We start from the raw sequence: 72,089 nt of genomic DNA, 5'->3' as shown, positions 1-72,089 counted from the left end.
CATAGTGATTTGATATATATATATATATATATATATATATTGCAAAATGATTACCAAAGTAAGTTAACATACATCATCTTGTATAAATACAAATTTTTTTCTTGTGATGAGAGCTTTTAAGATTTACTCACTTAACTTTCAAGTATACAGTACAGTACGTTAACTGTAGTCACCATGCTGTACATTGCAGCCTTGGAATTTATCTTATAACTAGAAGTCTGTACCTCTTCACCACCTACACCCATTTCACCCACACCCCCTGCCCCCGCCTCTGGGAACCACCCATCTGTTTTGTTTCTATGAGTTTGGAGGTTTTTTTTAGATTCCACATATAAGAGAGATCATACAGTATTTGTCTTTCTCTGTCTGACTTATTTCACTTAGCATAATGCCTTCAAGGTTCATCCATGGGTGCAGATATCTGTTCAGCGTAGTGTTTTTGTTTCCTTTAGATATATTCTTAGAAGTGGAATTGCTGGATTCTCAGGCTGGATTTTACCACCAACCTTAATTCAGTTATTTCTAAAGATTCTCCAACACGAAACTCCTTACACAGTGTTTGCTAATGCCAAATGAGTAGAGAAAGTGGTTCTTGAAAATAAGATGATTCACAAGGTGGATAATTCTTGGGCAAATATTCAGGAGCTGATTTATCATCTGTAGGAAAAGAACAGAAAGCAATGAACTGAAATCAACAATTGATTTGATTTATGGCATTATGTGTTTAGCATGGTGTTATGTACGCAGATATGATATATAGATATGGTAGATTTGGAAAAGGAATTTAAACAATTAAATAACATGAAGACACAGAACTGGGCTTGTTTTCCTTCCAAGTATTTTATTTTACCATGATCCAATGCTTATTGACTCGAGACACATGTAAAGGAAACATGTCACTAACTAACGTTTTCTAATGTACTCAGATCCTCCAACTTTTAAGTCGAGAAGGGAGGGGACAAGGGGCAGGAGGGAGGTGGGAGGAGAAAGATGAGGCAACTGATAAAACTTTGAAGGATATCTTCTCCATCATCATATTTAATTGAATGTTAATCTAGGGAAAAAATTATGATGAAATTTGGCTCTGTGAGTTCAGAGCACATTGAATCCTTTTATAGGATGTAAATCAGCACAAGGTTCAACTTTGAAACTCCTGCATAGAGGACTGGAATATTCTGAAAGCCCCTGAGTGCTTATCTAAGTACCTCCCTCCGACCCCTCCCCCCTTAAGACATATCTTCACTGATTCTGGTCTTAACATTTATTTTAAAACAAAAACAAAACTTTTCAGAAACTATTCCATGGGAGCTAGTGTTGTCCACAGTCCCCCACAAATCACGAGGGTCACCAGCAGGGCGCCAGCCCATCACGGTGCTTAACATATGGATCATTCTGGGTGCGCCTTCACTGGATTCCGCGATACACGCAGAGCTATCTGTGGTCAGGCGGATCCGTACAACCTGACTTGGGATGTTGTCATCGATGGGATGGATGCTCATAGGTCTCCTCCAGGGTCAGGGTGGGTCTGTCCCTCACCTGACCAAGTTATGATAGCATTTCTTTAGGCATTTTGCTAAGTGCACAGAACATTCATACCATCCAGGGTTGGCTGTAGACTCTCACGGGTGGAAGAGGATGTAATTCACCCCTCCGACATCAGTCAAAGCTGTGTTTAACTCACCCGTGTCAGTGGACACATCAAGTTTTCCAGGCAAACATCTCCACTTTAATAGGGTTCCCTGCAGGTGGGATCCTTACCTGCCTCCACTGTTTTCTCGTACCTATCAGAGAGCCCAGCACGTTGTAGACACTCAAGATATACTGACTGATGGTTCTTACAACTTCCTTGTTAACAGTTTAAAAGCCAGCAAGCCCTAGGTTTAAGAAAGCTCCAATCATCCCACCTGTATTTATTGGGTGCTGTTTCAGCGGCAGGGACTTCACTGGATATTAGAGACGGGATGGTGAGTAAGATGCGGTCCTTGCTGTTAAAGAATTTAAATCCAGTTGCCCTGCTATTCAGCCCAAATATTTCTGGCTTTATCTTTGTCTTATTAGTCAGGATGCCCTGCACAAGGAAGGGCCTTATTCATTCTCAAGACCTACCTCTTGCTCTTCTTACCCTGAATGCCCTCCACCTGCTCCCCTCCCATTGGGTGCCCATGTTCTCACTCAAAAGCCCGATTCAGGTCCCTCCCCTCCACAAAACTCCCCTGATATCACCCCTCCCACTGCTCTCCCTTCCCCCACCCCACCCCCATGATCTTTATCGCATTATGTTTTCACAAGAAACAGGGAGTTTAATGACACCGCTTTATGTGGTTTGACACTGTTTCTCGAGGCTTGTTTTATTTCCCGGTGAGAATGGTTTAACTGTGGATCTTTTTGCCTACTTCTTCACCTCCCGTGGTGCTCACATTGTTCTGAGTACATGATTAACGTTCAATAAATACTTGATTGGGTAGTGTAGTCTATTTCTTCTTGTTTTATTAGTATATATAGAGACCATCCAGACTATCTTATTAACAATAATCAGTCACAGACTTGAAGACTATGGTTGCTCCATTTTTCTGTTTTTTAGATCACACAGCCCCAGTTCTCTGCATAATTCCTGCTGGATCTCATCTTCTACTTGTGACTAGAGCTGCATTCTTGGAAGTATGTTCTCTGGAACATCACATGAAAAAGTATTCTGTGGTTAATTTGAGAAACTCTGTTCTGTTTGTTTACTGTGGCTACTCAGCTCCTTTAAAACCTTCAAGTATATTGTGAACCTTCTAAAGGTGGGTCTGGTGTGCCATTCTTAACACTTAGAAGTTTGGGTCTTTATTTTCTTTGTAATTACATTTAAAATTTTAGGCAGTATCAGTCATTGCTTTACTATGAAAATGTCTTCAAAGTTCTCACTTCCCACCCCCCGATTTTGTGCCATTATTTTTATTTTGTTAGGCAGAGTTCATAGCATTTATATCCATTTTGCAACCCAAAATACCCTAAATATTTGTCTTAACTATATACTTAAATGGAGCAAAGTTCAACAATAGTGTTTTTGTTATGGCTTTTCCATTTCTGTGTTCTTTATTTTGATTTATTTTTCAGATACCTGAATTTCATCAGATATTTTTAAAGCAGGGATCAAAAAACAATATTACTTGAGTTATTTCATGTTGAGATTTTTCTCTTACATCTATTCTCTTTTTTTAAAAAATATATTTTTTCGTATCTAACTTTTCCCCTTGTAGGCGATTTTCTTCTTCTTCCTGGATCCCTAGAGATTTAATTTGTGAGTTTCAATAACTTAACCAGAGTGTATCTCATTTTGATTGTTTGGTATGCATTTTTCTTGGCATATGGTATGAACTTTTGACCTGCAGACTCAGTTTATCCTCCAATTCAGGAAAATTTCCCCATCTAATATATTAGGATATTTTTACTAATCCATGTATCAGACTGTCTAATTCAGGGATACCACTTATTCTTATGTTGGAACATCTTTGTCTTCTATAGTTATCATATTCTAATTGCTTTTATCTCTTTGTATTTGTCTTTGTGTTCATAGTGTTTATATTTCAATCTTCTCTTTGCCAGCAATACAAATTTCAGTCATATCTACCTACAATGAGTATTTATTAGGCTCTGATTGGATTCTAAGCATTGGGCTAGATGCTCTACCATAGTGCCAGCTGTCTGGTCTGAGACACATTTTCAACCTGTCCAAGTCAAAGTCTAAGTACAAAGAATTCCACTCATCTGAGGTGGATCCTCTTGGAGGATCCTCTTGTCTAATGGAGTGAATCACCATGACTTACGTGGAAGACCCAGGTTCCTGAGAATTTTATACCAGTGGAAACACTTCCAGCTTGGACTGAAAGGGACAGAGAGATTATGAGATGAAAGAAGCCTGTTGGTCCTCCAAAATCCAGGACACAGGCTGATAAAGCTACTCGGCTACAAAGACATGCTACAAAAAGGAAGGTATGACCTAAAGAGCAGAGCAGTGAGCCACAGAGAATTATTCCAAGGTCCTGAAACCGAGGGGAGTTTTGAAGCCCAGCTGGATTTTAAAATTGCTTGAGATCTGGGATTCCTTTTTTCCTTCCTTTTCTCCTTTTTTGAATGAGACCATCTATAACTGCTACCCTATGCCTGTCCTATCATTGTATTTTAGGAGTAAATAGCTTGCTTCTTTAGCTTTACAGGTCCACAGATAGAAAAAAATTGTGCCCCCGGATGGATTATACCCAGAGGCTCACCCATACCTTATTTAGATGATTTAGATGGTGAGATTTGGGACTTTTGAGCCGATGAGATCTAGATGAGATTTTAAACTTTGAGTTGATGCTGCAATGTGTTGAGACTTAGGGGGACCTGGGAAGGAGTTAATGCGTTTTGGATGTGGGACAGATGTGGATCTTTGGAGGCTAGAGGGGTGGACTGTAGTGGGCAGAATAATGCCCTCCCCAAGATGTCCACATCCTAATCCCTGGAACCTGTGGATATGTTACATGACATGGCAAAAAGGTATTAAGTCTGCAGATACAACTAAGTTTGTTAATGAGCTGACTTTGAGATGAGAGAGTCATCTGGATTTTCTGGGCGGGCTTAATCTAATCACATGAATCTTTAAAAGTGGAAGAAGGGTCAGAGGACCTGCCATCTCTGGACTGGATCCACTGTCCCTGGCTTTGAAAATGGTGGAAAGGGGTCATGAGTCAAGGAATGCAGGCAGCCTCTAGAAGCTGGAAAAGGCAAGGGAACAGTTTCTTCCCTAGAGCCTCCAGAAAGGAATGCAGCCCTGATAACACCTTGATTTCAGCCTGATGAGACCCATGTCAGACTTCTGACCTGTAAAACTGCAAGATAACACATAGGCATTGCTTAAGCCACTGCATCTGTGGGAATTTGTTGCAGCAGTGATAGAAAATGAATACGCTTTATGTGCATAGGAACGCCTGGCAGGCTGAATAAACTCCAGATTGCTGGGGCTTATCCCCCAAAGCTTCTGACTCAGTAGGTCTTGATTGAGGCCTGATAATTTGCATTTACAGTAAGTCCCCTACATATGAACGAGTTCCATTCTGAGAGCAAGTTCATAAGTCCAATTTGTTCGTAAGTCCAACAAAGTTAGCCTACGTACCTAACTAACACAATCGGCTACATAGTACTATACTGTAATATATAAATAAAAATAATACATAAAAAACAAACACAAAAAATAAAGAAAACATTTTTAATCTTACAGTACAGTACTTTGAAAAATACAGTAGTACAGTACAACAGCTGGCATTCAGGGGCTGGCATCGAGTGAAGAGACCAGAAGAGTTACTGACTGGAGGGAGGAGAGGAGGTGGGAGATGGTAGGGCTGAAGGATCGTCAGCAATAGGAGATGGAGGGCAAGCTGCAATTTCACTCATGCCTGACGTTGATGGCACAGGTTCTGGTTTCTTGATGGATTCAATTCTATCTACCCTCTTGAAAAAAGGATCCAGTGATGTCTGGGTAGTAGCTCTTCTTTTCTCGTCATAGATGACACGGACTGCATTCTGAACGGCTGCTGCAAACTTCGTGTACTGTTCTACATTCAGGTCCTGTGCCTCAAAAACTAACAGTGCCTCCTCAAATAAAGAAAATCCCCTTGCCATTTCCTGCGTTGTGAATCTCTTCGGTTCTTCAGTTATTTCTTCTTCCTCTTGTCTCTCTTCGTCCTTTCTCTGGGCATGTTCGCATCTTTGAAAGTTCACAACTTGAAGGTTCGTATGTAGGGGACTTACTATATAATAAGTTCCCAGGAAATGCTGATGCTGGTGGACACTTTGACAACTTCTGCTTTATCTCACTGAAGCCCTAAACTGCAGCAGGTCATTCAGCTTCCGAAGTGTCCCGTTTTATTTATTTGTACCCGTTGGCTTGAGAAATTCGAGAGTGAAAAGAGGACTTGAATGTATGGGGATAATGAAGGAATGATTATACTAGGCACGCACACAGCAGTTTGTAAAACTCACTTTCATTCCCTGTGGCGTGTGTTTGGGGATAGGCCCGTATCAGAGAGATCAGTAGTGACCCATTCAGGAATGTAATTAGACAGCTCAACAACAACAGTACAAAAAACCCAATCGAAAAATGAGCAGAAGACCTAAATAGATATTTCTCCAAAGAAGACATCTAGAGGGCCAGTAGACACAAGAGAAGTTGCTCAACATCACTAATCATTAGAGAAGTGCAAATCAAAACTACAATGAGGTACCACCTCACACCAGTCAGAATGGCCATGATTTTAAAAGTCTATAAATAACAAATGCTGGAGAGGATGTGGAGAAAAGGGAACCCTCCTACACTGTTGGCGGGAATGTAAGTTTGTGCAGCCACTATGGAGAACAGTAAGGAGGTTCTTCAGAAAACTATAGATAGAACTACCATATGATCCAGCAATCCTACTCCTGGGCATATATGTGGGCAAAACTATAATTCAGAAAGATACATGCACCCCTATATTCATAGCAGCACTATTCACAATAGCCAAAAGACATGGAAACAACATAAACATCCATCAACAGATGAATGGATAAAGAAGATGTAGTACATATATACAATGGAATACTACTCAGCCATAAAAAAGAATGAAATAATGCAATTTGCAGCAACACGGATACACCTAGAGATGATCATACTAAGCGAAGTAAGTCAGAAAGAGAGACAAATACCATATGATATCACTTATATGTGGAATCTAAAATATGGCACAAATGAACATATCTGTGAAACAGAAACAGACTCACAGAACAGACTTGTGGTTGCCAAGGGGGATGGGGGGATGGGGGAGGGATGGAGTGGGAGTTTGGGGCTAGTAGATGCAAACTATTACATATAGACTGGATAAACAACAAGGACCTACTGCATAGCACAGGGAACTGTATTCAATATCTTAATACAAATCATAATGGAAAAGAATATAAAAAAGAATGTGTATATGTGTATAACGGAGTCACTCTGCTGTACAGCGGAGATTAATACAACATTGTAAATCAACTATGCTTCAATAAAAATAAATTTAAGAAAAGAATGTAATTAGGGGTAATGACATGTGTCTGTGTCATGCTCTTCATGGTACGGAGCTGGACCCAACAGTCCCATCACTCACCGTGACCGTAACCCTCCGCGTGGAGCTCAATGAACAGCGACTCCAGAATGACAATATTGATCTGGAATTTCAGCTGAGCTCAGGACTCACTGCATTCTCAGGTTTCACCCGTGTCTGGGATTGCACAAATTCTTCAGCTTTTCTCACTCTAAGTTGGGCCTTTCAAAACTCAAAAATAGTTCTACATGCTGAATGGAGTCTCCGAACCAACGCCAGGCACAACAAGGGTGGCTGACGAGACTTCTTATGGTCGTTGGGCGTCCTCATCTCACTTTGAGAGCAGGAGCTGGGGAAGAATGGACAATTGTACTCTGAGTTATTTTTCAAAGCACGTTCACATCTTTCATCTCACCCTGTCACAAATATTAATGACAAAGTCAGGGAGGGAATCGAGGTTTCCTGAACCTTAGCCCCATGTTCTGTACTCCTTCTGCTGCTACAACATTTTATCTCTGTCTCTAGATCCATGTCCAGAATGCTGTCCCATCATCAGCGAGAGAGACACAGCTAGAGAGAGACAGAGACAGAGATAAAGAGAGAGAGGCAGAAACAGAGAGACAGAGATAAAGAGAGAGAAACAGAGACAGAGACAGAGAGAGATAAAGAGAGAGGCAGAGACAGAGATAAAGAGAGACAGAGAGAGAGACAAAGAGAGAGAGACAGAGAGAGAGGGAGAGACAAAAAGAAACAGGAAGAGAGAGAACAAAAGGAGTGAAGGAGGGGAAGGAAACAGAAAATAGAGAAGAGGAAGAAAAGAGATAGAAAGCAGAAAAGAAATAGATAGTGGAACACCTCAAGGACAATGCGGAGCCATAACCCTCCATGTCCATGAAGGGGGTTACAGGCGTCCCCCGGTACCCGCTGGGGACTGGATTCAGGACACTGCACTCCCCCCCACAACCCCACCCTCGCCTACCACTGCAAATATCCAGATCCATGGATGCTCGAGTCCCTTATACACATACCTACAAAGGCATGGTACAGCCGGCCCTGGGCATTCACCCCCTCCTCTTCCTGGTTGGCAGGATCTGAGACAGCGTGTGGGCAGGTTACCTGCACTGTCTATAGGCTGTACTCAGAGTCACATTGGGGGAAGGATGGACTAAGAAATGACAAGGACACACTGACCATCCCTGGGCTATCAGGAGTCCCATAAAGTCCCCAAGATTATTCTCAGGTAAAACCAGAGGGAGACAAGAGAGAACAAAAACTGGGAAAACAACCCTCCCCATTCTTTTTCAGTGTCATCTTAACGATTATAAGATTAAGATCATGAAATCTTTCCACAGGGAACGGGGGTCAACATAACACTCCTTGAAAGGTGAAATGACATTTTTCAGAACATAAAATAAGACCAGTTCTGTAAGCATGCTGTCACAACTGCCAGTTTGGCCGGCTGGGGGCCGGGTGGGGGGAGGATGGCAAAGTGGGAATTCTTATCGCATGTTATGGGATGCACTGTTTTGTTTTGACTCTTAGCATCTAGAAGCATCTCACTTTGTTTCATCCTCATCGATCCTCCTCCTATTCTCTGTGCCCACAAGGTTGCCTCTTGAGGTCCCTGGGTCCCTGGCACAGCAGCTGGTGCATTGCAGGTGCTCAGTGGATGGGGGGAGGGGTAAGAGGCAGGAAAATTCTGCTCCAGGGAAGGGCTAGTGCCAAGGGCGCTTGCCCTTTTATTTGGAGGAATATGGGAGTCATGGGTAAGATGGATGGTTAGACATCATCACTTTAGGGTGCCTCAAAACTCTGAAATTCTATAATTCTTATGTATTTAGAAAACTTCATCAATACCAATATCTGCACCTGAAAAAACACTTATTAGAGACTTACAGTAGGGACTTCCTTGGTGGTGCAGTGGTTAAGAATCCGCCTGCCAATACAGGGGACAGGGGTTCAAGCCCTGGTCCAGGAAGATCCCACATGCCGCGGAGCAACTAAGCCCCTGCGCCACAACTACTGAGCCCACGTGCCACAACTAATGAAGCCCGCGCGTCTAGAGCCCTTGCTCCGCGAGAAGAGAAGCCACCGCAGTGAGAAGCCCGTGCACCGCAACGAAGAGTAGCCCCTGCTCGCCGCAACTAGAGAAAGCCCACACGCAGCAATGAAGACCCAACCAGCCAAAAATAAATAATAAATAAATAAAATTTAAAAAAAGATTTATAGGAAATGTCTTTGTCAGAGGCTTATAAATAGCACTATATTTGTCTTGAACATAAGTTCCCAATTTTCTATTTTTCTTATTACTTAAATTCTATTTCAATAACGCAATTGGAAACCATCATCCCTAATGACTCTTACTATTGTCACATCTTCACAAAACTGAAAGAATTTTAGAATCCCAAAAGAAATTTAGCTACTTCAAATGGAATGAATACCAGCAAAACATAAACTGCCTCTACCCGAGGTGTGTATTGAAAAGTATAAAAAGTTGGGTCTTTCTGGGAATTCCTTGGCAGTCCAGCAGTTAGGATTCCGTGCTTCCACTGCAGGGGGCACGGGTTCCATCCCTAGTAGGGGAACTAAGATCCCACATGCCGCGCGGTGTGGCCAAAAAAAAAAAAAAAAAGTTAGGTCTTTCCAATCTTTCTACGATATCATCTATGAATTCATAAGCTCTGGGGGAGCATATTAAGTTTAACAAATGGTTTCCCATGGTGATAATGTTTGGCTGTAAGCAAAGGAAGAAAAAATAGCCTGAAGTTCTACAGAGAAAAGAGCAAGAGATGAAAAAGAGAAAATAACATCACTGTGAAATAAAAAGAAAACTTGAAAAATATTTGATCAATTATCATTGCTTTGTAGAAAACAAAAACCCAAATATTCAGTGTCACCAATTTTGCAAGATTTGCCAGCTTCTATATTCTTGAGGAAGAGAGCTAGGGTCTGGATAAGAAGAGTGTAGCACACTGCAGAAACTGAATTCACACTAAAGCAAAAAGCACCCAGACTTGTCCAGGAATTTCCATATCTATCATAGTTCCTGGAGGCTGGAACCTGTTCAGAAATATTACATGTGTTTCACAAAGGAAGTTGAAAGAAATAACATTCCACATAAGAAGTTACATAAACTCAAGTTTCAGCTAATTCTTCAAAATCTACTTTCAGTCATACTATTAATTAAGTATGATGGCAAAATAATGACATTTGATATATACAAGGACTCAAAACTTTTACTTTTCAACTACCTTCTGAAGCATTGCTTATGGATGTCAAGAAAAAGAGAGGCAAAAAACCAAAAAGGAAATCCAACACATTACTGCAGAGGTAGACATTTTTGATGATATTTGATAGCACTTTGTATGAACCCACGGATGATTTGCTGATTATAAATGGGGAAGAATATCTTTACAGGGAAGGATAAAGTTCTCATCACTCGAACCCACTGATCAATTTCCATCTCCTTAAAAGTGAGAGGGTAAGACATTTTTCCTCCAAAATCGTACATTATGTATACATTGCAACATTACCAAGCAGTCTTACCAAAAATTTGAGCCCAAATTTAATCAAGCCTTTAGATCTAATTTAGTAGTTTATAGGAAATATAAGTGATAGAAGAACTGTTTAAACAACATCATGAAGAAGCCAGTTGAGAAATCCAGAATGTGGAACCTTCTGCAATAGACCCGACCCACCTTTTCAACAAGTCAATGACATGAGGAAAACATGGCAGGCGTGTGTTGATGAGGGAGAAACTTTGAAGATTATTAGAGACCAAGGATATACAGCAAACAAATGCAATGTGTGAACCTTATTTAGATTCTGATTAAAACAAACTAACTGTAAACAAACATGGGGGGATGGATGGGGGAAATTAGAATATTCGATGATATTAAGGAATTATTTTTACATTTTCTTAAGTGTGATATTAGCATAATTGTTATGTGAAAACAGAGTTTAATTTTTAGAAAGGTATGCTGAATGATTTAAGGATAAAACAGCCTTTAAAATACTTCAACTGGTTTTTCTGCGGGCATAGTATCAATAACTTCCCTTCATGGTTAATATACTGGATTCTTGGCAATATGTGGAATGGGGAAGGAAGGCTGAATCCTATGCTCACGTTTTGAAGGCAAGAGGAAGAATTAAATAACATGATGAATAAATAAATAAAATAACTTCCCTTCATGGTTAAGTCAGTTTGAACTAGCAGTATGTTTGAATGCTGATGACAGTTATCTAGTGGAGAGGAGAAAACTGATGATTCAGGAGAGAGAGGGGAGAATTTCTGGAGAAATGGCCCTAGGGGCAAGAAGGGCTGTGATTAGTCCAGGGCTAGCGACTCAGAGAGACCCATGGACTCAGGCCAATCTGCAAAGTGTTTGTTGACAAGATAAGGGCAGAAGTTGAAAGTGTACATTTTGAAATGTTTATAACAATTTAACAAAGTAATTTTATGCCCATTGAATTTTAAATGGGGCTTATAAAAAAGATGGGTTTTCTGTTACTCATAACAGAAAGATTCATAACTGACATAATATTATTTTATCATCAGTGTTTCAGGGCTTCTTAACCCAAGTCTTAGATGCACTTGTGAACCCATCACAATTGTGTGCCCAGGGGAATTGCACACAAATACACACACACACATATTCATACATATATCATACACGTGTCACACATATCTGACAGTAGCTTTCATCAGATGCTTGTAGAGGTCCACGACCCACAGAATGTTGAAGACCCCTTGCCCCAGAGTTGCCTTAGGGGAATCCTCCCCACGCTACTTAGAGTTGCCTGTGTGGACACTCTCTTTTCCAGATTTCCAAGTTTTAAACCTAAATGCCAATCCTTAGCCCTATGTATTTGTGTGGCCCCGTCACTGATAGTCAGTAAAGCACAAATGTCTTTGGTTGTTCCCTCCTCTCTCTGCCGAAAGGGAGCTTTTAGAACAAACAAACACTACGAGGAAACCGAGCTTCCCCCGTGACAGCCAAGCTCCCTCCCATCCCCAGCGGGGGAGGGGCAGCCCTGGGGGAGACTTTCTAAAGCCTCAGGCACTAGGCACTCGTTCTTGCCCATCTCAGTACTTGGGATGCAATCCTTTTTGGCTTAGCTGCTCACCACACGATTAACTGTTTAAACAAATTCCAGAAAGCACATCAATTATTACTAATGAATTCCAAATCAAATCATCCAGAACTACAAAGGGCCGCCAGATGTTTCAGGCAAGGAGAAAAGAGGGGGTGGGAGGCGTGGGGAGAGAGAGAATTCTTTCCCACCACTCTATTAACTTGGACCTGAAAGCTATAATTTATCCAACACCTGACATAAAGAGGCATCACACACATTTTAAAATAGTTCTTGGAGATTGTCCTAACATTAATTTCATTGTGGAATATTACTTTATATTGATATCATATCTAGCAAAAACTTTTCAGACCTCTTTTACATATATATCTCATTTTACCTTTACAGTGTCTGACTGAGGAAGCAAAGGCTGTGACTAGTTCTCATTTTTTCCAGATGAGCAAATTAAGGCAAAGTGAAATACAGGTTTTTTTGGGTTTGTTTTATAGTAGGACTATGTTTCGAAACTGGATGTTCTGATATTACTGTTGGACACTGCCATTTCCAAACAACCAGTGAGCTAATAAACATAAAAACTTTCCGAGGTATAAAGTCACTAGGGCCCATATGAAAGGTGCACAATGGGTTTCAAGGTATGTATCTGAATGAGACATAACCAGAAATAGGAGACAGCTCTGCAGTGGTGAGCCTAAAGTTCAAAGTCAGAAAGTGGGATGGCTATGGGCAATTGAAGGTCCCCGTGGCTGGGGCCCCTGACAGGGGGATAAGGAGCAGAGGCCCTTTAAACACTAGGATGCCATCAGCAAAGACAAGGGAAGGTTTTCCCATCATGTATCTAGTGTCAACTCATCAGCGGTAAAGCGCCATTGAGCTGGTCCCTCTCTGAGCAGCTTGATTTCCCCTGGAAGCTGGTTCCATTATCAGGCCGACTTCAAGATTCCCACTGGAATTTTTGGGTCTAAAACAAAACCCTTCAAATGGCTGTAATCAGTGTTCTGCAAAATATGTATGACTTACGAGGTGGTTAATGGACTTGGGAGTGAGAAAGAGGGAATCACGACGTGTGAGACCTGGAAGGGACCTGGAAAAACAGGGTTCAACGTGTTCATCTCTCAGGTGAGGGGCCTGGGAGGCAGTGAGAATCAGTGATTTGCCAAAGACCTACACTTTCTTCCTAGACGTGGAGGTGATCGTATGTTCATGAATTGTTTTCTTCTGCTTAGTCCCCTTCTTATGTTCATTTTAAATATTCATATATCTCCAGTGGGTTTTACATATTTAAAACTTGTGGTCTCAAATGTTGGAATGAATAAGAATTATGTGTTGGTTTTTGTCTTTCCTGCTAAATATTTGTTCAAATAACCAAATTTTCTTTAAAGGTAGACTTCTTTCTTCTTCTTCATCTTTTTTTTTTTTTTTTTTTTTACGATAACACATGGTAAATAGCTCAAGAAGGGTCCAAAGTTATAGCCTCATGGAGAGAAAAGTCATAGTGGCTGCACTTTGGTTTCTGCTGTGTAAGGACTGCTGAATAAGGCTGGGTTTTTGTTTGCAAGTGCATTTCATGCTGCATTCCATCTTGACAATACATTTGATTTATAAACTCTAAAAATAAGACATGCTTTAGAGAAAGATGTGGGCTTGGTCAGGGTGAAAGTAATGGAATAAACAATCTCTTGCCGTCACTAACATTCCAAAATCATTTTCCAGGGTAATTATCAAGCCAAGAACTACAAAACCCATTTTCTTTCAGTGCACTGTACGTATCAATGCAAAAAAAAAAAGAGAAGAAAAGCACTATTTACTGAGTCAAGCTTGTTTGTTTTTTAATCCCAAGATCAACTTTCTAACCATCCATTTCTTTTAGAAACAACGGGTGATCCCACAGTTAGAACAACACTTTGCTTCTTTCCCTTCCTTCTTCCTTTCCTCTTCTTGACTGGATATTAAATTAACTTTTGCTTTAAAATGATAACACATAAACATGAGCATTGAAAATTTTAAGTTTTTCAGACAAATATCATATGGTATCGCGTATGTGTGGAATCTAAAAAAATATAATACAAATGAACTTATTTACAAAACAGAAATAGACCCACAGACATAGAAAACAAACTTATGGTTACCAAAGGGGAAAGGGCAGGGGGAGAAATAAATTAAGAGGTTGGGATTAACATATACACGCTACTATATATTAAATAGATGACAAGGACCTACTGTATAGCACAGGGAACTCTACTCGATATCTTATAATAACGTATAATGGAAGAGAATGTAAAAAAAAGAATATACATATATTTATATGTATATGTTTAACTGAATCACTGTGCTGTACACCTGAAACTAACACTACATTGTAAATAACTATATTTCAATGAAAATTTTAAAAATAAATAAATAAAATGTTTAGTTAAAGCTGAAAAAAATGTAAAAAAAGTTTAAATTTTAACATGTAGGTTATTATTTTGAATTTTAAGGATTAAAAAAAATAGAAGCGTAACAAAAGGCAGAGAAAACCGTGTCTCTCCATCAAGCTCTCTTCCGACAAATACCACGACTCTCTTCGTATCTGTTGGTGCCAGTCGCCAAGTCCCATGCTTGAAGTAACCAAAAGCCGATGTTTCTGCGGAGTGATGGCTTTGAACAATTGTGCCAACCCTCTTGAGAGAGAGAAGTGGTGAGTGGAAGTGCCCACCAGGCCTCCTGAATCATCAAAACCTTGTGTTGGAGGCCTAGTTTCCAACAGAGTAGTCATTCAACAAACATTCACTGGGTGTCACCCATGTGCCCGGAGTTGGACTTCAAAGATGAGAGAGATGCGGTCCCTGTCTTACAGGAGGTCGCAGTCCCAGTTTCTTCCTCTGTAAAAGTGAATTGGGAATACCTAACCAGCAGGGCTGCTGTGGAGATTAAATGAGAGATGAGTAAAGCACAGGACCAGGCACATGATACTCAAAATTGGTGGCTATTATTGTTGTCATTACTCAGTCACTCTCTGGCCTCCAGATGACAGCCCAACACACTGACATCTGGGACCCAGACTGGATTCCTGAATTCAGTCCGCATGTACGCGCACACGGGTGTCCTCAGCATGGAGCACAGGAAAGGGAAAGGACGGATCAGTTTATCCCAGAGTTTCTCAACCTTAACACTAGTGGCATTTTGGACTGGATGATCCTTTGCTGGGGGAGAGGGAGGTCTGTCCTGAGCACTGGAGGATGGTTAGCCGTGTCCCCACCCTCTACCCACTAGACACAAGTAGCACCGCCCCTCTCCCCAACCCCCCACAGTCGTGACAACGAAAACTATTCCCAGACATTGGCAAATGTCCCCTGGGACAGGTAAAATCACCCCGGGATTGAGAACCACTGCTCTACGCATTGGACTTTTACCCCTCTTTTTGCCAACCCAATACATCACAGAGGTGGGGACGATACTTAGCCTGTGTAGATCGATGTTGCATTGAAGGTTTCTAACATCTGCTGACTCAAAACAAAACCTGCTTCAAAGGACAGACCTTGTCAAGGTTATCTGCAGGCTTCCACTCACACTCTTAGCAGCACAATGCTCTGGTGTTTTGAGGCCGAGGGCTGCTTCCAGAACAATCTCACTCTCCAGGCTTTCTGACCCGGGCACACCTCTCTTTCCTGCTCACGAGTCCGCCCCCTTCTCTGCATTTGTGCATGAGACATTGTGACGCTCTCATCGGGCTCCTTTTCTCATTTTTCCCAAGCAGACACACTCTTGACCTCTCCCTTGTTCCTCAGGATGTCTCTCTGTTCTCACCCCAACCCGGGCTGAAAGAGCCTCCCACATCCTTCCTGCCTGATCACCCCTGTCTCTTCCTTACGGATCCTCTTCCAAACCCTACTCCGCAGGGACAGCTTTCCTAACTCTCTGTCTAGCAATCTCTCTTCCCTCCAGCAACTTTCCCATGGATCATATCTATCCACCCCTCAATGAAACAGACGCTGAAAAAAGCATCGTTTGACAACATGCCTAACGGACTAACAAGTGATTTCATGAAATGCAGGGAAATTTCACTGCTCTTTGCGCTTTTTCCTGAGTCATATTTGCTCCGTAGTTGTGAATTTCATAGTTGTCTCTAATATTTATCTGGGTCAAACATCCACTTCTTCTAGGTCTACTGATATTTCAAAAATTAATGTCTATACATTAGATGACTGGCTATTTACAAAGTCCATTTAATATCAGACATGAACCACAGACTCAAACCCTTGGGCAATTCAACCTGTTCTTTGCCAGTTTTGCTCTCTGCTTTGCTCCAAATCAATTTTGTTTTCCAAACTCCTCTCTTTTTCCTGGCATTTAGCTCTCTAGTTTATGACAGTTTCTTATAGACCTCAATTCTTGCTATAAAGTTATAAGTAATTTTTAATGAGAGGAAAAACTTAAAAGAAAGGGATAGGAAGGAAATAAAGGGATGGAAGTGGGTGGGAAAATGAAGGCTTTGGGGGGAATAGGGTGTATCTCATGCTCATGACTCACTCATATTAAAATGTATTAATGTTTTTAAGTTTATTAATGCATCTCATTGAGCCAATAACATCTTCAAAGACTACTTAGCATACTTTTGGGAAGAAGTTTGGGCACATCCTGTGCTTAATGAATGCAGTTACATAAAACCTTACTCAGTGTAATTGGATTGACTTTTTCTTCTGTGTTAAAATATAGAACAGATCACTGAGGGTTTGTTTGTTTTGTTTTTTTTTAACTCCCTGGTGAGCAAATTTTGGTGCCCTGGTTTTCTTTAGGTTACACCCGATGACTTTTCTAAGAGGCATTCTGCATATTCACCTATTTTCCTGATGACGAGGGATTGAACAGCCCATGGTTCTTTTCATGGAGTTCCTAGTCTCAGCCCTCCTAAAGCTTCACTCCAATTCCTCATATGTCCTCTATCACTGATCCCATTCGTTAGTGGAAATTCTTAGTTTTTCACTGCAATTTGTCCATTTTACCCATGGGGTGCTTATTTTTGTCAACATCTTTCTATTTGTGTAGATAAAATTTTAAGACTTTCACATGCTTGCTATTCTCTGGAGAAAGTTTAGTTTTGCACATAGTAGTTTGTCTTTCTGTCCTCCTAGCTTTCTAGAACTCTGGAGTAAAAACTGACCTGGAATCTCCACCTTTTAGAAACAGGACAAAAATTTGAGCTGAGGACTGCCTCAATCTAATCTTACTGTACCTCTACTGATACCTGTCATCTGAATTTAGTTTAAATCCCAGTTCCGCCACTTGCTAGCTACGGGATCGGAAGCAAAGTCACTTAATGCCTTTCTTATCTTGGTTTTTTCCTCTATGAAATGTGTTGCGTCAGGTTTTTGTGACACTTAGATGAGTTATTAAAGGTAAAAGCACTTAAAATGGTGTCTCACCCGTAGTCAGGACTCAATAAATGTGAGCTCAGTTCTTCTCTGAGACGGCGATCAGAGGACGGTGTCTCTTAGGATAGTGTCAAGGTAAGAGATATAAAAAGTCAGGATGCTGACCCTCACTGCCCCCCAAAAGTTAGAAAATACCAACTATGAGTAGTTTTGTGAAACAATAAACACCACTTTTTTTAAAGTGAATTACTCGCAAACAACCCCATTAAAATATGGGCAAAGAACTTGAACAGACATTTCTCCAAAGAAGATATAGATTTAACTCTTGAAGAACATGGATTTGAACTGTGGAGTCCACATATAGGTGGATTTTTTTTTTCAATAAATACCTACTACAGTACTACATGATCTGAGGTTAGTGAATCTGCATATGCAGAATCTCAGGGTCAACTGTACAAATGGGTACATGAAAAGACTTTCAAAATCATTAGTCATCAGGGAAATGCAAATCACACCACAATGAGACCACTTCGCATTCACTAGGATGGATATAACCAAACCAAGCCCAAACTAAACAACACCAACATGAAAGGAAAATAACAAGTATTAGTGAGGCTGGCAAGAAATTGAGACGTGATGGGAATGTCAAATGGTGCAGCTCCTGAGAAAAACGGTTTGACAGTTCCTCAGAAAGTTAAACGTAGAATTACCATATGATCCTATAATTCCACTCCCAAGGTATATACCCCAAAGAATTGAAAATAGGCATTCAAACAAATACATGTACACCAATGTTCATAGTAGTGCTATTCACAATGGCCAGAACAACCCAAATGTCCATCAACAGATGAAAAAGTAAACAAAATGCAGTGTATCCGTACAATGGAATATTATTCAGTCATTAAAAAAATGAATTACACATACATACTACAACCTGGATGAACCTTGAAAACACTATGCTAAGTGAAAGAAGCTAGACCCAAAAAGTCACACATAGTATGATTCCATTTATATGAAATGCTCAGAATAGGTAAATCCATAGAGACAGAACACAGGTTGGTAGTTGCTGGGAGCTAAGGGTAGGAATATTTAGGAGTAACTGCTTAATAGGTACAGGGTCTCCTTTTGGAGTTACGAAAATGTTTTGGAACTAGATAGAAGTGATGTTTCACAACATCATGAATGTACTACATACCACTGTGGTCTAGATTTTATTACCCCACTATAGCCTTAAATATTCTGGTGGTAACTAAATGTTGTTCTTTTTCTTCATTATCTGTTCAGCTCAGTAAAACCAAATTGCGTTGAGTCTGGCTTTTGCCAGCTGGCTGAATTGTTCGTATTAAAATGGTTAATTTTATGTTATGCGAATTTCACCTCAATTAAAAAAAAACTGAGGTGAATTACTCACTTGCCAGTGAGGGTTATTTTCAGGGCATTTAATACTTCATCGAAATAGAAGGTATATTTTCTTTTCTAATGTATTTCGGTCAACCCAAGAAAAGTTCGCAGAAATAACTTCTCTGAAAACTGAAAATCCAAAACAAAACTGGTAGTAACTCTGGACTTTAAGTTGCTTTGCAATTCTATCAGCTATGGTAGAGCAGTACTGAGTATGTGACCCCTCTTGCTGTGAGAGCTGTCGTAGCACTGGAATCTTCCGACGTGTTCTTTTTTTTTTTTAATAAATTTATGTATGTATTTATTTATTTTTGGCTGCTTTGGGTCTTTGTTGCTGCGCGCAGGCTTTCTCTAGTGCGGCGAGGGGGGACTACTCTTCGTTGCGGTGCGCGGGCTTCTCATTGCGGTGCCTTCTCTTGTTGCGGAGCACAGGCTCTAGGCGCGCGGGCTTCAGTAGTTGTAGCTCACGGGCTCTAGAGCACAGGCTCAGTAGTTGTGGCGCTCAGGCTTAGTTGCTCTGAGACATGTGGGATCTTCCCGGACCAAGGATCGAACCCCGTGTCCCCTGCATTAGCAGGCGGATTCTTAACCACTGCGCCACCAGGGAAGTCCCCGTTCCAACGTGTTCTTAAGGTACACATTATAATAGACACCTCGAGGGCTCTAATCCAGAAGGGTAACTAGTGGGGAGAATTTGGTTGTGTATTTGTGAGGATGGGACTTTCCACTCATTTCCCGCTCATTTCATCATGCCCGTGGGTGCAGCCAGCACTACTGGAATAGAATTGATTTCAGAACAATTGTTAGCTAATCCAAATGTCCCTTTTGACTGCCAACATAGAACCTAAAACTCACAGATCAGTGAGCTCTGTGGTTTTAACCGTATAAAGCCTCTCACTGTCTACAGGCCACGTCATATTTTCCACTATGTCCCACCTCCAACTCATGTGTCACTTCAGCTTAGCTGTCCTTGTTCACATTGCTGCTTGCAATTTCCTATCTCTTTTCTTTCATTATTGTCCAGATTTTATCACCCCACCAAAGCCCAAATACTCCAGTGGTGACTAAATGTTCTTTTCTTTATTATTTGTCCAGCTCAATGAAACCAAATTACATTGAGTCTGGCTTTGATGCCAGTTGGCTGGCTCCTTTCCAGGTTTAATTATTGAAGAATTTGTCTTATTCTTCAATATTAATTACTCTGTGTGGGCTTCAGTGGAAAAAATAGTCCGGAGATGGAATGTGACATTGGAAACAGGTCCAAATCCTGACTATCCTTCCCACTGGACCAGGGTGTGCTGAGCTTATTAAACCTGGGAGGAATGATGTAATGCTCAAGGGTGCCTTTAGAAGACTTAAGACACCTAAAGAAAAATGGGAAGAGCAAAAAGAGGAGGACCAAGGAGAGTGGATAGGTGTGGAGGACACAGGAAGGCGATGACTTTTGGAGCATCACATGAGCCATAAATGGTCACTTTTCATGGACTTGCTATTAGGAGGCATAATGGTTAATTAAGACCATGAACTTGGGAATCAGAACAGTGTGGGTTTTAACTGAAGCCCTACAGGCAGGCTATCTAACACCCTAGATCCCTAGTTTACTCATCTGTAAAAGGAGGATAAAATTGACTACAGCATATCTTTATTACGAGGAACACTTCAGCTAATGTATGCAGGATCTCACCACACAGTAAGTAATCAATAACTGAAGCCTGTTACCATACTTATTGTAGTAGCTGCTATTTGTGTAGCCCTTTACCTTTTCTCTCCCTCTTTATGGATAACTTTATAGAAAAGGAGCCTTGCTAAGGTACCTAAGATAACCTCCTTTTTAAATTTTGAGCTATTAATACTGAGCTAAGCAAGTGTTCTTAAAACAAATGTTTGCTGGTGTGTTGGGTTTTTGTTGGTTTTGCACCAGCCTCAGGCTGAGTTCTGAGCTGCTGGGCTGGGAAAGAGGAAAGGGATCAAACTGACCCTCAGAGAGTCGCTGTGGAGCCAAGAGACCACACAGGAGACTGGGCAGCAGGCAGATGCCAGGGAAGGTGCCATGGAGCAGAAACAAGAGGTAACAGGAGGGACTTCCCTGGTGGCGCAGTGGTTAAGAATCCGCCTGCCAATGCAGGGGACACGGGTTAGAGCCCTGGTCCAGGAAGATCCCACATGCCGTGGAGCAACTAAGCCCGTGCGCCACAACTACTGAGCCTGCGCTCTAGAGCCCACGAGCCACAACTACTGAAGCCCACGCACCTAGAGCCCGTGCTCCGCAATGAAGAGGAGCCCTCACTCACCACAACTAGAGAAAGCCCGCGTGCAGCAATGAAGACCCAGTGCAGCCAAAAAATAATAATAATTAATAAATTAAAAAAAAAAAAAAAAGGTAACAGGATAGAGAAGTGTGAGGAATGGTGGAGCCTGAAAGATTCCCCAGGCAGTGGTCTGCAAGCTGGAACACGGTAATGGAAAAACTCTATTTCCCACCTGTGTGTTTCTTCCCTGTGTGTTTCCTTTACTGCTCACACAGGACACTTCATTTCTCACACCTTGGTCACCAAATGTGTGGAGGGTTTTCTCCACAACAACGAGCAAGTCTTCGTGACACCAGCTGGTGTCCTACAATTTAACTCAGCTCTGACACTATCTACCCAGAGATGGCATCAGATTCCACAGGGTAAGGGCTTTAGTCCTACAAGACTCTCTCGCCTGCCCCACACCGCTGCCCCCGACACACACACACTTCAGACGCCAGTTGCAAACCCAGGTTGTCACCTGGGCTTCTGACCAACCAGCTGTAGATTGGAGGTTCCAACACACCCTCCTTGGGTTTGATTAATTTACTAGAGCAACTCACAGAACCCAGAAAAAGAGTTTACTTACATTCACCAGTTCATTATAAAAGGATATGATAAAAGACACAGATGAACATGGAGATGGAAGGGGTGCATAGGGCGAGGTATTTGGGAAGGGGCATGGAGTGTCCATGCTCTGTCTGTGTACCACTCTCCCAACACCAAAACCTGTTCACCAACCCAGAAGCTCTCTGAAACCTGTGCTTTTGGGACATTATGGAAGCTTCATCACAGAGGCATGATCAGTCATTAACTTCATTTTCAGCCCTTCTCCCTTCTCAAGAGAAAGGGGAGCAGAGCTGAAAATTCCAAACTTCTAATCATGGCTTGGTCTTTCTGGTGACCAGCTCTCATCCAGGAGCCCACCCAGAGTCACCTCATCAGAACAAAAGATATTCCTATCACCCAGGGAATTACAAGGATTTCAGAAGTTCTATGCCAGGAACTGGGGGCAGAGACAAATATACATTTTCCATTATTTCACAAACATATTACCCTGGGATACACAAAATCTTTCCAAAAGTTGTGCAACTCACAGATAGCCTTAAGAGAATCAGATTCAATCATCAACATCCACATATATACTTCTTTATATGTCTTTGCCCAGCAAGGTACCTGTAGGCCAGAAAATGCTCATTTTCCACCTCTGCTTTTATAACTGTCCTTCTTCCATCTTACAAAAGAAAGGTATCATCCATCTCTAATCTAGCTATGCTGCATTGTACTGGGTCTGACAAACCTCTAGAGAACCTAACAAAGGACCATTTGACAGATGGCATTGGCGATGATGTGGAGAAAGTGAATGATTCCTTTTTTTTTTTTTTTAATATATTGTAAGGGTCTTTTTTTTTTTTAATCTCATTGTTTTTAACTGTGTTCTGTTCTTTTTTTTAATAAGTTATTTTATTTATTATTTATTTTTGGCTGCAATGGGTCTTTGCTGCTGCGTGTGGGCTCTCTCCAGTTGCAGCGAGGGGGGCCACTCTTTGTCACGGTGCGTGGGCTTCTCATTGCGGTGGCTTCTCTTGTTGCTGAGCACGGGCTCTAGGCATGCAGGCTTCAGCAGTTGTGGCACATGGGCTCAGTAGTTGTGGCTCACGGGCTCTAGAGCGCAGGCTCAGTAGTTGTGGTGCACGGGCTTAGTTGCTCCGCGGCATGTGGGATCTTCCTAGACCAGGGCTCGAACCTGTGTCCCTTGCATTGGCAGGCGGACTTTTAACCACCGCACCACCAGGGAAGCCCTTTTTTATTTTTTAATTTTTTTAAATTTTATTATTTATTTGGTTGTGCCAGGTCTTAGTTGCAGCTTGTCAGCTCCTTAGTTGTGGCATGTGAACTCTTAGCTGCGGCATGCATGTGAGATCTAGTTCCCCGACCAGAGGTCCAACCCGGGCCCCCTGCATTGGGAGCATGGAGTCTTAACCACTGTGCCACCAGGGAAGTCCCGAAAGTGAGTGATTCTAATGATCAAGGAACACATATTTTTGTAACTCAGATGGTTTTCAAATACTTACTTTCAACAAAATTGAAGGACGACCTTTTTAAGTTGTAAACTGATGATCAAAAATAACTTGATTACAGAATGCTCTAAAGGAGTTCAAGGAGTTGAGGGACTTGCTATATCAAAATATCTTTCATTTCCATATACTTATTTATATGAACATTTTCCCAGTGCTCATATAAAAACTGGAATAAAATGTATATCAACCCTATCTCATTATAGCAATAAGTGTATTTATTCATGGCTACATGAATGAATTTTTTTAAATCCCAGCTCCCTCATTAAGTGATATAATTCAGGCTGCCTCAATTTACAGGCAACCCACTGTGGTTCTCCTTAGCCCTTTCACACAGCTCAGCTGCATTAATTAAAGGAAAAGTCCTGTTTTTTCAGTGGAAAGATATTATATAAGTGGTTTATTGAACAGTCAGAACTTGGTTAATTACAAACACAAAATAGTTCAATTTTTTTTATCCAATTGATGCCTTTAAAAAAATACTCTGTCAAATCCCCCATCCCACAGCTTTTGGGTCACTTTCAGCTTTTAAAAAGTTGGATCTAGTTTAGTCCAAAATGAAGTCTCATATCCAAATTGGCATTGATCTGTGTTACTCCATTAAAAGTTTCTCTCTCCCATTAAATAGTTCATTAAGACACACACCTTCCACTGCTCCTCTCACCCTCAGATGAGGCAACGGGTGGTCTAAAGTGTTGGTTTTCAAAATATTTCTTTATGCTCCCCCCTTACCCAAAGAATGTTATAAACTTGGGGTAACGCTCATGCTTAAAAAAAATTGACTTCTAAAATTTTTTATCAGTGATGTAATTTGATGCAACGGATACAATTTCTATTGTAGTATAAATATTGGTACTTAAACATAACGCTATTATATTACGCTCTTAAATACATTCATTGAACTACAGATACCATAGTTATTTTATAACCACTGTCATCCATTTGTAAAACATGGAAAAACCCTTCTCTAACCGTGGGAAAGTTTGCAATGTTTCTTTGCTTCCTTGAACTTGTATTTCCATCCCACTTCTCCCATAGAATTTTATCCTATTATCTGGTTATGCTTGAAAGTTTAATAACCACCCTATCATAATGTTTTACAATAAAAATATGCATATAAACTTAAATGTCTAAGTTTAGGTTAGGTTAAGGTTTCCCATGTCTCTAAGACTGTAACTATTAAAATTTTATTCTGGAGTGAGTTTTCAAATATTATAAGGATTGATCAAAACGACATATACATGTTAAAACATTTTTATAAATAATGTTATAAAACATACAATTTTATTGGAGATACGTTTTATTTATTTTTATTATTTTTCTCCCGCTCCCCCCAGCCCGGTATTGCCCCCTCACCCCCTACCACTGGTAATCATTAGTTTGTTCTCTACATCTGGAGTCTGCTCTTTTCATTATATTCAGTAGTTTGTTGTATTTTTTAGATTTCACATATAAGTGATATCATACAGTATTTGTCTTTCTCTGTCTGACTGATTTCACTTAGCATAATACCCTCCAAGTCCATCCCTGTTGCTGCAAATGGCAAAATTTCATTCTTTTTTGTGGCTGAGTAGCATTCCATTATATATATTATATATGTATTATATATATATATATATATATATATATATATATATATACACCACATCTTAATCCATTCATCTGTTGATGGACACTTAGGTGGCTTCCATATCTTGGCTATTGTAAATAATACTGCTATGAACATTGGGGTGCATGCATCTTTTTGAATTAGTGTTTTTGTTTTTTTCAGATATCCAGGAGTGGAATAGCTGGGTCATATGGTAGTTCTATTTTAGTTTTTTGAGAACCCTCCGTAAGGTTTTCCACAGTGGCTGCACCAATTTACTTTCCCACCAACGGTGTACAAGGGAAACGGTGTCCACATCCTTGCCAACATTTATTATTTGTGTTCTTTTTGATGATAGCCATTCTGACAGGTGTGAGGTGATATCTCATTGTGGTTTTGATTTACATTTCCTTGATGATTAGTGATGCTGAGCATCTTTTCATGTGCCTGTTGGCCATCTGCATTTCCTCTTTGGAAAAAATATGAAACACACAATTTTATTGGAAATCTATTTTAGAGAGCCTCCAAATTCTTCCCCAGCACCATCCTGACCATGGATGCACTGCAGACAGTGAAATAAATTCCAAGAAAGGAGCTTCTGTCTCTTTGAGACAGGACTGAGTGGTGGCAGGCGTGGAAAAATTGTGCCTCAGTCCTGTCCCAGGGGCTACCTTCTTCCAAGGGTCACTTAATTTCTTTTAATTTCTGTTTCCCACCTTTGTAAACTGGAGGTAATACAATACATGCCCTGCTTCCTGCTCAGGGCTGTAGAAAGGTTCACCTAAGATAATGTAGAAATGCCTTGTGTGCATTACAAACAAAATACAATGGTTAATTACTGCTATTAGTAAAGGAGGGAAATGCCCATCTCTGAAATGTTGGCCTCTGAGGCCTGGAATTTAAATTGCAGTTTTGATAATTCTAATGCTCATTTAATCTTGACCTGTCTGATATTGCTTTAGGCTTATCAGTATCCAAGATATTAAAATAAATTTATCTTTCTAAAGAAAAATACAAGAGCCCTTTAGGGATCCTCCAAGTAATCTTAAAAATAAAATTAAAAGGATTCCTGTAAGCTGAAATGACCCAATGTTCACGCTAGTGAGAAGTTAGCTCTGGGTTAGCCCCCAGCTAGGGCCTGGGACCCAGGAAGGCAAACCACCCACTCGTCATCCAGGAAAGAACTGTGAGTCACAGACTCAACACCCTGTGTGCACACAGCCAGGCAGCTTCTGGTGTTAAGGACCTTTCATCCTAGGCTCTTGGATAAGAGAGAGAGAGAGAGAGGTCTCTAAAGAGTAAACAGACACAGGGAAATAGCAAGTGAGGAAAAAAAGGAAAAGAAAAATACAGAAGAGCAGCCTGGGTGAAGTCTCCCATCTTGATTCCATCAGTTAAATCCCCCGGAGAACCTACAAAGTGAGTGGGCAGGTGGGGCGAGGAGATGGAAGTGAGGTGAGGCCAGCTCTCCACTGACAGATCTCCCGTCTCAGCTCCGCTTTGAAGTTGACCTGAAAGATCCTTTCATCGGGTTCTCAATATCGCTGTGGCTATAATTTAAACTTGAAACAGGAACAAAGTGTTTTTACTATTGAGTAAATCCTCTGTTCGAAGAGCAGCTTCCCCCCATGCAGATGGTTTGTCTCTGCTCTCCTCTTCTTGGGGGTGCATTTCACCTCCACACTTCACACACACAGTTTGGGAAAGCATCACTTTGTAGAGCAAGTGGACACATACATCAGGACTGAGCATGGGTCCAAACAATAACAGTACATTTTCTGAAGTTTTTCTTCCTCCTCCCGCCCACTCTCCCCTCCTTCCTGCCTTCCTCCCTTCCTTTCTTTCTTGCCTTTTTTCTTTTCTTTTTTTCTTAGAAAAAAATTTTTTCAGTCTTCTGTTTTCTTTCCGCACTAGTACAACACTATTGCAAATGTAACGCTCATTACAAAACATTAAGACAAATACAAATAAGCAAACACACAAAAAAATCAAAACAAAGCCATGGACTACCTCATCCAAAAATAACCTCAATTAACATTCTGGTGGAAATTCTTCCAGACTACCCATCTCCCTGTCTCTCTCTAGCTTTGTGTGTGTTTGTATGTGTGTATTCACATATTAAGGATTACTTGACTAGAAATAAAGTTTCTTGAGGTTGATAACTCTTCTTCCCCTCAATTTGACCCATTTTTGAATAGAAGCTTCCACTTGTCTTCCTCTGTGCTGGTACCTTTAGTTTTATCTACAAGGAGCTACTTCTTGGACCACGTAATACAACATGATTTTCAGATTGGAGCTATCTGAGGAGGTCAGGACTAAAGTTTCTGTTCACGAGGGTGGGTGACATGGGGTTGAATTTTAAAGGGTCTGAGTAGATGCTGAAATCAGAGCTTCCTGGGCAGGCTTGTCTGATCTCAATCACATGGTGTGATTGAAAATTGTGAAGTAAAGGAGCCCCCAGCATGTCCATCATAAGTAGCCTCCTCCCCAGCCCTCTCTGGTCCCTACACTTGCCAAGAACCCATCATTCTTTGTGCTACAGGAATCCTGGGAAGATTCTCAAATAGAAATTTTCCTGCTTATAGATATCACACCAAACCCTTATCAGGCTTTTCGTAACATCATCAGTTTCTGGGAAGAGAGGAAGGCTTTGACCAAGGTCTGGGTTGGGGTGGAGGAAATGAGGAAGAATAGAGAGTTAAGGGAAGAAAAGGTTAGGGAAGATTCTGAGCCTAGGGACCTCCTCCAACGTGATGGATGTTCCAATAGCAAGGACACACACACACACACACACACACACACAAGACAGAGGAAGGAAGGATTAGTGTAAAGATCCAATATTATTAGAAGTTACAGGGATATGAAATGAAGTATAGCAGATCCCTCTCTTTCTTCTCTGCCTCTCTTGTTCCTCTACCCCTCAAGCAATGTCTTCTAAGCACTCAGTCGGCATTTGGCCCCAAAGGGTCTCAAGCTCCAACATCACGACAATCCTGGTTCAGTACCCACCACAGCCAAGAGTTGTTTCTGTGTCTCTTAACTCAAATTCCCTAGAGTAGTGGCTCCAAAATCTGGCTGATCATTGAAATCACTTGCGACTTTCTAAACACGGATTCCTGGGAGTCCATCCCAGGGACTCAATCAGCATCTCTGGCGAGAGAGTAGTAGGCCAATATCTCTCTCTTTGGGTGGACTCTGTTAGAGCTGCTGATTGGTTGCCCTGGGATCAGGTGTCCATCCGGGGCACTGAGCTGTGGCTGGGGTAGGTGGAATCCAAGACACACATGTGGGGTCATTTCAGGGTTGGGATCAGGACAAACACAATAACACATCTTTGTGACAGTGCTCCTTCCAATGCATCCTCTACTGGCCACTGGAAGTTTTTAAAAATTTTATCTATCAGATCATGCTCACTCAGTGGATTCCCTATCTTTTTTTGGATAAGGATAAAAATCCTTAACATGGTTCACATAGAGAGAGAGGTGAGGGCTGGAACAGAAAGAAACAAAAACACACAGGAAACACTAATTGCAAAACTGAGTATCTAGGGACCTGAATTATGGTTTGGATTCTGCATCATCTTGTCAGTCCTATAACGTCTCTGGCCTTAGTTTTCTCACTGTAAAAGTATGTGGTTGGATAAGATAATCTCTAATTCGCTCAGCTTTAACATTTTGATATTTCTTGGATCTGCACCACGGTTTGGGCGATAAGAAGCCATTCTAGGGTCGGGGGAAGGAGTTGGTTGGAGCAACATGGGTCATGAATACTTTCACCTCATATTAACTGGGGAGAAGTAACAGTGAGAAGTCAGTGGTAATAAGGGACTCTGTTTGCAAGATCCTGATCAAACCTTGGCATCAAAGACAACAAACAAACAAAACATATTCCCTCTGGCTTTTAAGGACACGATCAAATGATGCAAGTGAAAATCGGGATTCTGAGACTGTTCTTGCAAAAGACTCATTCTAAAGCCTGCTTATGAGTGTGTCCAGGTTTCAGCTTGGAGAGTATGGCAAATGCTGAAATAATTTAGTCCCAAACAAACTGAAGAATTGATACAAGAGAAATGATATGAAACTAACTACCAAGAGAAAATTAAAAATTACTATGGATGACTGGTCACATTGCAGCTCATAATAGTCATCTGAGGGTAGATGAAATAGCGTGTCAACAATTCATTGGTTGGATGATTATAATGACTCTTGTAAGCTGATGAAGAGGCTTGAGTTGCAAGTTTTTAAGGAAGTTCAGAAATACTTCACTCATTTCCACTGATCAATGTGTGTGTCCCTGAGGTCAAAGACGGCATCCATCACTTTAACATGCTTGGGTCTTTAACAATTTCCAACTAATCCATAGCAGTAGATGGAGGCCAATGGTTGGATGGAAGATGCTCAAAGACTCTTTCGTCCATTATCCCACTCGCATCTTCCGTCTACTTTGGAGTTTGCCCCCAGTGTACCAGAATGCCCTCCTCTTCTGCAGGCCAAACTTTCTCTCTCATCATTCAATCTATTATGAAATTTTACCTTCACCAAGAATGCTGTCCTTTACTAGATGGATCAGGGCTGATGACTTTTGATTCCTAATGCTTAATTAATCACTCCATCTTCTGTGCTGCCACATCATTTTATAAATACTACTATTATAAGACTTAGAGTATTAGTTATGTCGATCTGCCCATCTAGGTTGTATGTTTCTTTATAGCAGACCTCATGACCACTTGTGTTTGTATCTCCCACACCTACCATAGTGGCCAGCACCCAAATACTTAGAGAAAGAGAATTATATCAATGATGGGGGGGAGGGGGGAATGGGGAAGGGGAGTTACCATCTCAGAGGGACTTTTACTCCAATATATTTTATAACAGTTAAAATGCTACACATTGACAATGAAAATATAGCAGAACACAATGCGGTTTGAATACTAGTGATTCAAACAGAAAAATGCTGTGTAGGAAATATTTATTTTGAATGGTGGTGCTTAAGGAAAAGAGAACAAGCTAGTTTAAATAAAAGAGGGTGAGGAAGTAAGGAGCTTCGGAAAAGAGATCCTGAGTGATCTGGGGGGTTGTTCACATCTCCACCCAGGTCAGGTTTCAAAGCACATGGCCTTCTTTTTCCTAGACATGCCCGTTCTTACGGGTTTCCATCATATAAGATAATGTGCAGGCTAATGAGGTAGGCAGGAGGAGGAGCAGAGGAGAGAATGAGAATTTAAAAAATGCCTGGAGGGATCTGAGCAAGTTGGAAGGAAAGAGGAGGGAAGTTGCTATGGGTTGAATCGTGTCCCCCCTCCCCCAGATTCATGTGCTGAAGTCCTAGTCCCCAGAACCTCAGCATGTGCCTTTATTTGGAAATACGGTTATTGCAGATAGAGTTGTTAAGATAAGGTCATGAGGGTGGGCCCTGATCCAATATGACTCGTATCCTTATAAAAAGCAGAAATTTGGACACAGAGACCCGCATGCAGGAAGAATAGCATGTGACTATGAAGACGACCATCCACAAGCCAAGGAGAGAGGCGTGGAACAGATCTTTCCTTCACAGCCCTCAGAAGGAACCAACCAACTGACAGCTTGATTTCTGACTTTTGGCCTCCAGAACTGTGAGACAATAAATTTCAGTTGTTTGGGCTTCCCTGGGGGCGCAGTGGTTAAGAATCCGCCTGCCAATGCAGGGGACACAGGTTCGAGCCCTGGTCCGGGAAGATCCCACATGCCACAGAGCAACTAAGCCCGTGCGCCACAACTACTGAGCCTGTGCTCTAGAGCCCGCGAGCCACAACTACTGAGCCCGTGTGCCACAACTACTGAAGCCCGCATGCCTAGAGCCCGTGCTCTGCAATGAAGAGCAGCCCCCGCTCGCCGCAACTGGAGAAAGCCCACGCGCAGCAACGAAGACCCAACGCAGCCAAAAATTAAAAAAAAAAAAAAGTCAGTTGTTTAAGACACCCAGTTTGTGGTACTTTGTTACAGCAGCCCTAGAAAATTAATCTAGGAATGAAAGAGAACGTGTGTATACACGTATAAGAATGATTTCTTAGGAGGGAATGAACTGAATTGTGAACTGTGAAATACAGAGGTATGAGGGGGATGGCTGGCGAAATCCTCGTCCGACGAAGAAAAAGAATCAGTTCCCAGGGCCAGCCAGAAGATGGCGCTGTTGATCGGAACAGCTTGCAGAGGCAGGAGGAGGAAGCCGGTGGGTCTTTCCAATTTGTCAGATATTCGCAAGTGGAGTAGCCCGGACGCCGTAATTGCTGGACATGCAGTCTGCTGCCAAGCTGTGTCCAGCATCCTCGGTGATTCCTGGAAGGCTGTGAACAGAGACTGGTGGGAAATCTTTCTGATGGTTATAATCTAGACAGGCGCGCAGGGTGGTATGCGGGCATGGAATTTAAACTTTTGCTGCATCTGAGTGAGATGCAAACTCCTAGAGGGTTTGTGACAGTGGCTGTACCATTCTCTTTGCACAGCATCTTACACAAAATTAGAAGATGATTGTTCATTGTGGTAATAATTTTATCCTTTTGAGCTTACTAAAAAGAGATCATTTTTTTCTTTAAAAATTACATTTTTAGGTCAATAGTATTTACACCTATTTGTATTTACCTCTACTTAAATCTCTGAGGCATGCTCCCATTTACTTCTTAGAATATTGACAGTTAAAATTTTAATGTAAAAATTATATATATGAAGAATCCAACAGTGACCAAGTAATAACGATACGTGCTTACAAAGCATTTTCACATAAGAGCCCTGTTAACAAGGTAGATCTTACTGTTCCTGTTTTACAGGGGAGGAAAACTGAGACTCGTGGAGTTTAAGCAAGCAGGGAGTAGCAAAACAAAAACACACTAAAACCCAGTTCTTCCGACCCCAAATTGAACATTCTCTATCATTAATTAAATGTTTGAGAACTTTAGGAACTGTTGGAAATACAAATCAAACCACAGTGAGATATCACCTCACACCTGTCAGAATGGCTATGATCAAAAAAGCAAGAAATAACAAGTGTGGGTGAGAATGTGGAGAAAAGGGAGCCCTTGTGCACTGTTGGTGGGAATGTAAATTGGTGCAGTCACCGTGGAAAACAGTATGGAGGTTTTTCAAGAAATTAAAAATAGAATGATCATATAATCCAGCAATTCCACTTCTGGGTATTTAGCCAAAGGAAACGGAAACTCTAACTTGAAAAGAAATCTGTAGTCTCATGTTCATTGCAGCATTATTCACAATAGCCAAGACATGGAAACATCCTAGGTGTCCATCAATAGATGAATGAATAAAGAGTACACACACACACACACACACACACACACACACATAGTGGAATACTACTCGGACATAAAAAAGAGGAAATCCCACCATTTGGGACAACGTGGTTGGACCTTGAGGGCATTATGCTAAGTGAAATAAGTTAGACGGAGAAAGACAAATACTGTACAATCTCACTTATATGTAGACTCTTTAAAACAAACAAACAAAAAACAACTGAGCTCATAGCTGCAGATGGTGGTTGCTAGGGTGGGAGGTGGGCAAAACGAGTAAAGGTGATCAAAAGGTATAAACTTCCAGTTATAAAATAAATGTCATGTAAATAAGGTATGGAATGTACAGCTGGGTGACTATAATTAATAATACTGTATGTGGGACTTCTCTGGTGGCGCAGTGGTTAAGAATCCGCCTGCCAATGCAGGGGACACGGGTTCAAGCCCTGGTCCGGGAAGATCCCACATGCTGCGGAGCAACTAAGCCCGTGCACCACAACTACTGAGCCTGCACTCTACAGCCCACGAGCCACAACTACTGAGCCCATGAGCCACAACTACTGAAGCCTGCGCACCTAGAGCCCACACTCCACAACAAGAGAAGCCACCGCAATAAGACCGCGCACCGCAACGATGAGTAGCCCCCGCTCGCCGCCACTAGAGAAAGCCCGCGCACAGCAACGAAGACCCAATGCAGCCAAAAATAAATAAATAAACAAATAAATAAATAAAAAGGAAAAAAAGATCCCATTAAAAATAATAATAATAATAATAAAAATAATACTGTATGTGCACTTGAAAGCTGCTAAGAGAGTAAATCTTAAAAGTTCTCATCCTAAGAAAAAAAAATTTGTAACTAAAAAAAAAAAATTTCAGGAAATGATACCACAGGGTTCAACGTCTTCAGTTATTTAATAGTCTATGCGCCACTTGTCGAGCTATTTATCCTAAAAAGCCTATGAAATTTTAATAGAAATCCAGTGTTGATTATATACTTCTCTGAGTAGAAAAAAATGTAGACTCTTGAAATTGCACAGAACAGGTTTGAATGTCTCTAGTTTGGGCAAATTTTTCAATGTCATCAAACTTCAATTTCCTTAATTGTCAAAAATAGGTAGTAATACTTGCCTCATAAGCTTCAACAAACTAAAATACATTAAGAATGTAATATAGTTCATCGTACCAAACAGGCCTTGCTAAATGGTAACTCCCTTATTCTCCATAAATAAGAGAGTATCTGGAGGCTTAACGTGCAAAGAACATGTTTTCTCTCAAGCAAATGTCTAGGATCAAAGTCAAAGTCATAATATGCAGCGTGGACTGCCTCACAGCCACACAGGGCTGCCAGGCACACCAACGAGCACACTGGTTTCCCACTTGCTTCTTAGAACGAAGTGAGTAGGAACATTCCTCTTCCTTGAAGAGGCACATTTCTCCCTGGCTTGTGGGGCAGGCAGTTCTTAGGGCTTCATGCCCTTTGCTGACTTAGTGGGAGTTTTGCATGTAGGAAGAAAGAACAGTCTACTATAAAGATCCCTGCTGTGGCTCAAAGAAGGTGATTTTATGGTAAAAGGAGTAAATTACATGACTTCTTTAATGTCATCCAGATGATTTTTCTCCTTTTCATTTTTTAAGCTTTGCTTACAATTCCACAGTATTTCCTCACAACTCGGGCCCAACTAGGCACAAGCCAGAGCTTCAGCGGTCCTAAACAAGGATTGCAGGGTGGAAGTTTTCTGACTGTGCCTTTTTAATTTCAGAATTCCATTTTACATGAACCCCTTCCATGCAGAGGAATGTTTATGTAGTTTACAAAATGTTTAAGGTATATTAGTTCATGAATTTTAGAGCTGGTCATGTTGACTAGGGGTCAGCCAGACATTTTCTGTGAATATCCAGATAGTAAATATTTTACGCTTTGTGGACTGTATAGCTTCTATCTTCTGCAACTACTCAACTCTGCCCTTGAGAGTGAAAAAAGCCAGAGACAATATGTAAACAAATGGTTATGGTTGTGTTCCAATAAAATTTTTACGGACACTGAAACATGAGAGTCATTTAATTTTTACATGATACCAGAAAACTCCCTAAAAACTTTTTTTCCCTTAGTTCACAAGCTATACAAAAATCGGCATAATTTGTCTAGACCTGAACTAGATGATTATAGTCATAGAATCAGTGGTGGATCCATCGAAGATCTTAGCTTCTCAAAGCCCTTCATTTGATAGCTGAGATTCTGGAACACAGAGAAATTAAATACTTTCCTCAAAGTCATACAGCTAGAAGAGTTATGGGTCAAAATTCCCATCTCCTGATTCCTAAATTAGATTTTTTCAAACCATGTCATTCTACCATAATCTCCTTGACTCATACACATCCATGCAAGCATCTATGATGAATTTGTAATTAATCTGTGGACATAAATGTCTGTCTCCAAATAAGCCCTTTTGATCTCAACTTGGAGAGACTTGGACTCTGCAAAAGGACTTCTTCAACTGTGTTACTTGCAGCCTAATGTTAGGGTCAAAGAAAGCATGCAAGACCTCTCTGTCATGACTTATATCACTACTAAAGTTGAATATTAGAATCTTTGAGCTAAAAGGGTCATTGGAGATTGTCTTGGCTCACACCTTCAAATTATATAAGAGAAATCAAGGTCCGGAGAGCCTAAATGAACTGCCCAAGGTCACTCATTGGCAAGATCTAGAGGACAGGTCTTTGGACTCCTAGTGCAGAGCTGTTGCAATTGTACCTTATGGTCTGACAGTTTATGATTATGAACATGAATAGTTTATGAAAAGGAATTTTATTGCTTATAATTAAAGCATGTCTTTTGCGTTAAAGTCCAGAGAAGAAGTATAATAATTATCATTAATTCCCAACTTGCTCTAATATATCAGGAACTAAACTAGATATTGCTTAATCCTTTCCTTCTTTATCTCCATTTTACAGATCAGGAAACTGAGGCTTGAAGGACTTACAATAATTTTTTCCATGTTACGTAGCTAGTAAGTGATAGAACCATAGTTCAAATTTACTTTTCTCTTTAAAACCTGAGCTCTTCACTTTCCACGTCACCTCTGTTGAGTGCTTTTGTTTTAAGTCACAGAAATTTTTTCAACAAACTGGTATAAATTATAAGAGGGATTTCTTGGGGCAGGGAATTGAAAGATGGAAATGTGACTTCAAGTGTCATTCAGTCAGAGCCCTGTGGGTGGTGGTGTGATGAATTGGGAGATTGGGATTGGCATATATACACTAATATGTATAAAATGGATAACTAATAAGAACCTGCTGTATAAAAAAATAAAATTCAAAAAAAAAAAAAATCAGAGCCCTGTGACCCCTGGCTCTGCCTTCCCTGGCTTGTTGGCTAATATCTCAGGTGGCTTCACATAGGCCACATGTGTCCTCATGCACATCCAGTGAGGTCAAAGGTGAAACTGAGTCATCTATGGAATGAACAAACCTCCCGATCCTGGGGCTCTGATTGGACTAATCCCTGGACTGGTCCATAGGCTGAGGATGGAATTAATCCTCAGAACTCATCACCGGCACTTGAGGTGAGGTTAATCCACCCAAAATGAACTGCTGTCAGAGGGAAAGGGTTCTCCCTCTGAAAAGGAAATTTTAGGGGCTGTTAGAAAAGGAGGGAAGAATGAAATTTTATTTTATTTTTTATCTTATCTTTCAGCCACGCCGCGCGGCATGCAGGATCTTAATGCCCCCGATCAGGGATGGAACCTGTGCGCCCTGCAGTGGAAGCACGGAGTCCTAACCACTGGACCGCCAGGGAATTCCGAGAATGAATATTTTATGGGCAACAAATGAATTTACTTTACCATCTTCATACCCACCCCATTGTATTGATAGGGTCAAAGACACAAAATTGGCACCATAAACCTTGATAATGGTGTCCTTGACTGCTTGCTATAAGGTGGTAGGGGAGGAATTGCTCAAGGTCCGTGAAGCACACCAATCTTTAACAAGCAGATTTGGATTCTTGCCTGCACTTTAGGCATTATTAGATGAATAAGTAACAGCCTATCAAGGCAGGACCTTCCCAAAAGGTATGCGAGTTTTTCCTGGGGGCTAAATCTGCACTTTGCAGGGAGAAAGTAAGGGACTGATAGTGACCCAATCTTCTAGAACCCAAATTCAATCTCCCCTTGCCTGCCCAGCTCCCGTGTCAGTCATCTCAGACACCCCCATCACCCCCTTTTAAAATAGACCTCATCACAAAACACTGTGATGACCGTTACATGTCTAGTGTCTCCATGAGACCTCAGTCTCCTTAGGGAAGGACCAGTTTTTACCCATCTTTGGCCCTCAGCCTGTAGTAGCGTCTCACCCACAGAAAGGGGATGACTACAACCAGATAAGCCATGCCAACCATGAAGGGAGGACTCGGCTTGAGCCCTGGAGTGCTGGGGGGGTCACTTAGCTCCTCTGAGCCTCCCCTCCAATGAAATGAGAAAATTAACAATATCTGCCCCATGGGATTTCCTGAAAAGCACATTATAAAATGTAAAGTGATGAAAGTGTTACTTCTTTCAATTTTTCACTAATTCTAAGATCCACATTTTCATGTGTTTTAACATCTCTGAAACTGAGATCCATTCTTGCAATGGACTGAATGCTTATGTTTCCCCCAAATTCGTGTGTTGAAACCTAATGCTCAAGGTGATGATATTAGAAGGTGGGGCCTTTGGGAGGTGCTTAGGTTATGAGCCCCCGTGAAGGAGATTAGTGCGCTCATGAAAGAGACCTCACAGGGGTCCTAGCCCTTTTGCCATGTGAGGTTACAGCTAGAAGGCACTGTCTGTAAACCGGAAAGCAGGCCCTCACCATACACTGATCTGCCAGCACCTTGATCTTGGCCTCTGAACATTTGAGGGATACATTCCTGTTGTTTATAAGCCATCCAGTCGATGGTATTTTGTTATAGCAGCCCGAACAGACTAAGACAATACTGCAATCCACGTATAAGTACGCACCATACTTTAATCGACAGTGTTTTGTCTTATGTAGTATCTCTTAGTATTACATAAAATAATGGTGAATCTTACAGTTAAAGGTGTCTGAGCGTCAACAAAATATGATGTTATTGATATCCATGCAGTATTTTACCTCTGACAAATGCCCCCAAACCTGCCTAAGAATCAACTATTCTATTTGATGTGAAACCAAAAAAACCCAAAACAAATGAATAAATGTAATTACATAGAAACAGAGTCATTGATACAGAGAACAAATAGGTGGTTGCCAGAGGGGAAGGGGCTTTGGGGAGGAGATGAATAGGTGAGGGAGATTACGAGGTGCAAATTTTCAGTTACAAAATAAATGAGTCACAGGTATGAAATGTACAGTGTGGGGAATATAGTCAATAATTATGTAATATCTTTGTAGGGTGACAGATGACAACTAGACTTATGACGATTATTTTGAAATGTATAGAAATATTGAATCGTTATGTTGCGTACCAAGAACTATCAGAGTGGTGAGGTCAATTATACTTCAAAAATAAACAAACTCATAGAAAAAAAGAGATCAGATTTGTGGCTACCAGAGGCGGGGGGTGGAGGGATGGGGACTTGGATGAAGACAGTCAAAAGGTACAAACTTCCAGTTATAAGATAAGTAAGTACTAGGGATGTAATGTACAACATGAGAAAGATACTGAACACTGCTGTACATTATATATGAAAGTTGTTAAGATAATAAATCCTAGAGTCCTCATCACAAGGAAAGAAACTTTTTTCTATTTTTTTAATGTTGCATCTATATGAGAGGATGGATATTCACTAAACCTATTATGGTCATCATTTCATGATGTATGTAAGTCAAATCATTATGCTGTACGCCTTAAACGTATCCAGTGCTGTATGTCAATTATATCTCAATACAATTGGAAGGAAGAAAAAAAAGAATCAACTCTTCTATTTGTCAATCTCAAGAGTTTGCCTCGACAGCCCTCAGACCATCCTGGATGCCTTTTATAACTCCCTATCCATCTGACGTGTATCCAAACATTTTGGGAAATGATTTGTATTTTCACTTCCACATACGCTGGTTACAGTGTTTAGTACAGCACTTAATCTTACTTGTCCTTACTTTCCATTACCATCTTACCACCACTGCTACCAAGCTTTAAGTAAGGGGAAGAATTCTGCGATGTCTTGGAGGGAATAATTTTAGTTCTGCTCTGGTTTTGTCACTAATTAGCTACATGTCTAATCTCTGTCATCTGCAAAACGGGGATGCCAACGTTTTCCTCACAGTTATGCAAGGTCGAATGAGATCGTATATGTGGACGTCCTTTAAAATTACTGCATTCTGAAATCTGGTAAACAGAAAAGCCTCTCTTCCCCTCGGTATATTTACCAATCTTGGGCAGCTTTCAAAAACCACACTTCAGAAGAAAGGGTGTCTTTTAAGGTGCATTTGATTACTTCCTACATTCACCACACGATCACAGAGATGATTTCTGTTCTCCAAAAATCTACAAGACATGGACAACAAAGTGACTTAATTTGACCAGCACCCGGTTTCCAGTAAGAATGTGAACTCCATTGCTTTAAAAGTCAGTGTCCCCTTGACTTTGCCTTCCGGCAAGAACTACTTCCTTTGCAGGGGCCTGCTCAGGGAAAACTTATTTTGATGTTTTCAAGACAGAGCAAGATTTAACTTGAAACTGTGAGTTTCTTTCAAATTCACTTACCACAGAGAAGCACCTTTTTTTATGGCTGGTGATAAGTAGTAATCATTTACATCCAGCCCTCGGTATCCGTGGGTTCTACATTGGACGAGCGAGGGGTTGGTTGAATCCATGGATACGGAACCAGTGGATACCGGGAGGGGGAGGGGCAACTGTACTATGTCATTTTATATAAGGGACTTGAATACCTGCAGATTTTGGTATCTGTGGGGAAGGAGGGAGGGAAGGGGGCTTCCCTCCTCCACTGCCACCCCCATACTGAGGGACTACTGTATTTGCGGTTTCTTCTTTTTAACTTTGTGCTTTCCCCTACTTTGCACGCTATTAAAACTGACTTTGTCTGTTACTTGGCTCAGGCTTAAATTATGAAGTGGGAGTGGGGTGGGCATTAGGACAGTACCTAATAGATATTTAGTGCCCACTTTGTGTTCAATTTACCCACATCACCTTGTTTCTATAGACAGCTCACAGCAATCGGAAAAAGTTCAGTGTTCTATATTTGAGATGAAGATACTGAGGCGGGCTTCCCTGGTGGCACAGTGGTTGGGTATCCGCCCGCCGGTGCGGGGGTCGCGGGTTCGAGCCCTGGCCTGGGAGGATCCCGCATGCCGCGGAGCAGCTGGGCCCGTGGGCCGCAACTGCTGAGCCTGCGCGTCCGGAGCTCGTGCTCCGCAGCGAGAGAGGCCGGGACGGTGGGAGGCCCACGCACCGCGATGGAGAGTGGCCCCCGCTCGCCGCAACTAGAGAGAGTCCATGCACAGAAACGAAGACCCAACACAGCCAAAATAAATAGCGTTCCCTTTAAAAAAATAAAATAAAATAAAATAACCTGTTATTAAAAAAAAAAAAAAAGACACTGAGGCAATTTGTCCAAGATCATAGAATCAGAACTAGACCCAACCTCCCTGATCACAGACCCCCAACATTTTGTTTTTGATTTTAGGTTTTGGTTTTGTCTGGGTATAAGGGGGAAAAGGGGGTGAATAAAAAAGTATTTGAGCAAGCATTTGGCATTATGTTTTTAATTCTCTTAAACCGGAGGTCAGCTTCTACTTTCTGTATGTGAAAATGAATTTGTCAGTGGATCATTTTCCTTTACATTTTCCTAGATTCTTAAGGCATTACAGAACAAGTCTCTAGCTAAAGGCATTCCATAAAGCAGACAGCCTTAGGGAAGGAGTGGGGCATAAATTACATGAATGAGTTAGTACAAAGCTGCTAATAAAACCTACAACACAGGTAAAGGCAGAGGGTATAATTTTCTGACAAAGCTATTTAGTACCAACTACCAAGAACTAAAAATATAAAAAAGTAAATATTTTTAAATTAAATTGCAAAAAGAGAGATTTACCTAAGGAGGAAAACAAAAGTATTTCCAAGCCTGAGATTTATTAGTATAAATAATCACAAAGAAAGGATTTCTTTTTGATTTTAGAGTATGTTTTCCTTGGACAGTGAAAACAAAGAATTGTTTTGTGCACTTGTCAAACTTCACTTGTGATTACAGTTCATAAGATACAATTCTTATAATGTATTCAATCTTTTTCATTTCACAACTTTTTTGCTTATTTTTAATGTGTGATTATATTGTTTTACTACTTTCATAGCAAAGTTTTTTTTTTTTTTCTTTTGTTACTTTCCTAGTCTCTAAAGAGTAAAGGGATTTCCTCTTTGAGAAGTCTTTACATGAGAAAGGAAAAAAATTAGCTCTGAAATTAGATTTCTCAGACTCACAGATACAGACAACTTTATATTCCTGGTTTCTTACAAAAACCATTAATAGTTTAAATGATGTAAAAACATAAAATAAAATGAAACTTCCAGGATTTTCGGTTAACAAAAAAAGTACAGAAAATACAATATATTTGGAGAGGAAGGTGGAAGGGAATGTCTATGGAAAGTTGGGCTGGCACTTGATTAAAGCGGAAATTATTTCTAAAATATCATCAAGTAGAATTTCTTTGGGGAAATCTGCATTAACAGAAAGCGGAGCACCGTTTATATTCTGTGTATCATTAATTGCCTCTTCTGCGAAGCAAAGTGGCATTTTCCTGGGGCAGGAAAATCCCATTATAAAATGCTGCAGGAATAAAGGATGCTTCTTCAGTCTTAGCTCTCGATTGCGTGGCCCGGGGGCGGGGGACTGGTGTCCCGGGAAAAGCGCAGCGTGGGCTTCCTGGGCGAAGCCTGGGTGACCCGCGCGCACGGTGCGGCTGAGCCCCGCACGGGCACATCAAGCGCTAGTCGGCTCTTGGCCTTGGAGTCAAAGTGCCCCGCTGGCTAACATGTCCGCAGACGTCAGGAAGCAGAGTTGGGAACCAGGAGATGTGGTGGCCGCCCTGACGGGGCTGCTGGCGGCCCGGCACCTCGCTGGGCCGCCGGGATCCCAGAGCACCTGCTCTTCCGCTGCCTCCGGGCGTGGTCGCGGCGGGGAGGAGGCCGGGGCCCGAAGCGTCGATCGCGGGCGCCCTGGGCTGAGGCGCCCTTCCAGCCCGGCTCAGGACGGGCGCGCCGCCAGGGCTGGGGAGGGGCGGCGGGAAGGGCGGGGGCCGGCGCGGGGCAGGGCCAGGCCGGGCTGCTCCGGGGCCGGCGCTCTCCGAGAAGCCCAGCACTCGCCCCGGAGTTGTGCGGAGCGCGTGCCATGAGGACCCTGTGGATGGCGCTGTGCGCGCTGGCGCGGCTGTGGCCCGGGGCCCTGGCCGGTTGCGCCGACGCGGGGCGCTGCTGCCCCGGCCGGGACCCCGCCTGCTTCGCCCATGGCTGGAGGCAGGACAGGGTCTACGGGACCTGCTTCTGCGACCAAGCCTGCCGCCTCACCGGGGACTGCTGCTTCGACTACGCCAGGGCGTGCCCAGGTGGGTGGCGGGCCCGAGGGTGGGCAACCGGCCGTTCGCCCGCAGCGGAGGGGCACAGGGTCCGCACCAGGGACCGCAGACCGGCAGCCAAGTGTCCCGGTGCCGTCTATCCCGGCCCACCCCGGACGCCTCCATCCAGGGTCCTCCAGCACCCCCTTCTCTAGGTGCACCCCAGACTCTCCATCCTAGGGTCCCCAGCCCCCTCCATCTAGGGATCTCCCAGTCCTCTCCATCTAGACCTACGGCTCCAATGCCCCCCTTCCCACCAGAGACTGGGTGGAAGGGGCTGGAGCCCTGCTGTCTGGAAGGGCGCTGGCCACTTCGGCCGAATGAATCCCTCCGCTTGGGAGCTGCGACTTGGTAGGGCCACCTTCCACCTGGAGAGATGGCGCTGACAGGTTCCAGAGGCACGCCCCTGTGCCGGGTTCCGCCGCGTGCATTCTGTTAACCCTGGAGAGGGGTGATGAGGGGGAAAACGTGTAATTATCCCATTTGGCGCCAAGGCCTTGTCCTGGGAGGGTACTTGCTTCTGGAGAACAAGTTCCTGGAGGACCACAGTTGTCCTCACCTGCACTCCAGCGTGTAGCACAGCCCCTTCCTCCTAGGAGGTGTTCCATATATTGGTTGAATTCAATTTTATCCATATAGCATGATAAAGATTTTTATCTCAAAGTTCCTAGTATGTTTTAATCTTGCCGGTTTTCCTTTAGGGTCAGTCTTTTTCATCTTTAAATCTCCCACAATATCACAGCCCCTGATGTAGGCTCAACAAATGCTGACTTAATTAAATTAAAAGGTAAAGGAAGACATGGTGAGTATAGTCCTGAAAAACAAGGCGTACCTGAGAAAAGCCAGCTCTGGAAATAAAAGTAGCCCTGCTCCCTGATAATCACATCACCCCAAAAGCCACACATACATTAGGGTTTGACCTCAAGGAGCCCAGCGTTGTGGGATCCTCAGCATCTTCCTGGTAACCTGCAGGGCTGTGTCATTCCCCGGGAAACCGGATGCCTGGGGGAGACTAGCACCCCTTCTGCCTCTTTTCTGCCGGGAGAGGCCACCAGCCCACCGCAGGACGGTCACCCAGGCCTGCTGCTGAAAGAACACAGTTGAGAAACATTACGATTTTTAAAATCTTGATTGAAAGCTAATGATTTACCTGAGAATACTGATCTTTTTGATAAGCTGCTTTCCCTCTTCTGCTCCAAGGCCAAGGTACTTTACTACTAAAGTAAGGTGAAGAGTCAGTTACTTAGGGAATGTAGTACCCTTGGGCCAGGCGTCCCCTGTTCCCTCCCCGCAGAATCCTCCCTAAACTCCTGTTTGCCTCAGTTACCTGGATCACTCAAACCTTTCCACCGTGGCAGCCTCTCTCACTAACCTCTTCTCTCAAGGGATCTGCCTACATTTTAAAGGTAAATACAGAATTCTTGCAGTTCAGATAATGGGCCCCGGTCTGTGGTAAGCACAGCAATACAAAAACAATGAAAACACAATCTCTGCCCGCTGGAAGTTCAGAGTTGAGCAGGGAAACACACACAAAACCATTTGCAATATGCTCAGTGCCAAAATAATGGATCTGGGAAGCCAGAGAGGAAAAACTCAGAAGACCAGAGGAATTCAAGGAAGACTTCCCAGAGGAAGTAATGGGCAAGCCTGGTCCCAGAGAATGAGGGAGAAGCCTCTAGAAGGGGAAGGGGAGTTCTAAGAGGAAAGCATTTCATGGCTGTTCAGTGTTCCCTGAGGGCGTCAGCGTTTTGTGACAGCGCTAGGCTAGGCCCTGAGGCTCACCTGGGGAACAAGACAGACAGTGAACGCAGCTAGATAGGCGAGTGTCAGGAGGAAAACCGGCTTTTTCGTGTGCGCTAACAGCGCTATGAGGAGTTGCAGAATCCTCCAAGTCTCTATTTGGTCAAAAATAAAACCCTCATTTTCAGTCCAGAGATATTAAAACAAAGGGCCTATCATTTCGGACTGAGGATTTATTGGGGAAGTAATGGCAGAAGAGAGAAGACCTTACCATCTCCGGGGGAACTCAGGAAGAAATCCCAGGACCTTTGTGGCTAGGAAGAGGCTGTGAGCTGCGGACAAAGAAGCCCAAGCCAGAAAAGGAAATGGTGCCTGCTAGGATTTTTAAAGGAGCATTTTCAGGAGCCTGAAACGCCCTTCCCCAGGGAGTTAACAGAGGCTCTCACAGGCCGAGGCAGAAACAGACTCGGGATGGAAAAGGCTCCTCGTTGGTAGATTCTCTGTGCCTGGAGTTTTGCGGGAAGGCAGTAAGAAAATAGAGACAATTGGAAGGTGGCCCACTTGGCGAGCCCAAGCCTGCTCTGGCCTCAGAGCTGAGGGCGAGAGTGCGCGGCAGGACGGAGCCGAGATGCTCGGTCTCCTCAGCCCTGGACCAGTGTCACAACTGTGCTGACTTGGGGATCTGGGGACAGGGGAGGTGGGCCCGCATTATTAGCGTTTTCCAGCCGCAGGAGCTGGGGCTTTCAGAGGGCTCTCCTGTCACAGCGTTACCACAGGTGGGCAGCAGAGTGAGATCTGAACCCACGCCGCCTGCTTTCAAGTTGCCATCCGCCCCACCTGTGTGTGGCAACTCATACCTGTAATTGATCATACCAGATAAGGTGCAGCGGCGCAGAGCCTCCAGTTACTCTATGTACACAGAGCCATTCGGCCTCTTAGAATCCACTTCCTTCTCACCTAATGTTAGGTTAACTATTGATGCTGCCCGAAGCAGTTTTGACTGAAATGACATTAAACGTGAATGAAAAATGTAACTGTGTCAGTGGAACTTACTTCTAGCCCTTCTGATTTTTTCATCTTGAGAAACACATTATTTTCTGGTGTGGCTAAGAGATGACCGTACTGAAACTTTTTTTTTTCCTAAATAGAAAGTTGTTGTTGTTGTTGTTTTTAATTTATTTATTTTTGGCTGCGTTGGGTCTTCGTTGTGGTGCGCGGGCTTCTCATCACCGGCGGCTTCTCTTGTTGTGGAGCACGGGCTCTAGGCACGCGGGCTTCAGTAGTTGTGGCATGAGGGCTCAGTAGTTGTGGCTCACGGGCTCTAGAGCACAGGCTCAGTAGTTGTGACGCACGGGCTTAGTTGCTCCGCGGCACGTGGGATCTTCCCGGACCAGGGCTTGAACCTGTGTGCCCTGCATTGGCAGGTGGATTCTTAACCACCGTGCCGCCAGGGAAGTCTGAAAGTTATTTTTTTACTCAGTAAAAACTAAAAATAAGTTGAATCTGAAGAATTACTAAAGTGCCCAAAAAAGTCAGTTCTGAAATTAATCATCTCAGAAAAATCTAATTATGTTGATGGTATGGGTTTCAACACCAATAATGTATCTTCATAACCACCCCCCACCCCCTAGAGGATAAAGGATAGAGAATCTCCACTGGCTGAGCCTGATCAGGGTTGGGGAGAGACCGAGGAGGGGACAGATCTGAGTTACCCTGCCCTGAAAGAACTTTCTGGAAGGCTTGCTTATCAGGCTCATAACAGGCAGTCTCTAACTCATCAGCTGGGTTCGTGGAGTCTGCATTCTAAGACCGTAGAAGCAGTAGGTTGCATTGGATCTTGGATGAGCAACTTAAGGACAGAGTAATCATTAACCCAAGTGGAGCAGGACAAAAATAGAGTCGCCTCTATGGCCCCGTGTCTTCTCCTAGATTTATGGGGAATCCAAGAAACCAACTGGCCAAAATCTGCTGACATCTTATCTGGAGGGAGAAGGGGTGCCATGCTGGAAAATATGCACTCCCAAACTCACCCCCAAAAAAGGATGGCACAGTCTACGATGATTTAGAAAGCCAAGGCTTTACTGGAGCCATAGTGGCCCGAGAGACAGTGTGTGGCTTCCCTTGCCTTTGTCTCTGCAGAAATAATGAGCAGAGCCTGGTGCCAGGAATTGGACACGATTTGGTTGCAGCCCTGGGGGTGCAGTCCAGGAGGGTAAGGTCGTCCACGCTTACCCAGCATTTACTCTGCACCTTCCCTCCTCTCCAGGTACCTCCCAGCTCTCAGTTTCCTTAGGTCTCACAACCCACCCAAGTATTCTTCATTTTGGTCTCACTTTATGGATGAGGCAACCAGAGCACAGAAAGGTCAAATAGTGTGTCCAAAGTCACACAGCTAATAAGTGATGAAGTGAGATTTGAACCCAGGAGCTCTGGGTCTAGAGCCCACATGTTTAAACATTACGTTTTCACTGCCTCGGAGAAACTAGCCTTTATGAGAAGCTGTGAACTTTGCAGGGTAGGCTCCATATAAGTACTGGTAAAGTGAGTGAATCTTCTTTCTCCATCAACTGTATGCCCCTCAAGGGTGAAAAAATGTGTCCCGCTCCTCTTTGCAATCCCCTAAGAGCTATCGCAGTGTTGTTTACAAACATTTGTGCAAAATAATATGACCACTGGTTTCCACCTGGAGGATGTTACCTGTGACTTCAGAGGGCAGTGCCATCTGAGGCATATCCACATGTCCTTTTTAAAAATAACATTTTCTGGGAATTCCCTGGCGGTCCAGTGGTTAGGACTCTGCGCTTTCACTGCGGAGGGCGTGGGTTCAATTCCTTGTTGGAGAACTAAGATCCCGCAAGCCACCCGGCGTGGCCAAAAAAAAAAATTTCCTTCCTGATCACAAAATATATGTTTGTTGCAGAAAGTGTAGAAATGCACAAAAGAAGAAAAGAATTTACCTGGAAACTTACTACCCAGAAAAAGCATCATTATCTTTTTGATTTTGATTCCCTTTTTTCCCCCAGGCTTGCACAGGGTCTAAAATTCTGTTTTTCTAAGGTGACAGTTCATGTCACTGTCTTGTTACCATTTCATAAACTTTTCCAGTTAATGTCTCAAAAGAAAAAAAAAAAAAAACCTACCAGGGGCCAGATAACATAGTTTCTGCAAGAGGAAACAAATACTTGATCATTTTATTGGTGCTTTTTGAGGGGGTCCATAGGCACTTGGGCAATATTTATGCTCTCATTCGTCTTTCAGAGAAGTTGTGACAGGGTTCCTGGGAAAGGGGTACGCATACATAAGGAGAGGGAAGAAGGCAGATGACATACAGTTAAAATTGTGTCACCCTGAGATGTGTGTGTGTGTGTGTGTGTGTGTGTGTGTATAAAGGGATGGTTTTATTTTTCCTCCGTAGATTGTCGAGAAACAGAAGTTACGCATCAATGGTACTGTTGCGGGTAAAGTGTGAAAAGAATATTTCCTTAGGAATGATAAGGACTAGACCTGATTAGAACTTAACAATGTGAGGGAGAAAGCGCTTGATCGTGGGTGGCCTTCAACTTTTAGGTGGCAAAGAGCCAGGCAGGCAGGGCCAGATTACAAAGAGGAAGGCTTGAGTGTCTGTGATTAACCAAGGTGAGGCTACATGAAGATAAGCAAGGCCTTACATTAAGAAGAAATAATCCAGACTATACTTAGGAAATGAAGGAGCCTGGCTTTCAGCTCAGTTTGCTGCCGTGTGTGTGTGTGTGTGTGTGTGTGTGTGTGTATTTGGCATCATCAAGAAAGGCATTAGAAAACAAAAGTTTTTTTAAAATTACCCTTTGGTACCTACATACTGAGAATAGTGTGTTTAGTCCCGGTTGCCGCCACTCACCGGGCTGTGAATGGGAATGGGGAAAGTCCAGCGGGAATTCTGAGAGGGGAAACGTCTATAGAAAGATGTGTCCAAATGCTGCAGGGAAGGGGGCCTACTGAAACAGTAAGTCCTCCAGTGGAACAGATAAGATAAAAGGGGGTCTACTGAAACAGTAAGTCCACCAGTGGAACAGATAAGATAAACACAGATTTTTTTCCCACCATATTCTGAAACTCTCAAGTGAGGGCAATTGGACTCAAATAAAAGGAAATACCACTTCACGCCACAGATGTTAATATTAAAAGAGCTCGTCACTTTCAAGATGTGGTACTGGCAGGAGATATAAATGGATTAAGAAGGCCTTGACAGACTGTGGCTGCCAGGAGAAGCTGGGCTCTACCTGACCTTAAGGCATGGAAAGCAATGTTCCTTCCAGTGGACACCCTTTGGGGCCGCCATCGCCAGGAGAGCCCAGACAGCTCTCGCCCAGTTTAGGAATGTCTTCTGTGTTTGGCTCTGGGAGTTTCTGACTTTGCCCCTGTCCTTCTACCGGCTTTCCTTCCCACCTTAGAGCCTCTGTCAGTGCTTTGGCTCCTTACTTCCAGAGTCTGTTTGGATGTAGAATTTAATTTAGAAAGGAGGAGGAACGCACCCAATGCCATTTCATTCATTCATTCACTCACTGATTCGACAAATATTTACTGAGCACCTGCCGTGTGCCAAGTGCTAGGCACGAAATAAAAAACTCGGCAATAAACAAAATAAATAAATATGTAATTTGAATTATGGAGATGTTAGAAGGCAAGGAGCACAGAGCTCTGAGAGGAAATAATTTTGTGGGGTGTGTGTGTGTGTTTGTGTGTGTCTAGTTAGATAAGCTGGCCAGGAAAGGACTCCCTGAAAATAAAATAATTCGGCTGGACCTCAAGGATGAGCCGAACCCAGCCATGCCCAGTGTGGGAAGAACATTCCAGCAGAGGGAAAACACAGACAAAGGTCCCAGAGTGTGAAAGAGCCTGGGTGGGTGTGGCAGAGGGGTGAAGAGGCCAGAGTGGGCGGAGCCTGGGGCAGAGGGGGCACTGGGGGTGCCTCTGGGTGGGAGCGACGGGCAGGCACAGGCAGGTCACCCAGGACTTTGTGGGCCATGCAGGGAGGTTGGATTTTAAGCCATGGAAGGAGGTTAAAAAGTCATTAAAAAAAAAAAAAGATTAGTGGTACATCTTTTAAGGTAATTGTACTTGGATATGACTGGATATCCTTGTTAGGACATGGAAAAATGTACCCTACTCTTGTGTGCAGATTCGTTATTGAACTGCATAACTTAGTTTTCTGCTCTTGGCTGTTCTCCTTGTGGCCGTAGTGGGGACGTCTGATAAACATAGAGCTCCAGAGGCAGGGGTACTAGCTGGTACATCATGAAGGGCTTGATGATTCCTTGCCCTCCGGATCTATCCACTGTCTCACTGCCCTGTGAGCCCAGAGCCAGAGGTGCCCACTGGACCCAAAGTAGAAGCTTAGGAGTCTACTTCCTACCTCTGTTCTCTTCTATGTCTTCTTCTCTGTCTCTGTTCCCCATCCCCTTATTATACTTCCTGGGATCACCTCCCCAAATAAATTGCGTGCATTCAGATCCACGTCTCAGGGTCTGCTTCTGGGGAAACTCAGCCTGAACGTTATGTTGAGTTGAAACAAAGGAGAAAAGAAGAGCTTGCCGCTCTTCCAGGCACCCATTAAATCTGGGCTTCTTTCCCCTAAAAGGGGTGGGATGATGTCATCAAATCCCAAGTATTAAGACACAGGGAAGCTGGGGCAAACTTGGAGTCAGGAGATCATTCTACTCACTAGGTAATAGTCTGCCAGCCCCCAGTGACAGCCAGGGAAACAAGAAGGATGAGAAAGTCAGATTTGAAGAAAGAATATTTTCATATGCTAAGTATAGATGTGAGTTAGGTAAGCTTTAGTGGGAAGGGAACAAGAACACTAACGAAAGAGTTCAAAAGGAAATCTGTGCATGCAGTTGAGATATATGACTTGTGGTAATAAATCTGTCAGAAGTGTCTGTACTTCTCCCAAACTCTGTGACCAAAGATCACCTGTGACAAATCGCAATCCAAATAATCAAAAGTTCACAAGCTAATTAATAATAGAATTTTTTGTGCAGACTAGGAATAAATACTTCAGACTCATCTTCCAGCTCAAAATATTTTGTGGAACCCCTTTCCACTGGTGAAACTCTATGTGAACTTTTTTCACTTTCTCTGACAATAAAGTCCCCGAGATGTTATTGGTCAGGGCCCCAGAACTTTCCGATTCTCTTTATGAGGCTGTTAAAGTCATGAATTGGAAAGACAGGGCATAGTATTTTGCCAAGGACAAACCTTAACCCATAGGAACAACAGTTGATTCAATGATTCTGTGATTTGAGGACTTTGCCTATTGGTCAAACCAAATAAAATAAACATTTATGAGACATGAGACACAAATACTGAAGAAATACTGAGAGACTAAATTCATCCTCCCATGTCAACTTTTACCATATGGATAAGGTGTAACCCTAGGCCATATTACTAAGTTCTGAGTTAAAGCCATGGCAAAGTTGTATTTTTTTTAAAGTGCTCCCAGGACTTCCCTGGTAGTCCACGGGTTAAGAATCAGCCCTACAATGCAGGGGATGCCACTGAGCCCACGCGCTGCAACTAAGACCTGATGCAGCCAAAAATAAATAAATAAATAAATAAATAAATAAATATTTAAATAAAAAAATAAAGTGCTCCCTACTTAGGCTATAACTTTTTTTTTTTTTTTGGCTGTGCCACACGGCATGTAGAATCTTAGTTCCCCAACCAGGTATCAAACCCGTGCTCCCTGCGGTGGAAGCATGGAGTCCTAACCATTGGACCACCAGGGAAATCCCACAAAGTTGTATTTTATAGTGATGTCTAAATGTTTAATCTTTGAATTAAGTGTATTATTAAGTGTAGTTCAAGTCCAACATATCGGGGCAGGACTAGCTAGACTCAGGGATGAAGAGATTTGGGGGAGAAAGAGTTATTAAAGGAATTAAGGACAGAAGGTGTCCTTCTCAACCAGCTCCTAATCTGGCAGCCTCTTTAAATGCCTTCTGGTTCTATGGGCCAATTAAATCAGGGGACTGTGAAAATAAAATGGGAAGGTCAACAAGAGATGAAGAGCAGGAAGTGACCTGTTATTGATTTTCCAAAGGATGTGTGCATGGCAGATACTGGGAACCAACTCTCATGTGGCTCATTCTTGCTTCGTTAGGTAGCTGACATGTGATGCCTATGAGTTTTTAGATGATTAATAAAAGCATGTTTTAAAGCAGTTTGAAATTTTTGGATTACTGACCGAGCTTTATGTTGTATGTGACCCTTTTCATGTCAGGTGTAGTTATGTGCTACCAAATGATACAGCTTCCAAACGCCATGAACCCTAAACTAGAGTTTGCTGAGAGGCAAAATGAGCTTTTTCAGGTACAAACTGTTGGAAGTCCAATCAGATTTCAAAGAAGTTCAGGTGTTTTCGTGGTGAAGACTCTGGAAACTGGAAAGTATGAGGGTGATTGGGAAAAGTGGGTCACATTTTGTGGGAAAGAAAGAGTTTTGGCATCCGGTTCAGGGTACATCTTCTGTCTCCTTGTCTGTTTCTTATATCCAATTTCAAGTCCTCAAGTAATTCAATTTAAAAGCTCATTACAGTTCTTTTAAAAGACTCATTGGGATTTTAAATGAAAAAGTTAAATGTGCAACCACATTGATTTTACAGTCTTGGACAGAGCATTGAGAGCCAAATTCTCACCCTGACTCTGCCTCTTCATGCCTGACCATGGGTATTCTTACCCTCCATGGGCCCTGGTTGCTGGTCTCTAAACTTCGCCTCTTACAGTGTAGGAGTCTCTGAGCCATGGAGGATGAGACTAGAGCCCCCAGGAGAAACCTACTGGATAGGGGTCCTTGGTGCGGCCTAAGTTATGTTTTATGGAGGCACATTTCCTGATAAGAACTGACCTGGGTAAGTGATGGGATGATTGGTGGGAGAAGTGATTGGTGGGAGAAACACCTTTTCTTTTTTATAATTTTTTTTTTTCCTTTATGTTTTCTACAATGAATGTGTATTACTGTTACCATAAAAATGTTCTGGCCAGAGGAGGATAAAGTTACAATCAAAGGAAAACAAGAGCAAAGACCTGATCTAAGCCCAGGGAGTAAGAGGAAGTACCCTGAAGGCATCAGTCTCTTTTACTGGGGTGTGTCCTGGCTCAGACCCATCTTCATGATCCTGGAACATCCGCCTGCCTCTGAGAGATACCCATTTATCAGTTCACCATCAGGGCGGGTGGCATCAGTGTCAGCTTGGGGTGTTCCTCCTGACCCAGGGCCGGATCCAGGTGCAGTGTACGCGGGCTGAACTTGACTGTGTGCGTTGGCGGGACCGGCCTGGCAGGCGCTGGGTTTGCTCAGGTGTGCGTCCCGTCGTGCTGTTTTTCAGCTCGCCCGTGCATCGTCGGGGAGTGGAGCCCCTGGAGCGGTTGTGCGGACCAGTGCAGACCCACGGCCCGCGTGCGGAGGCGCGCGGTGCGGCAGGAGCCCCGGAACGGCGGCGAGCCCTGCCCGGCCCTGGAGGAGAGAGCCGGCTGCCTGGAGTACGCGACGCACCAGGGCCAGGACTGCGGGCACGCCTTCGGTACTGCGCTTTCCCCGATCGCTGCCCCTGGGGTCTTTGGTGACTTTCCATCCCTTCGTCCCGTCCCGTAGAAGGCCACGTGCCAGGCCGGGAAAGTTCCATGAGCTGCAGGGGATGGGATTGGGCCAGTCTGCCCAGAGGAGATAGGAAGCTCAGGAAATACTTGATCAAGGAATTATACGTCAGCTGTGTAAAGGTCTCCTCACACCTCCTCCCACCCCCTCCCAGTTATAACCCGGCGGTGGCCCCTTGCCGCTGTGCGTGCGCCCGGTGTAACGGACGTGCGCTGTGGTTTCTGAGCAAACTCAGTCAAGCTGACCACAAAGGACTTTAGGTAGGATGAGAATATTTCACTCAGGCTAGGATGTGTCCAGTAAGGATAACCCTGTCTTATCTTTCAAGGTCATTCCTGTTGAATCACGAATGCTTGCATACATGTGAAAACAGTAGAAAAAATAGAAATTCCGAAAGGATGATAAAATGATTAAAACACCTGCCTCTCCTCTCAAGCCAACTGGATTGGAGCTGATGTGATCAGATTTATGATTTGGGAAGATCGTTCTGGTTGTGGAGTGGCCCAGGAGACCAGGAGTCGGCTTGATCATGAGTCAGGAGCCACAGGGAACTCACACAGAAATAAACAAAAAGGCCAAAACAGGGGTGTTAATCGGGATTGAATCTGAGAGAGCAAAACACTGATTTCTAAGGGTAACAAAGATCACATGTTTTTCATAGGAACCTGGAAAATTCCATGTCAGCGTGACCCTCACTAAGCCATTTTTTCCCTTTTTTCCTTCCACACACAAATATTTATTGAGAGTCTACTCGATGCCAGGCACTGGGCTGCGTGCCAGTTACAACGGGGAAAAAAGTTGACATGCAGTCTGCTGTCAGGTAGATCACAGTCTAGTGGGAGGGGGAGATGATAAGCAGATAATCCTAGGAAACTAATCCCAGAAAATTGCAGCTTCAGTTTGGTGTCGCAGGTACTGAACAAGGGAGAGGTGTAGGGAGCTGTGAGTGTGTGTCGTAAGCAGATTACCCCTGGCCTTGGTGGAGGAGGGGCTCCCCAGAGGCCAGGAGGGGAGCGACTTCCCTGAGGATGTGGAGATGAGGCTGAGAAATGCAGAGCTAGCTAGGCAGAGAGACCAGCGTGGCAAACCAGACAGTCAGGTGTAGGGCGTTTGAGGGATTTGGGGACTGATCTAGGAAAAACGCATGACCACGAGAGTCAATAGCACACAACAACCTTACAGGGTTGCGGGAGAGGGGATGTCCAGAGGCTATGATATGGCGACCCCCATCCAGAAGGGGAAGAGAGGAATCTGCTAGGAGCTTGTGTATCTAGGTGATGCTAGCCAAGCAGCATGGTCTGGAGTCTCTGGGTGAGAGGGCTTCAGAGGGCAGGTGCCATGACGGCTTGGGGTCTTATAACCATAAGGCTTTACCTTATCAACGGCCGGCAGATGTTGGGTGTAATTTCACAGGGCATGCAAAACAGGCAGGACCTAAATGACTAAAAATCTGCATGTTTGGCTATTTTAAAAACAAATTGGATGTATAAAATTTTGAGTTTGGTGCCAGTAGGTTTTGAGGCTAACAGGTCTCAGCCTGCTGTGAGGAAATAAACAACCTAGGGCCCATCTTTGGCTGATTTATATAACACGGGGGAGGCACAAGGCCCATTTGAGAAGCCGAAGGAAGGCCAGTGTGTGGGGAGCAGAGAGGGAGGCGTCTGGGCTGACACCCCCCTGGATGCAGGGCCTTGGGGTCCCTGTTTAGGATTCTGGTCTTTCTCTTAAGAGCCGTGGAAAACCACTGGGGTGTTTTCTGCAGGTGCCAATGTGATCAGATCTGTGATTTGAAAAGATCTCTTGGGGAGTGGAGTGGGTAGTGGCAGGGCCAGTGCAGAGGCCCTTCATGGATACGGCAGTCGAGTTAAGCTCGCAGGGAAATAATTTAGGGCTCACACCAACGGTCACAGAATGAGCTCTCATTCAGCTCAGGCACTCTGCAGAAACACTACAGAAAGGCTGAAGGAGGAAGTCGCTGTGGGACATTACTGATTTTTTGGATGGCTGTCACAGCCTATAGCAGATCTATCAGAAAAAGCAACTGCACCGTTCAGTTATAGGGATTGGCTGCTAGACCGTATTCCTGCAGCACATCTGAATCTTCATTGTGGCACCAGGATGCCCAGACCCCTTCCCCTTCCCAGCCCTGGATCTCTTCAGAGCAGGATGATGCAGGTCACAGGAAAGGGAACAGGAAGCATGAAAATGCATATCTTCCATTTATTTGTATTTTCTTCAATTTCTTTCATCAGTGTCTTATAGTTTTCAAAGTAGTGGTCTTTCACCTCCTGGTTAAATTTATTCCTAGGTATTTTATTCTTTTCCATGCAAGTGTAAATGGGATTGTTCTGTTAATTTCTCTTTCTCATAGTTTGTTCCTATGAGAAACCAAATTCTTTTATTAGTTCTAACAGTTTTTTGGTGGAGGCTTTAGGGTTCTCTCTATATAGTATCATGTCATTTGCAAATAGTAGCAGTTTTATTTCTTCCTTTTCAATTTGGATGCCTTTTATTTCTTTTTTCTTGCCTAATTGCTGTGGCTAGGACTTCCAATACTATGTTGAATAAAAGTGGCAAGAGTGCCCATCCTTGTCTTACGCCTCTCTTAGAAGAAAAGTTTTCAGCTTTTCACCATTGAGTATGTTAGCTGTGGGTTTGTCATATAAGGCCTTTATTATGTTGAGGTACGTTCCTGCTATTCCCAGTTTGTTGACATCAACAACATAAATGTATGTTGAATTTTGTCAAATGCTTTTTCTGCAACTTTTGAGATGATCATATGATTTTTATCCTTCATTTTGTAAATGTATCACATTGATTGATTTGCAAATCAATGTAACCATCCTTGTTGCATCCCTGGTATAAATCCCACTTGATTGTGGTGTATGATTCTTTTAATGTATAGTTGGATTCAGTTTGTTAATATTTTGTTGAGGATTTTTGCATCTATGTTCATCAAGGGTATTGGCCTGTAATTTTCTTTTTTTGTAGTGTCCTTGTCTGGTTTTGGTATCAGGGTAACGCAGGCTTCATAAAATTTGTTTGGAAGGTTTTCCTCCTCTTCAACTTTTTGGAAAAGTTTGAGAAGGTTATTAAATGTTTTTGAATGTTTTGTAGAATTCTCCAGTGAAGCTGTCTGGTCCTGGGCTTTTGTTTTTTGGGAGATTCTTTTATTACTGTTTCAATTTCCCTACTAGTAATCAGTCTATTCAGATTCTCTATTTCTTCGTGATTCAGTCTTGCATGTTTCTAGGAATTTATTCATTTCTTCTAGGTTGTCCAATTTGTTGGTGTATAATTATTCATAATAGTCTCTTATGATCCTTTGTATTTCTGTGGTATTAGTTGTAACTTCTCCTTTTTCATTTCTGATTTTATTTATCTGAGTCCTCTTTTTTTCCTTGGTGAGTCTAGCTAAAGATTTGTCAATTTGTTTATCTTTTCAAAGAACCTGCTCTTAGTTTCATTGATATATTCTACAGTTTTTAGTCTCTATTTCATTTATTTTCACTCTGATCTTTATTATTTCAGGAAGAACTGAAATAATATTTTTAATCCTCATGGAACCAGGACTTGATAAACTGTGACATTCTCAGCCTACCAAAATGGCGAAGGACACTAAAATGAAGAGATTCACTCACAGGAAAACATGTTCTAGAGGAACACACGCAGGATGTGGTTGTATTACCTTTTGTCAATACCTCAGAAAGCTGGAGGTAACAGATTATCACAAACTTAGTGACTTAAACAACACAAACTTATTATCTTAGAGTTTTATAGTCAGAAGTCAGACAGGTCTCACTGGGCTCAAATGAAGGTGTAGGTGAGGCTGAATTCCTTTCTGATGGCTCTGGGAGAGAATCAGTTTCTTTGCATTTTCCATCATCCAGAAGCTTCCTTTTCCCATGGCCCCCTTCCTCCATCTTCACAGCCAGAAACATTGCATCTTTCTGTGCCTTTCTTCCACGATAACATCTTCTTCTAACTCTTTGAAGGACCCTTGTGCTTACATTCAGCCCATCTGGATAATCCAGGATAATCTCCCTATTTTAAGGGCAACTGAGTAACAACTTGAATTCCTCTTTGCCTTGTAACATAACATATTCACAGCTTCTGGGGATTAGGACATGGACATCTTGGGGAGGGGCCATTATTCTGCCTGTCATGGAGGTAGGACAGTGTCATCATTCTCGGTTTACACATGAAGACATTGGAGCTCAGTGAGATGACAGCATTTGTAAAGGGACCAGAATTTAAACCTGGATCTCATGGCTCCAAATCCTGTGGGTTTTCCCCCACTTGACAGTGTTTTGCTGTTAAGTGTTATCATTAGTTATTATTATTATTATATTGCAAATTAATATTAATATTGTAAATCATTAATATTCATATATTAGTAGTAGTAGTATATTTTAAAATCACAGTTACAGAATCTGGTAACTAAGTAGAAATATAAAGGCCGTGCAAGGCCAGTGAATGAAACATGATCACTGAGACACTCTTATTAATGATCAAGTAGCCATTGCATTCTTTCTGTTTCATTTAACGTGTATCATGAGTCTATTTCTATCATAAAAACAAATGCAAAAACCCATATTATATATTTGTTGCCCATACTGACAATTGTTTATATGCGTTTTCCTCTTGCGAGATTGCTGTGCATTATCATGAACCATATACTTCCAGGCTGGTGTTATTTGTCAAATTTTCATTCTGTCGTCTTCTACACCATATCTAGAGACTAGTGGTTCTAAGCCTGCTTTTGTGGCACCCCATTGTGTCAGAGGGCTTTATGAAATTCTCAAAGCAAATTTAATTTACTTTCATGTTCAAAGTAAGTATGTGCAGTGCCACGCTTTTAGAAGTGGAAGTTGTAAAAGCGAACAGTGGTAGGTTGATGGGATGCCAGAAAAGCTGGCAAATAGTCTGTTAACAAAGACTCTATTACATTGAATATTGTTGCCAGGAAGGGGAAAGGAGGGGGAGCTGGCGTTTATTGAGAGCCTTTGTCCTGGGGCACCGGTTACGTGCTTCCACACAGAGGCAAAAGCGGGGCTGGAGGCAAAAATCATTTCTAAATTACTTACTGCTCTTAAGTAATGAAAAATTGAATTTCTGGGGGATGTTGAAAAGTGGTGCTGGTTCAGAGCTCGCCAGGAGATCTGGCTTGTTTACTTTAGACTCTTGCCAGAGGGAAGGACGCCCCCCTCAGTAGAATGTGCCACCAAACCAAGCCCGGGCTGGAGGAGGCAGGACACGAAAGAGACAAGGTCCAGGGTTACTGGCTTGCTTCTATGGTGGGTCATAACCACAGAGACTTGACACTGGGCATGGATAGTAAGTCTTAAAGAAGCTGGTGTCTATACTGGGGCTCCTGCTTGGTCATTTACTATTTATTTTCCCTTCACTTAACCTCGATGAGCCTCAGTCTTCTGATGAGAAAACCTGCTCAGAACACCTCTTGACAAAGCTTTGGTGAAGATCGGTAACATACGACGTGAAAGCACTTTGTAAACGAGCAGGCTACACACAGCAGGCTACACACGTACAAGGTGCCATGCTGCTCCAGGCGTTAATCTGCGCCCACCATGAGCCCTCCCCCACCTCCTGGACCACACTTCCCGCCCCTCCCCCATGCCTGAGGGAAATCCGAGGGTCAGGGCTACCATCTCCCTCTCTCCTCTCTCAAATCTCACTTCACATTAAGGGCAGTGATGAGGCACAGAAAGGGAAAACACAGCCGAATTTAAGCAATTCATCGGTAATATGCTGCAATATTGAAACTTGAAAGAGTGAAACTTTGTCATCTGCATTGCAATAGAGGCAGCCTGCCACATTTAGACATGAGCCTTGAACACGTTTCTTAATCTCTCTGGGCCACAGTTTCCTCATCTGTGAAATGGGGAAATAATAGGGTCTATCTCAGAGCAGGGCTATGAGAATTAAATGAGTTAACACATGAAAAACACTTAGCATCATGCCTGGAAACTTAGAGGTGCATCACTGTTAGCTTTTATTTTTATTATCTTAGAACTTCTTCTTCAGATTTTGTATCAGAAGCTATAGTCATACACTTGCCCTCTACTTCCTAACCAAGTTTCCAACCCACCCCCCGAGCTACACATTAAGTGCATTGCCTTTGAACTTTTGTAATAATACCTGCAGTACAAATTAGGAGCTCAGATAAATGTTTTGCACTAAAGAAACACATCCTGAAAATATAATATAATGATATAATGATATATAATGATATAATGCTACGTGGATGTAGCAGTAAACGCATTCTTCACTTAGTGAATAAGCCTATAAATGTGTCAGAAGAAGAGAAATGAAAACAATACATGAGAAAATGAAAAGCCTTTCGCTGTTTGTGTTTCTGATAATTAGGTCTAAGAGAAACAGAGAAGGATCCTAATGTACATGCTTTCACTTGTCCTTTTTGATTACGTCCGTGGATTTTGGAAGTTCAAAAGCTACAGTCACATTTAGAAAGAATGACACGTTCTTTTTGGAAAACAAACATGTTAGCACAGCGAGGAAGAGCCACTCGGCTGGGAGTCTATAGTTTACACTAGATGTGGGTAGCGTTCAGATTGCAGAGATTAGGTGCTCAGACACACGGGACAAAAGCGGTGCCTGGGACTCTTAGGATCAAGTGGCTACGCTTGTCTTATATTCCCATGCAGTAGAAAAATGACTCCTCATTCAGAAACTCTAAAGAAGAATTAAGGCTGCCATCTTGTGGCAGGAAGGAGCTTAGCAAGATGAACATGCAGGCTTGAAGCCTCTATTTTGCTGCTGCTGGTACCCGCACGCCATTGTGCTCTTGTTGATGATGGGCATCGCAGAAGTCAACCTGAGCTGGTATCTCCCCTTCCTGGGATGATCCAGTTTCTGAAAGGAGAGCTAAGAAGGATGGTTGAGCCATCTCAGCTGCAAGGCTCAGTATAGGAACAGAAGACCTCAGGGAAGTAGGACCCGTGAACCTTGGTGGCAATTTCATTCGTTCATTCATTCATTCATTCCTTCATCGACCCATTCATTCCTCGCACACATATTTATTGAGCATGTAAATGTGTGAGGGCTCCAGTGATGAACAAGGCAAAACCCTGTCTTTCTTGAATTGACAGCAGGGTGGAATCAAGAGGTTATCTCCAGGTGCTACACAGAGCAACAGGTGCCCCCCCAGACTTAGAGATGAGATAGGAGGTAGACAAACAAAATAAGAGAGCAGAGGTGGGAGGGAAGGATTTCTGGCTGTTTTCTTTTCTCCCACCCAGAGTGTCAGAGGTGGGGGTGGGGAGAGGGGCGAGGAGAGATGCTTTAGGACCTTTCTTCTCTGAGTTTGGTGTGGAGAGAGTGCTATGCTGGCCGGCACCTGGTGGTCACACCCTGGGCTATATGGTTGATGGTGAAACTTCCAGGCTGTGGTTATCAGAACACCTGGGAACTTTGACACTTTCCTCCTTTTGTTTTTTCCCTTTCTCATTTCCTCTCTCTGGTTGTCTTTTTTTTTTCTCCTTTTACCCCCTTTTCTCTCTTACCTTCCTTCCTTCCTTCTCTCTCTCCTTTTCCTTTATTCTTTCTATCTTTCCCTTTTATTCTCTGTGTCTCTTCTTTCCATTAAAAAAAAAATCCTCTCCCTTTCTCTAGTAACTTACTTTTTTCCCCCAACCCTGCCCATCTTTTTATTATTCCCTCTGGGCTGTGCTTCCTGGCCCCTCTCCTGCCTTTCCACGCGGTGTTATCACTGCAGACAAGCGTGCTTATCAAAAGCCTTCTGTTACCTTCCCTACCCAACTGCACTGCACAGAGCTTTATGGAATTCGTTTCTGGGCACTCTGACTTCACCTCCTTTCACTCCTCGATGGTGTCCCATAGATTTAGGGATGGAAGGCTTTAGACGGGTTTGAAACCAAGTTTGGGAAATGTCGCTCTGGGTACTTCAGGCTTCACATGTTCAAGGTCATTCTCCTTTTCCAGTCCCTGCCTTTATAACTACCTCTGCGTTCAACAAGGAACGAACAAGACAAGCGGCCTCCCCACAGTGGTCCACAGACACAGAGGATGCTGGGTAACTTGCTGTTTTTTTTACTTATGTTTTTCCAGTTGGTCGGTCAAGTCAGCCCACAAAGGTAACCTGCTACATGGGTTTTCTTCTGTTATTCGTTCATTGACAAATGCGACTCTTTATCACAGAACTGGGAAGTACTTGTCCCTTCCCTGTTTTATGTTTAAAAAAGATTTGTTTCTGGGGTCTGATCCCTAAGAAGAAACATGCTGTATAAAAATGAGATGATACTATTTTGTCAATCCCACTAAGGCCTCTCATCTTATAGTCCTTAGGGGACTGTGGACTCCAGCACTGCCTCCGTCTGGTGAATTTGAACGTGGCCTCCACCTGAGCCCTGAGGACTTTATCAAGACCTAATGGCTCAGGCTGGGAGGAACCTCTGACCTCCTTAGAAATCCCCCCTTCTGCGGTCAGAATAGAGATGCCAGACGCACTGCATGTTCTAATCCCCTCACTACCTCTCACTGCTCCTCAGTTTTTCCTTCTTGTAAAATGAGAATATTAATTCCTATCCCGTGGGTTGCTATGAGAATTTAATGAGAAAATATCATTGAAAAGATGTCAGGGTTAAGCTGTCTGAAATTGACTGAAGCTACATCAATAGAATTTCCTACCTTAATACATTAAGGTACCTAATAAATAATACTTACTGTCATTAAAGATCTTCGTTGAAGCAGATTCTCCAGACACTTTCCATCTAACTTTTTACAGCTCATAATTGTATGGATTAAAAAAAAACTAGCCCATTTTAGCATAGTTAGGACCTAAAACGCCACATTGTTTTGTTTCCCTGAAGAATTGCAAAATTGTGTTGCTTTTAAGTACAAGACTCTAAAATATTCATCCATGTCTGGATGCGCCCCCAGAGCCTTTAGAGTCTAGTCACATAATAGAGTGTTTCCCGCAGCTCAGTATAAGGTGACACTAGTGTGTTACAGAAAAACATGTCTCAGCTTCCCATGTCCTTTTATCTGTGATGCCCAGTGTAACTTTGATGCTTGACTTCAAGTCAAAACTCATCTCATTAGCCCAGATCATGCAGGTGAGCCAGGTGGGGAGAACAGGGAAGGCCCCAGGAATGTTTGTGGGGCAGAAAAACACAAGTGCTGGCCTGGAAATCCAGGACTAGCCCTCCTGGGGCTCACATGTTCTCAGGCTCAAGCAAGGTCTTGTTCAATTTCTGTAATTCATTAAAATCTCAGCAAAGTTATCAAGGGCAATTTTCCTGCTGAAATGTGCTTTTAGACACAATTTCGTGGTCAGACTAGACAGAATACGAAACAAGTTTCTGCAAATTCGTGTTGACCAGCTAATTCAACCATGGACTGAAAAACAGCAGAAACGTTCAGTTGTCAGTCAGACATCATAGTTCAGCGAATGAGAAACTTGACAAGGCATTCTGTGACCTGTGACCACACAACACCCTACCTTCTCCAGGCTGTCCCATGTCCTCGGGGGGGTTCCAGGCTTCCTAAGCCTTTCTCCAGCGTTAGGCCATTTCTAATTAACAGCAAGTGACATTGCTCCTTTTTTTTTTTGCTCTAGATACTGTATGGAGTTCAAGACAGAGTCACTGACTCCCCACTGTGCCAGGGAAAACCGGCCCCTGACCCGATGGATGCAGTATCTCCGAGAGGGCTACACGGTGTGTGTGGGTTGTCAGCCTCCAGCTATGAACTCTGCGAGCCTTCGATGCTCTGGAGACGGCCTGGACTCTGACGGGTAAGGGGGGGAAACTGGTTGGAGGATTTTTCTTGGTACTCATTTGGGGAGATCTGTCCTCTCCATGTCCTGAACAGCGGACCAGGATGTAGCAGATCAAGGCATGATTTGGGGAATCAAAACAGTGAGGAGAACATTCCATCTGGCAATCCCAGAGTCCAGGAGCCAGTTCATAGTCTGGGACTTAGAGGCTCTGTATCAGAGATGCGTGAGTGAATTTGGATATTGGGGTTCAGGCCAAGCTCACAAGTGAGTACCGAAGACCTGCGCGGTAGCAGCCGTAGACACTATGTAAACCAATGAGCTTGTCTTTGCTCTAATAATACTGTATTAATGGACACTAAAATTTCCATTTTATATAATTTTCATGTATCATGAAATACCCTTTTGATTTTCTTTCAACTCTTTAAAAACATAAAAATCATTCTTTTCTATTACTATTTTTTTCATTGAGGTATAGTTGATTTACAATATTATATTAGTTTCAAGTATACAACATAGTGGTTCAAAATTTTTATAGATTATACTCCATTTATAGTTATTATAAAATATTGACTATATTCCCTGTGCTGAGCAATATATCCATGTGGCTTATTTATTTTACACACAGCAGTTTGTACCTCTTAATCCCCTCCCCCTAGTTGCCCCTCCCCCCATCCCTCTCCCCACCTGGTAACCACTAGTTTGTTCTCTATATCTGTGAGTCTGGTTTTTTTTTGTTATATTCACTAGTTTGTTTTATTTTCTTAGGTTCCACATATAAGTGATAACATACAGTATTTGTCTTCCTCTGTCTGACTTACCTCACTAAGCATAATACCCTCCAGGTCCACCCATGTTATTGTAAATGGCAGAATTTCATTCTTTCTATGTCTGAGTAGTATTATATGTACCACATATCCATTTCAACCATTGTTAAACACTTAGGTTGCTGCCATGTCCTGGCTATGGTACATAATGCTGCTATGAACATTGGGGTGCGTGTATCTTTTCGAATTCGTGTTTTCGTTTTGTTTGGATGTATACCCAGGAGTGGAATTGCTGGATCATAAATAAACATCATTCTTAGCTCATAGACTCCACAAGGGGGTGGGTTGGATTTGGCCCATGGGTCACAGTCTGCTGAACCCTGCCCGGGTGACTCATACCCACAGCAAAATTTCAGAATCACTGCTCAGTGGGGTAGTCATAACATCATGACTGAGATAGTAGCCCTGTGCCCAGCTCTGCAGGGTCAGAAACTCTTTTGGTGTTCGGAGCCCCCAGTTCCCAGTGTGGGGGGCAGGGGGGTTCTCCTCGCACAACACGAAGCAATTCGTGGGACACCAGCTGGGCATCCAACAGTTTAGCTCAGTTCTGACACTATCTACCCAGAGATGGCATCAGATTCCACAAGGTGAAGGGCTCAGTCCTACAAGACCGTTCCCTTCCGCGCCCCCCTTCAAATCCCATCCTCAAGCTCAGGCTGTTACCTGTGTTTCTGACCAACTGGCTATAAATCGGAGATTTCCATGACCTCCTCCTCAGGTTTGATTAATTTGCTAGAGCGGCTCACAGAACTCAGAGATACATTTACTTACTAGAGGACCAGTTTATTGTAAAAGGATATAAGTCAGGAACAGCCAGATGGGAGAGATGCACAGGGTGTGGGAAGGGGTGTCATTCTCCCCACATCTCTACGTGTTCACCAACCTAGAAGCCCTCTGAACCCTGTCCTTTTGGCTTTTATGGAGGCCTCATTATGTAGGCATCATTGATTAAATCATTGGCTATTGATTGATTCAACCTCCGGCCCCTCTCCCCTCCCTGGAGGTTGGGGATGGGAGGTGGGACTGAAAGTTCCAACCCTCTAACCACCTGGTTAGTTCTCCTGGCAACCAACTCTCAACTTCAGATGCTTCCAAAAATCACCTCATTCACATAAACAAGACATTTGCATCACTCTCAACATTTAGGAAATTCCAACGGCTTTGGGAGCTGTCAGCCAGGAACGGTGGACAAAGACCACATATACATGATAAATATATTTTGGTCATTTGAATGACCAAATATATATTTCTTGTAAATCATCATATCACAGAAATCTACAGAAATCTACAGATTGTCCAAAAGAATTGACCCTTGAAAACATTCTACCACCCTAAAAATCCATGCCAGTCCTGTACTTATCTACTAGTTAAATCCGATAACACTATTCATAACCAAAAGAAGGGTAGAATTTGTGATGGGCATGGGTTATGGTTTTAAATATGTCAGACAGAACTGGGAAAAATACAGATTTGAAAGAAAAATATGGACCTTCCCCGTTAATCGTTATTCCCATAGTATATTTTAATATTTAATAACTTGAATTTATGTTTATTAGTCTCCTGTGCCCAACAGCCTCTGTATTGAGTACACATACGAACAGTAAAGTGGGTAAGGAATTCACATGAAATAGAAACTTAATATTTAGACTTAATATTTTCCTGACTACCTCATCCATATTTTAACTTTAAATGAATATTATCATTTAATTTGTACCTGTAAACCACCTTCCACCCTGGCTGAAATTCCAGTGACTTTAAAAATAATAATTTCAATAATATGGCTTTTTTCTTTTCACTGCTCCCATTTTTCATTATGGAATCAAAGAGCTGGAAAGGATTTCAAGGGATCGTTTGGTTCAGACCCCTCTAATTTATTTATTTATTTATTTTAAGAGGGTATTAAATCGTTTATTGATTACACATGATAATGGATGATACACGAGCTTCATTCCCATCTATAACTTTATCTGGTACCATAATTCAATTTAGATATATTGCATAGGATGTGCCAACAATCATATTAATAACCAAAAAACTCCATGACTTTGCTTGGGTGACCCTTTTCACGGTGAACTCCAGGTCACAACACAGTAACTGTCAGTTCAACTACACCGAGGTTTCGGAAGACAATAGCTTCTCCACCAAAGCAGGTTGTAAATAAATTTTGAGCGGAACCTGGCATCACCCTGAAGGAATTCTAACTTTGCACTGTTGGGGTAGTTTACCAAAATGGCTTCAGAGTAGACTAACTTTACACAGCACATTTTAAAAAAAGACACATTTATTCAAGCGTCATGATTAGACTATTACATTTAGCAATCAACAGCATGGGTGCAAAAAAGAAAAAAAAAAATCTACATTAAAACCCTTTGTTGGAATGCTTTACACTTTCCACAGAACAGAAACTAAAATAACCTGTTATACAATTAGTCACAAATACAGTCCTCGAGTTTTTTTGCCCATACACATGAGTATTGTCTAAAACATGTCTTCCTTGTAGCAGCTAGGCCCTGCCACCACTGTGCTTGGCTGAGTTCACAAATCTGTTGTAACCTGTAGCTTCCCTGTCACTTCTCTGGCTCTCCTCTCCTGCTAAGCTTTGTTTCCTGGCAGTAATCAAAACCTTGTGCCCCTGCCATAGCTCCTGCTGCTGCTGGAACCGCCACAGCCACCTTGGTTTCATGGTTCGGCAAAGTATTGGCCTCCACCACCATAGGGGAGAACTTCTGCCTCCAAAGTTTCCTCCTTTCATGGGTCCAAAATTTGAAGACTGTTGTAACTGCCAAAATCATTGTAGCTTCCACCACCTCCAAAATTGCTTCCATCATTACCAAACCCATTATAGCCATTTCCACTGCCACCATATCCCCCACCACCATGGCTGCTACCAAAGCCACCTCGACCACTGAAGTCTCCTCCACGACCAAAGTTGTCATTCCCACCAAAACCCCCTCCACGACCACCACCAAAGTTTCCAGAACCACTTCGACCTCTTTGGCTGGATGAGGCACTAGCCATCTCTTGCTTAGGTAGGGCTTTCCTTACTTCACAGTTGTGGCCATTCACAGTGTGGTATTTCTGAATGACAATCTTGTCTACGGAGTCATGGTCATCAAAGGTTACGAAAGCAAAGCCTCTCTTTTTGCCACTGCCTCTGTCAGTTGTGATTTCAATCACTTCAATTTTCCCATACTGTTCAAAATAATCTCTCAGGTGATGTTCTTCAGTGTCTTCCTTAATGCCACCAAAAAAAATCTTTTTCACAGTGAAGTGGGCACCAGGTCTTCGAGAATCTTCTCTTGAGATGGCCCTCTTTGGTTCCCCAACTCTTCCATCCACCTTGTGTGGCCTTGCCTTCATGGCCGCATCCACCTCCTCCACAGTGGCATATGTGACAAGCCCGAAGCCTCTGGAGCGCTTGGTGTTTGGATCCCTCATTACCACACAATCTGTGAGCGTTCCCCATTGCTCAGAGTGGCTCCTCAGACTCTCATCGGTTGTTTCAAAGCTCAAACCACCGAAGAAGAGCTTCTGCAGCTGTTCGGGCTCTTTGGGTGACTCTGATTTAGACATGACAGCAATGGAGGGGGCAGATGTCAACAATGCTTACTCGGCGGTGTCCACAGGCAGAAAGGCCAGACCCCTCTAATTTAAATGTACACAAAACAGAAAGCCATTTTCCCTTACGTAGCGCTTCATATACTCAGAGCAAGTGAGAGACACGAATGCAGTAACCTCAAACTACAATGTCCACAGGGGGTGTTCTCAAATAGGGATTAATTGGTAACTTGTTGTGACAGAACCTGAAGAAGGGAAGCTTGGTTTTGTGATCATTCTTTAAAAAATTTCAAATTGTAATACACTTCAAAACTCAAGGTGTGATCATTTTCTAAAAAAACCCAAAAAACAACAAACCTCAATTTATAATTCTGTAAATTAGAATTTTCTTTGGTATGCTTTAGCGTAACTCACATTTTCAAAATATCATTTCAGAAATCAGACCCTCCATTGGCAAGCAATTGGCAATCCTCGATGTCAAGGAACTTGGAAAAAAGTTCGGCGAGTAGAACAATGTTCCTGCCCAGCTGTTCACAGTTTTATTTTTATATAGATCGCGATATAAGTATTTCAAAATGTGTTTGTAAACATGCTAAATACTAGCAAGTCATGCTCAACGCTTCATAATTCTTTAAAAACTCTTTGGCCAAAGTTCCTGAATATATGTCATTGCCACACTCTGAAGTAGAGAAAGGAAATTTGGGGGCCAGTTCTCAAGAAACACAGTGCCTTTATTTTCATTTTTACTAAGTTGAGGACCCACCCTAAAGTCTCCTGTGGTTTTCTGTCCTCGATCTGTCGCCTGGAGTCTCCTCATTCAGTAGGTGGCCCATTGGACACAGTGTTCATCTGTTTGCACTAAACTTACTACATTTTAGTGGTCCATTTATTGGTAAGTTGTCATTTAAAGGTATCCATGATTTGAATCTTGCATTCTTTCTTTCTATTCTGTAATATCTTAAAAACTTCTTTCTTTAAAAAATGTCTACAGATATATGTACACTCACACATACATTTCCCATGTATTATTCCATAAATTCTGAAATAATAAGTTCAAGCAAATTGTCACAAATAATTTTCCACAGGTTGTTCTAGGTCAGCACAAGTTCCTTTAAATGTTATAATTTCCATGAAGTGAAATTTTGGCACCAATGAATGAAACAATTGCTTTAATTATGGACATTCTACCATCATTAATATCCAAAATTATTTCCAAGGCTTAAAGCCTGAAGTTGACTAAAATAATTTTGGAGTCCAACTTCAAGTTTAATTGAAGTAAACTTACTACTTCTTTTTTTTTTTTTTTTTTTGCCCTACAGCATGTATTTTCTTTTGTTTGGAGTAGAAGGCAGAGGTATAGATTATGGAAGGCATAGATTTATTACGAATGCTATGATCCCCGCCCCACCCCCATGCCCCTCCCTGCCACACACACACAGAGAAGTATTAGTCTCCTTATTTTATGATTGGAAAATCAATGGACCAGAGACAAAGTGCCTTGTTGCAGGATCTGGGCTGCAGTCAGAGCCAAATCTCAGCTTCTCATCCAGAACTCAGCTTCAATGGAGAGCCTGTCGATGCCAAAGACTGTGCTGTAAAAGCGAAGCCCTTTTCGTTTCTGAAACAAATTTTAAATTCAGGATATTTTCTTTGGAGAATTGAATCTCAAGATTTAAACTACCGGCAAACTTCGGAGGTATTTGGGTTCGGTTCCAGACCACCAAAATAAAGCAAGTAACAAGAAAGTTTTGGTTTCCCAGTGCATGTGAAAGTTATGTTTACACTATACTGAAGTCTGTTAAGTGCGCAATAGCATTATTTCCTAAAAAAACAATGTATATACCTTAATTGAAAAATACTTTATTGCCAAAAAAAGCTAACCATCATCTGAGCCTTTAGCGAGTAGTAACATCAAAGATCACAGATCATCTTAACAAACAGAATAATAATGAAAAAGTTTGAAATATTGTGAGAATTACCAAAACGTGACACAGACATACAAAGGGAGCAAATGCCATTGGAAAAATGGCACTGTAGACTTAACTCGATGCAGCGTTGCCATGAACCTTCAATTTGTTTAAAAAAATGCAATATCTGAGGAGCACAATAAAACAAGGTATGCCTGTATATGAAATTCCTTTGGTTTCATTTGTATAAAATATTATTTACTAACAAATGATTTACTAAAATACATATTTCTTGGTACTTATCATGTAATGACATAATGACAACAGCAAGTTTAACAGGGATGGAAAAGTCCCCAGTATTTAATGCTGAGAGTAACAATATTTCTGACTATATGTTCATTTAACTGTCAGAATTGTTTTTGTGGTAAATTAAATTCTTCAGAGATTAATAATTAAAATTTAAGTCTCATCAGGGTTGGGAACTTCAACTATAAGTTCATTATTAACATTTTAAGACCATTTCTAAGATCTGTAAAGCAAAACTTTTGAAGGCATACTTGGGTAATTTTCAATGTTACTTAAAATTTTATACCAGTAAATAAACTTTCTGTTCACATTTTTAAAAGCTCTTTCTTTGTTTGACTAGAAAATACCTAAATCTTCCGGACTGGTCAGAGAATAAACAAAAATTTCACCAAAACCAAAACAAAACACTTCAGAATTGATAGGCATAGTTATGATGATTAACAGCAATAAAGCTATGATGTATTTATGGTTCCAACATGTGTTATAATAGTTAGCATATTTGAGTTGTATAAAATCAATTTTTCAAATTACATATTTAGCTTTCAGTACATGGCCATTAATTACTTTCATATTAAAGCATATTTTTATTTCTATTCTTGAGAAGAATTTCATGGGCTAGAAGACATAATATTAAATAATGGTCTTGAAAAGCTTGTTATTAGTTCTAGCAAAGGAAACAGTACAGAACTGAAACATGTAGTCCAAGTGATTAATGAAGAACCAAAAGTTCTATTTTCAGAGATAAAGATCAAAGAATTTAAGACTTCTTTGATATTCCTTTTTAACAAGTATCTTGGGGTCCTTTCCACGGACACTCTACAATGATTTACGGGCCCTAGCATTACTTAATAGGCTGCTTTTCAAAAGTGCACGAGAAAAATAATTTGAACAAAAATAAATATACCCACTCAGGAAAGAAGGGGAAAGGAATTAGAGATGGTGATCACTTAGAAGAGAAAAGTGGAAAAAGAAAAAAATAAGAGAAGGGAAAAGAAAAGCGTAGAAAAAGGAACAAGGTGAACTATAATCTCACTATTCTTTTTTTAGGGCCTTGCTTGCAATGTTTTTATTCAAGAATGTTGCAATTATGCATAAAAAGCCATAGCAATAATTTAAGTTTAGTTCTACTCTGGCATAAGAACTTTAATTAGCCATCTTTTCTAGGTATGCACCAAAATGATGTAAAATAAGACTGGTTCTGCCCTCTAAGAATATTCTAGTGAAGTTTCATACAAATAACTGTAAGTTGATTTAGACAACCTGAGCATTCTGAAGTATAAGCAACCAGGTAATGAGTATATTGAAAGAGAAGTGAAACTTCTAGGTCAAGGTGACAGATGGATATACATGTTTACCTTCTTCCTCAAATCTCATTGAGATTACAGAATTCACGGAAGAGAATAAGTCTATAACATAGATGAGAAGGCGGGAGTGGGAATCAGCCCAGAGATTTTGAAGATTTTTTTTGAAGATTGAAAGCACATGGGATTCTACTGATGGATAAACCAGAACGAAGGGACCATACCCTTTATTTTTTTTTTATAAATTTATTTATATTTTTGGCTGCGTTGGGTCTTCGTCGCTGCACGTGGGCTTTCTCTAGTTGCGGCGAGCGCGGGCTACTCTTTGTTGCGGTGTGTGGGCTTCTCATTGCGGTGGCTTCTCTTGTTGTGGAGCATGGGCTCTAGGCACACGGGCTTCAGTAGTTGTGGCATGCCGGCTCAGTAGTTGTGGCACGTAGGCTCAGTAGTTGTGGCACACAGGCTTAGTTGCTCCGCGGCATGTGGGATCTTCCCGGACCAGGGCTCGAACCCGTGTCCCCTGCACTGGCAGGCGGATTCTTAACCACTATGCCACCAGGGAAGCCCGACCATACCCTTTAAAACATGTAGAAAAGAAGGTGGAATCAGAGGTAAGAGCCATTCTTCTTGGGGTGGGGAAGTCCCACCCAGCACAAACAAGATGAATTTTTAAAATCCCCACCCCTAGAGACAAACTTGTGAAATTTAAAATCAAGGATAAAGAAAAGACTAAAACCTTCCAGAGAGAGAAAAACAGATTACCTACAAAGGAACAAGAATCCCCATGAGAGACAGCAGTCTTCTCATCAGCATCAGTGAATACTTGAAGTCTAATAGAGCAGGGGTCCCCAACCCTGGGTATCGGTCCGCGGCCGTTAGGAGCAGTGCCGCACAGCAGGAGGTGAGTGGCGGGCGAGCGAGCGAGGCTTCAGTTGCCACTCCCCATCACTCCCCATCGCTCGCATTACTGCCTGAACCATCCCCCCACACACACACCCAACCCCCTCCGTAGAAAAATTGTCTCCCACGAAACCAGTCCCTGGTCCCAAAATGTTAGGGATCGCTGTCATAGAGTAAAGCCTCCAAGTTCTGGGTGAGAATAATTTCAAAACTAGCATTTCTATGTAAGTCAAGCTACTAATAAAGTGTGAAGGCAAGATTCAGCCTTTCAGGGGTATAGAGTTCAGAAGCCTTGTGAGATGGTCCTAAATAGGGTATTTTTTTTTCAATTAAACATGGCAGGTTTAAAATATATTTACTTCCTTTACCTTCAAATAAAATTACAGTTAAAGGATTTTTGTAAAAGACAAAAAATATAATGATAAGGAGATTGAGAGAAAAAGGCTGAAAAGAGATGGTCACAAAATTTCAGGACTAGTAAAGCAGAAGAAAGGAGAAAGCCAAATGTCTACAGGAGGGAATTTCAGTGGGCAAGGTCATTTACAGCACCCTGGAAAGGCTCAGGAACTTAAGGATCCAGATGCTTCCATCAATGGAATGGTTGACAGTTGGTATAAGAAACAGTTAGAGCCTTAGATAGCTCTGCAGCCAGGCAACAGCTAGACAGAAGGTTTACTCTCTGCAGGGGACTCCAGATTGGAAACACCAGCAACAACTGAGAATGGAGACTAAGTATCTATTCTGAATGGTGACCACCCCCTCCCCAGGTCCCTCATCCAAGTGCTCTGAGAAAACTACTCTCACCTGCTCAGAACAGTTTGCTAGATTCCTCTCTGAGGAAATAGATCATCCAAGAAAATGGCTGTAGGTACCAGCAGCTGCAATAGCCAAGTGCCTGTCCAATCACTACCTTGACCTGTGAGCACCCATCAGTGCTCACAGAGCTTCCAACCAGCTTCTTCATACTCATAAATATAAATGGACAGCCCAGTTCAAGCAGGCATTTGAGGAAAACCATTGACAAAGAAAGAGGGAAACCAAAATTAAACAGAAACAAGCAATATAACAAAACTCAGGCAATAAGCACTGCCAGGGTCAGAAGAGATGCAATGATATCAATCATGAAATAAGAACAAAACGTCCTAAATAAGAACATACAGAGAATTAAAAGCTCTTGTAAATTAAAAAGTTTGATAGTAGATATATGGTATGAAAACTTGGAAGGTAAAGTTTTGTGACATTTTCCCCAGAAAGTAAACAAAAAAAATTAAAGATATAGAAATCTGGAGACAAAAGATAGGAAATTAGAGGAGCAGTCAAAGAGATCCAACATCTGAGTAATGGGAGTTCCAGAAAGAAAGTGCAAAAAAACCAGAAGGGAGAAAATTAGCAAAGAAATAACAC

General features: G+C 42.3%; 1 protein-coding gene and 1 pseudogene across 1 annotated transcript; one reads left to right on the top strand and one right to left on the bottom strand.

Moving 5' to 3' along the window:
• Window positions 1-41,418: 41,418 nt before the first annotated feature.
• SBSPON (somatomedin B and thrombospondin type 1 domain containing) lies at window positions 41,419-67,249 on the top strand. The gene is made up of 5 exons (XM_061171945.1): window positions 41,419-41,725; window positions 51,840-52,034; window positions 60,092-60,182; window positions 61,728-61,904; window positions 66,707-67,249. The coding sequence occupies exons 1-5, from the start codon at window positions 41,512-41,514 to the stop codon at window positions 66,822-66,824; spliced, it is 795 nt and encodes a 264-aa protein (XP_061027928.1). The 5' UTR covers window positions 41,419-41,511; the 3' UTR covers window positions 66,825-67,249.
• Window positions 65,011-66,286, bottom strand: LOC133077109 (heterogeneous nuclear ribonucleoprotein A1-like; annotated as a pseudogene).
• Window positions 67,250-72,089: the final 4,840 nt, after the last annotated feature.

The sequence above is a fragment of the Eubalaena glacialis genome, chromosome 17 (assembly GCF_028564815.1).
Source record: "Eubalaena glacialis isolate mEubGla1 chromosome 17, mEubGla1.1.hap2.+ XY, whole genome shotgun sequence".
NCBI classification, from domain to species: domain Eukaryota; kingdom Metazoa; phylum Chordata; class Mammalia; order Artiodactyla; family Balaenidae; genus Eubalaena; species Eubalaena glacialis.
Note: the sequence above shows the minus strand (reverse complement) of the source record. Positions and strands in the feature narration are given on the sequence as shown.

What these genes read in the sequence shown, in the direction of transcription:
- SBSPON (XM_061171945.1), top strand. Translation starts at nt 41,512, where the DNA reads ATGAGGACCCTGTGGATGGCGCTGTGCGCGCTGGCGCGGCTGTGGCCC. An exon ending in GGACTGCGGGCACGCCTTCG is followed by an intron (nt 52,035 to 60,091) that starts GTACTGCGCTTT and finishes CTCCTTTTCCAG; the next exon opens with TCCCTGCCTTTATAACTACC. An exon ending in GACGGCCTGGACTCTGACGG is followed by an intron (nt 61,905 to 66,706) that starts GTAAGGGGGGGA and finishes ATATCATTTCAG; the next exon opens with AAATCAGACCCTCCATTGGC.